The 60948-nt window shown below is 40.4% G+C and overlaps 6 protein-coding genes across 11 annotated transcripts; 2 read left to right on the top strand and 4 right to left on the bottom strand.

The window, feature by feature from the left end:
- Positions 1–2224: 2224 nt before the first annotated feature.
- On the top strand, positions 2225–8863 carry gja4 (gap junction protein alpha 4). Its single transcript, XM_004547793.4, has 2 exons — positions 2225–2359; positions 4046–8863. The coding sequence occupies exon 2, from the start codon at positions 4055–4057 to the stop codon at positions 5180–5182; it is 1128 nt and encodes a 375-aa protein (XP_004547850.1). The 5' UTR covers positions 2225–2359; positions 4046–4054; the 3' UTR covers positions 5183–8863.
- Positions 8864–11904: 3041 nt separating this feature from the next.
- On the bottom strand, positions 11905–15173 carry smim12 (small integral membrane protein 12). Of its 2 annotated transcripts, none has more exons than XM_004547798.2 (2): positions 15069–15173; positions 11905–13560 (listed from the first exon to the last, which is right to left on the bottom strand). In XM_004547798.2, the coding sequence occupies exon 2, from the start codon at positions 13529–13531 to the stop codon at positions 13256–13258; it is 276 nt and encodes a 91-aa protein (XP_004547855.1). In that variant the 5' UTR covers positions 13532–13560; positions 15069–15173; the 3' UTR covers positions 11905–13255. The 2 variants fall into 2 exon arrangements, with proteins under 2 accessions (XP_004547855.1, XP_004547854.1); XM_004547797.4 differs by lacking the exon at positions 15069–15173 and adding an exon at positions 14886–15038.
- Positions 15174–16178: 1005 nt separating this feature from the next.
- On the bottom strand, positions 16179–25429 carry pef1 (penta-EF-hand domain containing 1). Of its 2 annotated transcripts, XM_076879128.1 has the most exons (6): positions 25272–25429; positions 23213–23459; positions 19399–19554; positions 18586–18729; positions 18199–18476; positions 16179–16424 (listed from the first exon to the last, which is right to left on the bottom strand). In XM_076879128.1, the coding sequence occupies exons 1-5, from the start codon at positions 25290–25292 to the stop codon at positions 18247–18249; spliced, it is 798 nt and encodes a 265-aa protein (XP_076735243.1). In that variant the 5' UTR covers positions 25293–25429; the 3' UTR covers positions 16179–16424; positions 18199–18246. The 2 variants fall into 2 exon arrangements, with proteins under 2 accessions (XP_076735243.1, XP_004547856.1); XM_004547799.4 differs by lacking the exon at positions 16179–16424 and having other exon boundaries at positions 17062–18476.
- A 221-nt stretch (positions 25430–25650) lies between these two features.
- On the bottom strand, positions 25651–31058 carry LOC101480473 (gap junction beta-5 protein). The gene is made up of 4 exons (XM_004547800.2): positions 31001–31058; positions 29856–29986; positions 27270–27747; positions 25651–26519 (listed from the first exon to the last, which is right to left on the bottom strand). The coding sequence occupies exons 3-4, from the start codon at positions 27657–27659 to the stop codon at positions 26112–26114; spliced, it is 798 nt and encodes a 265-aa protein (XP_004547857.1). The 5' UTR covers positions 27660–27747; positions 29856–29986; positions 31001–31058; the 3' UTR covers positions 25651–26111.
- A 9912-nt stretch (positions 31059–40970) lies between these two features.
- Positions 40971–47165, top strand: LOC106674710 (uncharacterized). Of its 3 annotated transcripts, XM_014407751.4 has the most exons (6): positions 40971–41412; positions 41533–41592; positions 44714–45758; positions 45862–46008; positions 46586–46687; positions 46860–47165. In XM_014407751.4, the coding sequence occupies exons 3-6, from the start codon at positions 44724–44726 to the stop codon at positions 47163–47165; spliced, it is 1590 nt and encodes a 529-aa protein (XP_014263237.3). In that variant the 5' UTR covers positions 40971–41412; positions 41533–41592; positions 44714–44723. The 3 variants fall into 3 exon arrangements, with proteins under 3 accessions (XP_014263237.3, XP_076735466.1, XP_076735467.1); XM_076879351.1 differs by lacking the exons at positions 40971–41412; positions 41533–41592 and adding an exon at positions 43930–44512; XM_076879352.1 differs by lacking the exons at positions 40971–41412; positions 41533–41592 and having other exon boundaries at positions 43930–45758.
- LOC101480762 (gap junction beta-3 protein) lies at positions 46161–52507 on the bottom strand. 2 transcript variants are annotated; one of them, XM_076879354.1, is made up of 4 exons: positions 52451–52507; positions 49599–50083; positions 49100–49142; positions 48719–48850 (listed from the first exon to the last, which is right to left on the bottom strand). In XM_076879354.1, exons 2-4 carry the CDS (start codon positions 49986–49988, stop codon positions 48822–48824), a joined length of 462 nt encoding a protein of 153 aa, XP_076735469.1. In that variant the 5' UTR covers positions 49989–50083; positions 52451–52507; the 3' UTR covers positions 48719–48821. The 2 variants fall into 2 exon arrangements, with proteins under 2 accessions (XP_004547858.3, XP_076735469.1); XM_004547801.5 differs by lacking the exon at positions 49100–49142 and having other exon boundaries at positions 46161–48850.
- Between the last annotated feature and the right edge of the window lie 8441 nt (positions 52508–60948).

The raw sequence follows: 60948 nt of genomic DNA, 5'->3' as shown, positions 1-60948 counted from the left end.
GTGTTTGCAGTTAATCATTTAGCAAAGCAAGATGAGGGTGATTTAGCACCCCGTCCTTTATTTATTAATGTTAAAGAAGAAAAGCACACAAACATAGCCATGATTTGTTTGCTGTCACTACTTTCTTTTTTTTCTAAGGGGACTGAAGCTGTCAAGTGAATGGATGAGGGCATTGTTGCTTCATTTTAACCTGCGGGAATACACCTGTCTGTATCGTTTAAGCCTTGTAGTTTTACCAGATGCAAGCCAACAAAGAGAACCTCAAAATCCTTCTCTCTCGTCCCCCACCAAAACTCATAATGGGATGTTCTTTGAATTACTTCTCCCACTCTATATTCATATCTGCATTATTGAGCTAGCCGATGCACACTCAGGACCGAATCACTCATAAAATACAATAGCGAATGATAAAATGTATCCAGCAGTGAGGAATTGATTGAAGTTGAGGCAGGCAATTAGTTTCATTGATAACTGTACAGGTAGGGAAGAACACACTGAACACAGGAAGACATAGTGCATCTCCTGAATGGAAACAGTTCTATTACTCTCTGTCGGGTGTCCTCACTTCTCTCCTCGCCATTCATCTGCAGATGTAATGACCAAAGAAAAGAGCAAGACGATGATCTGTCAGAGTGATTCACTGTCAATTTACTGGGCTTTCTATCCTGGTCCGCTTTGTGCAGCAGCCGGTGTGATGAACCCAGCCTCCTAATTCTTCTCAAAATCTACATACTGACACTTTACAATAGCACAGTGATGATTTCGAGCGGTTGAGAGGAGATGATTTTTCAGGGAAAGCTTTAATTGGCCCGAGTGTGCCATCAGACAGTTATAAGTGCACTGGTGATAAGTGGCTCAACTGGGACAGACTATGTTGTGACACGCAATCTGGTGTTGTACAGCGTTGTGACTAACAAGGCTGTTTTTTGTGTAATTGTGAGTAAAATTTTCACTTAAAAGGAATCACTATTTTAAATTCTTGGTGACTTGAGAAGGGTTTAATTCTCACAGAAGTGGTTTAACATATTCAATTAAACATTCAGCATCTTCTTTTGCAGTCTGTATTCGTAGTCTAAAAAAAGAAAGGGTTTTTTTCTTAATTCAGTCTATGACCTCAAGGTTTTGTATTATTCCGATCTTAAATAGGGATAGAATATGTGATTTATATCATATACATTGACTATAGCCAAACATCTGCAACCAAACCTGTGCTCAACTAGCCTATTGTCTGGGCCTTGAATGAAAAAAAAGAAGTAAAAGCATACATGGTCTGACTGCAGACTTCCAAGAAGCACAACAAGAAGACAAACTCTTTTGCAGCAAGAGTTTGTCCTCATGTGCTGTGCAGCAAAGCAGTACAGCAATGCGACTTATTCTAGATTAGATGGTACCTTAATAAGTCACGTGTACACACACAGCTATACACAATACAAAGTAAATTCTTTTAAAAATTTAAATTATAGAATGATGATAACAAAATACAAGCCCTTAGGGATTCAAACAAATTTAAAAAAAAACAGGAAGTTATAAATAAAGATGGAATTCAGTCAAAAACCGATTTACGTAAGTTAAACAATATTCACATTACAGCCAATTACGGGCCTTTATTGAAGAGATTTGCTTCTTGGAAATAAGGGGACTGGCGCCATTATGTGGCATGATGTAAAATTACAGGAGTCTACTATCAACAATCACAGTAGGCGAGAATATAAGGTTCATAAGGCTGCACAGATATGGACAGATATAGATGGTTTATCCTGCACTCTTAGGAGCGAAATCAGATAAACGTCACTGGTATTTAAAATGCTTATTAATTGATGGTTATTCGTTTTTATACGCTAGAAAAACAATTATAACTCAGTCTGCCCCAATAATGTGCACAAAGTGATCGACTTACAAAATACGTTTATTTATGTTCATTTGTACTCCACAGCAACGCGTTAAAACATTTTTTGTCACTCCCTTCTCTACAAAGGCCATACTATTACTTTTCCCCCAAACTCTTGCACCTCTAACCTTTAAATTGCCGAAGGCAGGCGACATTCCCATGCAATTAATGCAAATCTGCGGTCTTTAAACAAAGCTAAGACCAGAGCGCAGTTAACCAGAACCGCTGTGAGTTCATCCATCCCATTTCCTGGACCAAGTTCCTGAGGGAGGGCCGGTTTGAGCAAGCATGGGAAAGTTCTCCCCACTTTTTCCGATTACATCGATTCTTTTTAAAGAAGGCAAAACATAACCCGACCGGAGCAGCAGTGCAGTCCACTACTGGATAGAGCGGAGGTGACATTAAAGACGCACTGTTTGCTGGGACCCGTGAGGCTGTAAGGAGACAAACCCGGCTTCTAGAGAGAGAAAGGTGAGAAGGTTTTCCGTGAAAAAAAAAAAAAAAAAGGCGGGCATATACACTCTATACAGTTCTGATTAGTTGTCAGTGACCGAATTATACTCTACGTTGTTTGACATATTTTTATTTATTGGATTCCTTTTTTTGTAATTAATATTAACTTAGTAATATTTTTAAAGCGATTTACACTTGGGCTGAAACCTTAAAACCATCTTTTCAGAGATGGATGATAGGCTAGTCCTAGAATAAAATCTATTTTCAATGGAGAATTTATTCTTTTTGATGGCTTGTTAAAGTTGTTCTTGAACTTTGGTAGATCTTACAACGAGTCTGCTTCTTATTCTTTTCCTTCTGTGTTGATAAAGTCGGACAGTAATAAGCCGGGCGGCTTTAAAACTACTTTAAAAGGGAGACCTGCTTCACCTTAATTTGACTTGTTGATTATTTTTTTCTTTTGTGTTGTTGCTTTGATACTTAATATGGATGGTCTGCTTTATCAACTCAATGCTATGCTTTTCCCATCTCCTACAGTGACCTCCAACTAGTCTGCTGATATTCTGTGGTATGTTTTGTAGAGATAACAGCCATCCTCGAGACAATACCCCCGAAAGAGGATCAGTCAAGTTAGCGATTTCTGTGCCTGTTCAGCTGGGGCCAGTATCCCTGACAGTTCATTGAAACTCCTCGTGCTGTCAGAAGAGTTTTTAGTTTCCCTGTCTGAGACGTTTTTCCTTCTCACGGGGGAGAAAATAACAGACAAATATTAATAGAATAAACAAATAGACAAGTGTCACAGCAGAGCCTGAACTCACTCACACAGGATGTTTATTCAGTTGTGTGTGTGCGCGCGCGCGCGCACGCGCGCGCTGAGTTTCCCGACAAGCCACCGACTGTGTCATTTCTCGTTAACGATTTCCACGGCTTCCATTTCCATTACTGACCACATTTTATTTTTTAAAATGAAATCAATTAAACTGTATAATTAAAGTGTGCATAAATGAACTGATTCATCCGGCCCAGAATAGAATATATTCTTTGTGCCTGCATTATGTAAACGTTGCTTCATTTGGACTTGTTCACCCCGGTTTGCTGCGAACAGACAAAGTGTACACCCCTTCCCATTCATTCTAAAAGCTAACTTTGGCAGCATATGTTTTTGTTTTAGTTCATTTTAGTGGGGGGCTCACTTTTTCACGTCTCCATGATGAGGAGTTGGGGCCCCACCTTAACAAGAGTGTGAGCTCATGGAAGAACTAATAGGGGGGCTTCAGCCAGATATACGTTCCTCAGCAAATAGAGACACCATTATGCTGAAAAGGTTGGAGAAACTTAGCTCATTTGCTGCTTATAGGTGTGATTAAATGTTTATGCTCTGGCTATGAGTTTTGAAAAGCACTAACAATTTTGTAATGGTAATAACAATGTGCCAGGTACGTGATTAAGTGTAACAATGGTTCAGCCTGTTTAGCGACTGAGCAGTCAAGAAAACGAGGCCATATGACCCATATTAAAAACTAGACCTGTAGACAAGTTTAATGGGTCCATGCTACCTGACTGAACAGCTTTCACTTGAGATTAGAGTTTGAGGTGAAAAAGGTGTAGATTGTGATAGGTTATTACTTATATATGCTACAAAATCCTACCAAAACATATGCACCTTTTGTGGGTAACTTTAATGACCTGTTGTCTCCATGTTAGGAGCAGAGGATGTCCAGAGCTGACTGGTCCTTCCTGGAGCACCTGCTGGAGGAGGGCCAGGAGTATTCAACAGCTATTGGCCGGGTCTGGCTTACCGTACTCTTTCTGTTTCGCATGCTGGTACTGGGAACTGCTGCTGAGTCTGCCTGGGATGACGAGCAAGCAGACTTTGTTTGCAATACCATCCAGCCTGGCTGCACTGCTGTTTGCTACGATAAAGCCTTCCCTATATCCCACTTCCGCTACTTTGTCCTCCAGGTCATCTTCGTCTCCACGCCGACCATCTTTTACTTTGGATATGTGGCTATAAGGGCTGGGAAGGACAGGAGAAAAGATGATGAGAAGCAAGCTGAAGAAGGAGGTGCTGGTGGAAGAAAAAATGGGCTAGTTCACACAGAAAGAGGCAATATCACAAAAAATGAAGAGACAGAGAAAGAAAAGAGTGGCATGAAAGGCAGAAGGCTAGAGAAGTCTCCCGAGGTGCCCAAACTGAAAGGCAGGCTGCTGGGAGCATACGCATTCAGCATCTTATTGAAAGTCCTCTTAGAGGTCGGCTTTATTGTTGGGCTTTGGTTCCTTTACGATGGCTTCTTCATTGCACCAAAGTTTGAGTGTAAAAAGTACCCTTGTCCCCACACGGTGGACTGCTTTGTGTCTCGACCCACAGAAAAGACTATTTTCACCATCTATACTCAGGTGATTGCTGCCATCTCCCTGTTACTAAACCTCCTCGAGCTCCTCCATCTGCTCCAGCTTGCCATCGCCTACCGCCTGGAAAAACGCCAGCAACAGGACTACCTACCTCGGCCCGAGCGGGAACCGGTGCGACAAAAGACTCCAGAACTCCAAACGGAGGCATCACAGGCTTATAAAGCAGGGAGCCATATTGAGCTCGCCGTGCAGAGTGAGGCTCCACGCTGTCCAAACCCCTGTGAGCGCTACGGGGACATGCCCATAGAGGTGAACTGGGGAACTGGAGATGCTGGGAGCGACGCGCTTCCCAGTTATGTGAACTGTATGGGTGCTATGAGAAAGACACATTCCCCTAGAGTCCATTATAAGAAACATGCACACCACACGGGAAAAACTACTAACGGTGCTCATAAGGGACACTCAAAACAAAAGCATTATGTATGATGTAGTCAGTCAGACTGATGTTTCTATGGGAGTGTTTTTTGGGCTTCAGATTTTTTTTTATAAATATTTTCCTGCACACTTGACTATCAGGAGTGCACAGTAAGATACAGAAGAACAGCTACTGTACTGTGAACGTAATGCCTCAGAGGCTGACAGACACTCAAACAGAGATTTATCAGATAAATGGACCTATTCAAAATGAAAAATTTAAAGAGCACTCCCCAAGGCAAAGAAAATGAGACTCCACAGTGAGAGAAGATTAAAGTCATAAGATGCCTTAACGTTACATTTAATGGGTTTTTAGTGCTGAATGTGAAAGTGGGCTTTGGATAGGGTGTTGTGTGAGAGTTTACTGGAGAGTTAAATTTAAATATACTCCCTGGAGATTTGCACTGTAACTTCTTTTTGAAGCCAGTTCTCTCCCAAAGGCTCTGTCCACCCTGTGGAATGTACTGGTCTCTGGATCACGCTCAGGTCCCGGGAGGATAATGACTGCGTGGATGCAGGCACGCACGCATGCATGCACACACACAATATAATTTTGCCGCTCAAGTTGAGGATGCGGGCTTGGAGAGCAGGAGCAGAGGGAAAGGGGAAACCAAACTATGGGACTTATTATCGCCAATAACCGCAGCATAATATCTACAAAGAAAACAGAGAGAAGGAAAGCACAACACACAGACAGGCATCCATTTGAATGAATGAAAACTAAACCTTTAGTCGGTTAGAGGTTGATCTTGCGCCGCGACCGGGGCTGAAAGCGGTACAGAAATGTACAAATTCAAAGAAAGGAAACGAGTTGTTCTGTGAAAACTGTATTTAATGTTTATTTTTGAGATATTGCAAAGTGATAATATTTATTATTTTTTTGAAGAAATAAAGTTTAAAGTATAATGAACATATGAAAAAAAATCAATAACTGCATCACAGATATACTTTCAGAACCTTTCAGCCTGCTTTGTGTTCATCATGGTTTTATTCCCTTTCTTTCCCAAACACAGGGATGAGATTTCTACGGGGGAAAATCTCTCTTAAGCGACTGCTCACTTGCTGCTATCCAAATACTGTCTCCGCTACAGGAAATTAATCATTCAAGAGGAAGATAATAGAATAAATAATAGAAAGAGAGAGGTGTGGAGGAGAGGATGGGTTTTACACGCTATTATGAGCACAACCAACTGAGGGGAGAAAACGGGGGGAAAATGGAGGGAAAACACTTTTGACTTAATGGCTGTTTTCAAATATGTAACTGTGGCTGCACAGGCAACAAGGCCATCACTCAAAATGCCAGTAAAAGTTCATACGAGGAAGAATCGCACTTTCTTCAGGCTCTATTTAATTTCCCCTGGAGTGCACTGCACTGATGGCCAACGCTGTTTTTTTTTTCATTTTCTTTTTGATGAAAGCAATTGATAAAATACAGAACTCAGCACCTTCGACAAAAGGTGCTCGCCCAGCCTCTGAAAGAATGTACTCATACGTCTTTTTTAGATTTGTAGCTCTGCAGCAATACAGCATTCATTTCCAGCAATTTACTGGACTGTCGATATGATGATAAGCAGTTATCTATGGCAGGAAAGGTGGTCGGTGGGAAATTCAAGTGAGGTGCGTGTGTGCGTGTGTGTGTTTGAGAGGTCAAATCTGCAACAAGCAGCTGAAGAATCTGACATTTACTTTCAGTTTACAGCAGTTTGTCAAAAAAAAAAGAAATGTTATAGTGTGTAATAATAATAATAGGAAGCCTGTTTCTGTGTGCTTAAAGTGGAATGTGTTTTTATTGCAGGAGCATGTCAAGGATATATTGGCAGATACTGTTGAGAAAACAATCCAAACAGCCTGCTGAAGCTGCCCACTTTAAAGCCTGCTCACGAGAACTTGGCTAGCATCTGGCATTCCCGTGAAGCCCTTTTTTATTCTGTTTCTTTTTAAATCTCAGTCTGCATTCGCGTGTATGTGTCCGTGTAATTGTTTGTGTCTGTGTTTCCACAAAAAAGCCAAAAGGCCAAGGAACAGATTGCGCAGGGCGACCCGTATCAGCCCTCGCTCGCCTGCTGGAGCCAGACACCGAATAGCTGAAGTAGCTTTTGCGTCCGTCTTCCTCAATAGCCCATCAAGGTGCAGAGACTCGACGTCCTGCTCTACTCTATCTGCAGACTCAACTCTCACCTCCTGTTCAGCGAGGCAAATGTAAACCTAGGAGGATGAAAACAACAGACAGTGTAGGTTATTTTGCTTTAGCCATTTTTTTTTTCAGAGAAATTCAGTTCCCTAGACGACAATGAAAGTGATCCGAGCGCATGTTTCTCTAATGGGGCAATTGAACATTTATAAAACACTCTCACATTTATTATTAGTCTGATTACAGATTATTCATGTCTAGATTATTTCCAATGATCTAAGGAACCAGTCACTTTCCAGATAATCTGATAGAATTTGCATTTGTTTAAATATACTTGCTCTCTGAAACTAACATGAAGGGAAGTCCATAAGATGGGAAGAGCTGTATTAGTGAGAGAGGCTTATACTTGTAGTTAGAAAGGCAGCTCCTGGGATCAGATGCCATTCTTACTGTGTTTCCTGACATTGTTGAATTCTCTGCTGATGCGTTTCCTCAGTCTGCTGGTGAAGCCACACACAGTGCTGGTGCTAATCACACAAAGAAAGACAGTCTTTTAGTTTGGTGAATGAGCATACAGTACGTGGATACTCGTGGGCAAAGAGCTATGCTGAAGCATTTGGAGTATAAAGGAGTTTGAAGGGTCTTTAAATATCCGCCGAGCTCTAGCAGGTATTATAAAAGGTCAGCCGTTGTGCCGCCCACCTCTCATGCCCAGCACCAACCTTTGGAAGGACTTTAAAGGATTCACCTGCAATGAGTGCCAGGCTAGACAAAAACAGCCTGATCCAGTGTCATACTTCCTGCCAGCTGTACTGCTGAAAGCCCTGCATGTTTATAAGGAAAGGACCCCGAACAAGGCAAACAAGGCACTCAGATGCACAAACACGCTCTTAAGAAGGCCAGCATTACCTCACTTCACAAAACGCTTTCAGACAGCAGGCCTTAAAACAGCAGCTACAGGCTAGGTGAGGTCACCAAAACTGTGCAATGTTTCTTTAACTGGATGTGTTTAGAAATAATGTTTCCTGCAGTATTTTAGTAGCAATACTGGGGTTCATCTAAATGTGGAAAAGGCAAAGCTTACATGTGCCAACCCCCTTTGTTTCTCTTGAAATCTATGCAAACAATACCGACACACGAATCGCTCAGCATCCATAACAATGCACACGGTTCATGCACCACGTCTTTAATTTGGGCATTTGTGCTACTCAACAATATGCAACAGAAACACTTTGAGCAGTTCCTAAATTTAAACTGTCGACAGGAAGTGGTCCTGTATCTGTTTCCCGTTCCAGTGTTGTTTCTCCCCGGGGACTTGTTGCTGAAGATTGTTCACCCTGACAATGGAGTCGCTGTGGGCATTGTTACATTGTTTTAAATGGACTCCCCTGTGTTTGCTGACCTTATGCCACTGCTGCCCCATAAAAGGGTGATGAGGAAAGTGGGCAAAGCGCCTGCTGTGTGTGTGGCTGGAGTCAATTAAGAGAGCCAATACCTCACAAACATCTTACAGAGAGCTGTGTATATGTGTACGCCGTGCTGTGCTACACATCAGTGTTTAAATCTGCACTGATCAATGTTTCATTTCCTCAAAAGACCAAGTGAACTTATGTGACATGGGTTGTTTGTAGTGATGAACATATATATATATATATATATATATATATATATATATATATATATATATATATATATATATATTGTTAAAACAATCTCCTTAGTATCAATCAAACCTGGGGCTATGTTTGTGGGTAGATGGCGGGTGTACAGTGTGGTGAACACCAAAACAGACAAGGGGCTGTCAAATAGTCATATTGATTAGTAACACTCCGGATGCTTCCTTTATTACCACTTTAAGCATACATACTTCCTTTATGAAAGGAAAGGGGGAAACTCCACCACATGATTTAGAGCGGTGCACCATCCATGATTAACCCTGAATCCATGATTTGATTGCTTTCATGAAAAGAATCAAAAAACCTGACAAAGTGACTCCGATGGTGTAAATGTTAATTATAAGTGTGTTTTCCATTCCCATTTCAATAATCAACAACGGTTTGTTTTGAAATTTACAACAGCATTACTTCTTATGAGCTATATTAACCGGTGTTAATGAGTTTAAAGTTCACTTGAATTAAGTTTGCTTTAGTAATGTCCATTACTGAATAACCAACCTTTAAGATCATTTTGAATTAATTTTGTGAATTAATTTTTACCTGGCGCCAGTCTCAGATAAGTGATGGATGCAGGGAATTGTCCTTTGAATATAGAAATATGAGTCACCTCCTCAACCCGGGGAGCTACACTGCCCTCAGCTGCAACATTATTAAGGAGTTCAGTGTAAGTGCGCTTGCTGTGTATCACGCTTCTCTTTCCTTAAACATTCTCCTTCACACTTTTCCTTGACCTCACGTTTTCCACTGAGGTTTTGTTTTCGTTTTTCTTTACCATACCCACAGTTTTAAAAAGTGAGCAGTTACTTATTTTCATTATTCTGAATGCAAACATTCAAAATGTGATTATCATGTCTGGGACAATAAACACTACTGATCATGACAGAAAAACTCCTTCTCTAATTGTGTCATATTAAAATCTGCACATTGTTCTGTTTAGCAAAGAGATTTCGCTCGCTGGGGGCAGAGCCTCCTTTAGGTTTGACAGCATTTCTAGTAGTTAATGGAAGAGAAACAGAAGGTAGTGCATGAAGTGTGGTTCTGCTCCTGAAATTCAGATAAATAATCTCCAATGCAAATACATACAAGGTGGACACTGCGCAGCAAAAGCCTTGGCACTGACTACTGTCTGTCAGATGCGTGAGCAAAAATAATTGGAGCACATTAATGTTTGTTTGTGTTCCCTAATGTGATTTTCATAACAGGTTTTTAAGGTGATAATAAATCAGTGTGATAAGTTTGTCCTGCTGTGCTCAAAATGTCAAAAAAATACCATGAAGGGAAATGCGATTAATTTCCCTGAACACATTGCACTAAAATGAAAGCAGTGTGTTTAGGGGAGCCAAGATGCTCCACTGATTTCACAAATACGAGACCCTTGGTATGTTTGTGGTCAGCCTTTTGCGAGTGTATACACTGCATTAGGTACACAGCTACCTGTGCTGCTGGATTTGTATTCTCTGCACAAATGTGTGTGTGTGTCTAGGTGGTGGTTGTTTAATAGGGGGATGCAGTGCCCTTCCAGCAGACAGACAGCTCTATTGTTCCTGCAGCAGAGGGAGCATGTCTCCAGCCTGTCCACTCAGGATGTTGGTTTGGACCTCCTTAAAAAAAATAAAAGCCCAGCCAGCATCACCCACACCCATTATCCCCATCTTCCAGCAAGAACAATGGAACACCTCCCCACAACCTCCTCCTTTCCCAGGAGCCTCAAGCACTTGGTTCCCACAGTACTATCGAGTTCTGAGGAGCCGGGCCATTGTTAGCAGGCCGACCTGTCCTCTGATTGTTCCCATGAGGATACACACACACACAATTCTCTGTTAACTCTGGTGCATTTAGTTGCAAGCCTCACCTCCACCTCTCTATCTTCATTAGCTTCAAATGGAAACTTCCACCAGCTTGAAGTAATTGCGACTCTAAACACGCACAACCGGTGTCACTGGAGTGGAGCGGGTCATTCCACTGATGGCAAACTTAAGAGGGGAGTACAGGGCTCAAAGATGGCTGCTGATACAGCAGTATTTACCACTCTGGTGCCAATGTAAATCTGGACTCCATAATCTTTCCCATTTAACTAGCTGGCAGGGCAACATAGCGGAACTTATCTTGGCGCACTGAAAAGGTTATCGTCCATTAGGAAAGCTCCTCTGTTTCATGGCTGAGGGACCCGAGTAAACAAGTCAACAAAGGGGAGGTCAAGCCCCTGGTCACATGTTTACAGTCATAATACATGTGAAATAAAAATGCTCTTTAAAGGCCATTTTTGCCTTATGTTTTTTTAGTGATGCATATCTCATGAGGAGTGTTTACACATAAATATCAGTAGCCATTACACAGATACATGTCAGAGATAACAGCATGCCACTAACCTGCCATCATGATCTAAACCCGCAAGTAAAACCTATGTGTACACCTCCTCAGTTACTGCTGCATTATCAGCTGGCACACTATTAATGGCAACTTTATCACAGACGACTGTTATAAGGCTTTAAGGACCCTATTAATCCCATCTGGTGGAGCACAAATATAGGTCCGGCTGTTTATGTGGTTTTTGAAAAATGATGTGCTCTTATTTTGAAATAAAGAGCTTGACTGGAGTGAAACAATGATTAGCTCACATAGGACTGGCTGAAAACATTTAAATGAGCTGGGTGTGTTGGGTAGCATCTCAACAGGGAACCAGGGAACAATTTGCGGGTTCTTTTGGATTATTGTGATTTTTGGTGTGCTGCACACAAATTTCACACTTAGAGAAAATAAAAAGACTCAAAAATAAACATTTGTGAGCAAAAAGAAAAATTAAGCTAGAAAATACATAAAACTTCAGATGGCAAAGAAAATACTGGCGTTCAATTAAATGTGACAAAGTGGTGATTTTTCCAGGGTGTACCCAACCTCTCGGCGTGTGACAGTCAGGATAGGCTCCATGTCCTTCACAACCTTTATTCAGGTAAGTGGAAGAAAATTGATGAATGGGAAGTTGACATTTTTACATGCAATTATCTCTAGAAATTTGCTAAAAGCTGTTTATATATTTACAGTATTAGAAACATTATACTTGTTAAAGTTTACGTTTTTAAACCAGAGAATAAAAAGTCTTGTTTCAAGTGGATCGCTCTTTCCTTTAATCGATTTAAGATGGCCAAATAGCACAAGGGCTAAATTCCAAAGGTGAATCAGTTAATGGTTTCCCAGCATAATAATTTCCCCCTTGAAGCTGAACGAGTGGAGTCATTACTTCCTTCCTTTGACTTTTAAGTTACTTTCCGCCACTGGCAGAAGCATTGTTTCACAAAAAGAGGTTCGACACAGTTGCTCAGAACTGAACGTGAAACAGCGCTGACACAGACAGAGTTCAAGTGTTTTCTTTCTTCTTCTTTTTTAAAGTAAGAATTAACTAACTTCATGAAAGCTCCTTTTTGATAATTCCCAAATAGAAGCTGTAAAAATTTACTGAAACATCACTCAAGGAAACACCTGGAGCACACAAACTTCTTTATCACATTTTTTCAGCAGGACTATTATTATTACTGTTTTGTTTTGTTTTTTTAAAGTGTGCAAATCCAGACTTTCTAAAATGAAAGTATTGAGCACATGGTTCCAGACAATACAACTAAGCAGCTTAAACATCCTGGGAGACCGCCCACAATGCTGGCTTATGTTCTGTCACATATCATCAAAGGTTCCAGCAAAGTCCTGTCGTTCTTCTCTTCTTTTATGACAGCCGGACTTCCTGTCTCTATAAACAGAAATGATCAAAAGGAGTAAAAACCCCCAAAAACCCAGACAGGTCTGTAACATGAAAACTGGTCGTGGAATGACAAATGACATTTGAGTGACTTAATAACAAAGTCGCAATTATATACATTTACCATACTGGCACAACCAGATGTATGTAATCCATCCAAGTCTGTTTTCAAATCACATAAAACTTTGTCAGATTAAAGACTGAACACGCAAAGGTTCTACAATAAGGTGTTCTAATGACAGTGGATGGCTTAAGTTATTGATAAAAAGCATGCACATGCACCATCAAGTAGATGATTGGAGAATTTGGTACAGCCTTTGATTATGTAGAAGAAATAATTATATTCAAGCTACTAAAAGTTTCCCAGTGTTCACCCAGGCAAGTTTTTGCTGTGGATTTCCATGAGAGTGGAGCTGAGCTGAATAAGGAAGAATGTATGATTCAATGATCACCCTCTCTTCTGCTCTCAGTGCACAGTCCTCCAGCTGAAAAAAAAAGGTCAAACGCAAGTCTATCACAGAAACAGGGGATTAGCTCTTTTCAGGTCGGTTCCTGTTCAGAGCCGCTTTAGGTGTGAACTCCAGTTTCTCTTTGAGGCTCAGCACCTTTGTGCTGTCCATGCCCACTTGCTCCTGCAGCTTTCTTTCTTCCCTCAGTTCCTGGATGCCTTTCTCTTCCTCTCTGGATTTGGGGGTGCCCCTGATGAACCATTCCAGGTGATAGCCCACTGCTCCGACCACAAAAGCCACAGGGAAGGTGACATACGGAGCATAGGTCCGCAACGCTGTCCACACTACAGGCCACATGACTGCATGCAGCTCTGGGATCCCAGGTGCTTCAAGAGAGGAGGAGAAAAAAGGTATGTTATTGGTTGTCTGTCGCTTAATTTGCTCACGTCCAACTCTGCATTTTCCTGCTGTGTACTAGAACAAGTTTGCATAATTCTGAGCTCAAAGTAACTTTTATTCACTATATGTGTTATTAGTGTAGCTCTTCACTTCATTCAGTGTCAGAAACAAACAAATACCTAGATTGATTTGAGCAGCAGTGGATGGAGCGTCTGTGCTCATAGCACAGAAACATAATAGGTCACTTTTAGTAACTTGCCGTGAACATTTATAGCTTATTAGGTCTGATTTTACTACTTCAAAATTGCTGCCCTTTTTGTTTAAGCTACTGACCCCTTGTGGCTTTAATTCAATTCTGATTAGTGGAGAAATCTTGTAACTTATAGGATTCATCTAACTCAGGGGTGCCCAATCCCGGTCCTCGAGAGCTACCGTCCTGCAGCTTTTAGATGCATCCTTGTTCCCACACACCCGAATCAAATGAATGGCTTGTTATCAGGCCTTTGCCAAACATGATGGCATGCTGGAGAGGTAATCAAACCATTTGATTCAGCTGTGTTGGAGTAGGGATGCATCTAAAAGCTGCAGGATAGTAGCTCTCGAGGACTGGGATTGGGCAGCCCTGATCTAACTAATTACCAACAAACCCAGATCAGCATAAAAACCCTGTTTTTTTGCTTAGATAAATCAATGACTCACTCGCAGACTGCTATGTGCTATTTAAAAACACAGCATAGAGCTTACTGAAGAGAAATTTTGGATAAAATTAACATGACTTAATGTGTCTACCCATTTCTGAAATACTTTCTTAATGTGCGAAATAACTGAGGCCAAAGTGCACATGAGGACGTCGTCAAACACCAGACAGTATAATGAGTACGTCTGTGTCCTTCCAATGCCCTCTTTCTCTTAAGCCCGACCAGCAACACAAGTAGCAGTAACAGCCTTCGACTTCTAGCATCAATTCATGCTAGCTACTGATCTTTCGTGCCTGATTAACCTTTAATACAAGTTGAAATATCCCGGTAATTTTTACTCGTTTGGGTGTTTCATGAGAGCCGAACTCAAGAGGTATTCTCAACAATTCACCAGTTTACATTCAAACATATTGCGTTTCCCAGCTTTGCATGACTCTTTAAAGTTATATGATAAAATTCGCTACGGAGTACGCCAGTATAAATTATAAGTCCAGTCATTACACGCTATATGATATGAATGACTGAACTTGATTCGACCAAATCTAGCACAACGTAGAAGTCTAAAACGATAACAATGAAAAGAATTAACGCTAACGTAGTGTTACCAAACTTACCGTGCGAAAGTCATGTAAGAAAACTGAGAGCTGCTACCGGCTAGTGTGCTTTCTGTTTACTTCAAAAAGACAGCTCGAGGAATGATAATTCAGAGCACAACATACATTCACCGAGCTTTTGTGCCTGCCTACAAACACTCAAATATTTAGGGGGGAAAAGCCCCAAATGTCGTAAGTACTCACCTTTACCGCTAGCACGTTGGTACTGTAGTGACGCAATTTCCGTGTCAAAGTCTGTATCCTTCCTGGTTTATCGTCATTGGCTGGCGAACTTCGCGTAGACGTAACAATATCTCACGGTGTTTTAGCGCCTCTTAGCGGTAAAAATAATACGCTACACTACTTTGACATTTGTACCGAGTAGAGAAAGTGCATTGTGAATGATCAGTACCATTTACTACTGACATCCCATAAATTACATAATAATATAAAGAAATAAATAAAAATAGAAAAAAACAAGCAAATAATGAAAAACCACCATTAATTCATAAACTAATCAACATACCTAGCCTAAAATACACGAGACATTTGTCCAGTTCTTAGCACTAGTTAAAAAAACAAAAAACAAAAAGCAGCCACCTCTTTCTGTGTTTAAAAATTCGGTGGTATTTTTCCCCACAAATACTCTCAAGAAATCCTCACAAAAGGCTGACAGATCTGTCACCAGCATTGTGCTACACACTGACAAGGCGTGAGCTACCCCCTCTTGTATGACAAAACCATCAAGTGACAAGATAGTTTTCTTTTAGTTTAAAAGCACTTTCAAAAGCTTAGTGCGTTGCATAAAATCGCAATTTAGGGTTTTTTTGGCTGCCTGTGAGGAATGCAGAGAAAATAATACATTTTAGTCACAGAGTAGGAAACCATACAGTTCAGACTTGGCTACACGAGGCAAAAATATTCCTCTATGCTACTGTTGTTTCTGGGTAGTAAAAGGGTATATGATTGATGATACTGATATTTCAGCTCCTGGGCCAGCTTTACCAATGCTGGGCACAAAGCTGATCCATAGCAGTTGGAATGCAGCCTGTCATAAAGGAATGACCATCTCTGACTCCATGGCTGTTTGTGCAGAGGCAAAGAGAGGGGATTATAAAGCTAAATCAAAATTTGTTATCATTACTTGCAATGCTGCTTAGAACTGTGTGGGTGATTACGCTTCATGCTTCAAAATTATTCTCTTAAGCAGTTCCTCCCTCTGTGCTGTCCATCTTGTAGTGCCAGAATTGGAATTTGATCAGTCCTGTCAAATAAAGTGAAATGTGCTCATCGCCTGAAGGAAAACAACATCACTAGTGCCAGTTCTGCTTTAATAGCAAACTTGGCAGTGACAGGATTATTTCATCAGTTCCTGTTTATTAGCAAATGAGATTTAGAGTTGCACTAGCCAAAATTTCAATGTAAAAATACAACCACCTTATCAATCCAAATCACAAAGGGAGACTGACAGAGTGGCTGACTGAAGCCCTGTAGACCTGCTCTCCCCAAGTTAATTACAGATGTCAGGCATGGTCAGCAGTGGGAAATTTTTCTCATTACCTGAAAATTGACAGACAAGACTTTGGTTAAATCACTGCTGAATCAGGGAAGCCTGAAAAAGCGTGTGGCACAGCTCCTCAAGCACGGTGCATTTTTGGCCACGGCTCCAAATCTGCCGAACTCAGTGTTTTGAAAACAGTCCAGATGCTAAACATATGTCAACAAATGCAGGGGGTGGTGGCAGGGATGTGACACATATGACACAAAGTGCCCTAAGGGATCAGTGACAGCTACATTTAGCCCTGGATTAACATGCAGGGAGACTGCTAAGCAGGAGATGGGTGTAGAATATGACCAAAAAAGATGCACAAGAGAATTTGATAGATTGCCTCTGATTTGGGATGAAGCTGGGGGACTCGTGGCACAGGCTGTCAGAGGAACAGATGGTGAGTAAAACGAAGTGCCAAATGTGGAAAGGAAAGACAGAGACTTCTCTGAGTCGGGTTTGAATTTCAGCTAATCAGAAGTGCTTTTAAAGAAAATCCAACCTCGAAACATTCAGGGCTCACTAACAGAAATATTACAAACTCAACCTGTACTTGATTGACTGCATTTCACTGTAATATTAATGAATTCACTCTGTGCTTAATTATTCTATTAATATGCATGCAATATGCATTCAAAACTGGTGGCGAACTCATTCATACATATGAAAATTTATTTGCTTTTGGCATTACAAACCATCATGACATGTTTAATGAGCTAAGAATATATACCTCAGTGGAGTGTATTATTCATATATCAAAGATAAATGTACTGAAGTAAAAAAACAAGAAGAAACCAAAGGATACAGTGAGGCACAATTTTATCCATCTTATCTTACTGCGAGCTGTTAAAAATAGTGACAGATTTGAACTATTTTACTTTCAGTAGAAGTTCTTATACAGATTTCCTAACAGACTTTATATTGAAGTAATATGCAATATCATGTACATTTACTGAAAGTAAGTACCTTCTGGAAATACCCTTGATGTGCATAAATTTAAAAGGCATTTGAACAGTTTTATGGCACAAGAACACATTAATGCTGCTTGTGTGCAAATTCACAGGGAAAAGTACAAGTAAATACTTTTCACATGTCACCAAGGCAACCAAGGTAAACTGTTTTGGCATCCTGCTGACTTCCCAGTAAAATTTAAAGGGGCGATATTATCCTCATTGCAGTACTACTTTTTAATTCTTGGATTCTGTTTTAAAGTGTGATTCATGCACAGTCACTCCAAAGTAACCCAATCTTTATTTATTTTATAATGAAACTTGCTTCATACGTTGGCTGAAACAAGCTGCTTCACCTCCCTTCACTCCTACCTTCCTTCTGATTGGCAAAGTGTGTGACCATTCTGTGTGCATGAGATGACCATATTAGTTAGGGGTGTTCACTTTGATTGACATCACACAGGTAAATGTTAAAGAAATGATTGAAATGAAGTTATTAGAGCATTTTGAAGCCAGAGGCTTTGGCTCAGAGTCTCCTTGCATATATGTTACCCTATTTTTTTTTTTTTTTTTTTTTTTTTTTTTAAGCTTTGGCCATTTTTAATATGAACATCCAATATTTCAACATTTTAACAGTATAAATATGATGAAGCGCCATCCTATAAGCTAACCTGTGAAACCTTTAGCTCCATTTAAAAGAGCCAGTGGACTTTATTCAGGTATATGTTGCTGAGCTTTGTCTATTTACAGCAATAAGCCACGCAACAACATGGACTGGCATGATGTATACATAGCAGCATGTGGGGGCACTTATGGCGAAAAAGGGAGCGACTGTGACCTGAACATGGAGTGAGGCTGTGCAGAGGGGCAGTCGGTGGAACGGGGCTCACATGAGCCTGGTGACAGCACTGGACAGAAAGTCCTCATAGCTGAGGCGGATGTTGCCCGTCATGCTCGTGTCTCTCTCCCGAAACACTTGAGTCATGCTCTGAAGTTGCGTGCACACGTGGATGAAGCGGTCCAGCTGTATGCCGGGTCGGGCACCTCGCACGGTGAAGCGCTGGACCAGCGTCTCTGAAAACTGGGGGCTGAGGTTGTAACCCATCTGAGCGAGGGCTGAGAAGAGAAAGTGACATATGTGCATATTTGCATTTATATGATTGGATGAAATGATTTAAGTCATAGACTTTTCTCAACATGTTGTCAAATGTGCAAACACTGATACCTTGTTGTAGTTCCATGCCACTGATACATCCTGAGCGATCTCTGTCATACTGCTGAAACATCGCTCTCCACCGCTGCATAAAGTCCCACAGTGCTGAGAAGCCAAACAGGTCCATTCGACCAGACCGCGTCTTGTCAAACATGTCTAACAGAAAACACAAACACACGGGCTCAGCCAAGCAAGACAAAGAGGCTTTTTTTTTTTTTTTTGTAAAGCAGAACCACTAAGCTCATCCTTCATCATCATGGATCTTCTCCTTGTGCTACTTCAAAGCAGTCACACACTTCTCATTATGGTAATAGAAAACATTAGTCACCGCCTGTAAGCACAACTGGAATGTAGGGATAGTTGTGCAACAACAATGGGAACAGCGACAAACATGACTCAGTCATTATTTAGGCTGACTCCTGGCGGCATAAATTTCTCCCTGTTTTAGAAACTCAAGACATTTCTGTTTACAAGCTTGATAGATTTAGGGAGGTACTTCCATCCATCCATTTATTTTCTACCACTTATCTGGGTCTGGGTCCCAGAGGGCAACAATCTAAGTATAGTGAGTGGGGAGTAGAGTACTCCTATATAAATCCAGCCTACTTCCTTTTTCCCACTACTTCTCTATGCATTTGTTTGTCTAAATAAACTTTTGCCTCCTTCTGCTGTAGCCATTCAGGTCACTGAGAGTATTTTACATTGTTAAATAGTGTGTCATTCTGCCTTCAGCAACACTATAAGAGCATTCACAACCAATTCATCAACACAGCACTACCTCACGGCCTGTTGAGCATTTTATTTAGCTGCTGCTGGATGACTTACTGATCATCATGAGGCAAGTCTCGTCATTAAAGGAAGACCAGTTAGAGTTGACAAGTGCCTGCTTGAGCTCCTTTAGGTTGATGAAGCCACTGCGATCAGTGTCAACACTCTGGAACCACTGGTACGCCTCTGGGTTAACACCAGGAGGAATGTTACCTACACAAAGACAAAAAAATAAGTGCGGTAATGAGACAGAGAAGGAAAGAAATGCGTTCTGACTGACTTTAAAGATTCCCATGGCTTCAAATTTGTTTTCCAAGCTGTTTCCACTGCCGTTCATCTCTTTTTCACCAATCCGTCTCAACCACCTAGTATGATTTATTCTCTTTATTATTTCCCCTCCTCATATTTTCTACCAGTTATTATTTCACTAAACCTCTCAGGATTTTCAGGAGTAGTGAACAAGTGTGGGGGAAAAAAAGGAAAAGAAGAAGAAATATTCTTGGAAATGAAGCGACTACCGCACTCCAATGCCAAATAATCATTTATTTATCAGGAGATGAAGAAACGCTCTTCGGCTGTCTGACAGTTGAAACTGTGCTGAGTCTGTCAAGAAGAAAATTGATCATAAAAAATAATACATCTATGCTTGGCTCAGTCTTTTGGTGTTTAGAAGCACCAATTTAGAAAAGAGCAGTGTATAAAATGACTAGTTAGAAAAAATCGACTTCATATGCAAGTGACACACCAAACAACTCCTACAGCTAATTACATTCTATATGCACTTTGAGTTTTGAAATGTTATTTGCTGTGTGGGTAAGAGAGCATACCAACTATAACACCTCTTAGTGATGACTGTTATGCCTGATATTATTTATACTTATTAAACATGTAGTGTGCAACATTTGTTTCTCTAGCTTTTTATCGCTAATGTCTGAATGGATAGTAGTGTGACATTTTTAAAATATGAGGCCTTTTGTGACTCTCTGTTTGCTCTAATAGCCTGTGGACTGATTTCTATGTGAACTATTCAGTAAATTCTCTGTACACATCTTCAACTATGTGACACACATGCTCACTCCTGAGTGCCTTAAATAAATATCCATCTTCCACTGCCAGTATCAAAAGCGAGCAACAAAAGCTTTTGGTAGCTTAGAAGGGGAGCCCACTGGAGTCCGCCCGGCCAAACAGAAATTTGGTTTGCTGGTCACCTGGTTTTTGGGATCAAGTCTGTACTGAAACCTGAACGGTTATCTGGTTAATATTAGTAAGTAGTAAGTAAAATTTATTTATATAGCACTTTTTAAGACAAAAACGCTGTTACAAAGTGCTTCACAAGAAGACATGTCAAACAAACAATATAGCAACATAAAGGAAGTATAAAAGCATATCAAACAAGCAATAGTACAATATAAATATAAAATAAAACAACATATTACGCATTAACATTACCCAAATGCCTGTCTAAACAGATGAGTTTTAAGCTGTTTTTTAAAAGAAGCCACCGTGTCGATGGTGCGTAGTGAGGAGGGTAAACCGTTCCACAATATTGGAGCCAGGGTTTGAAAAGCGTGATCCCCCTTTGTTTTCAGACGAGTCCGTGGAATAGATAGACGACCGCTATCAGTGGATCTAAGAGTCCGCTTTGGAGAATAGGGCTGGAGAAGCTCCGAGATATAGATGGGGGCCTCACCTTGTAGAGACATAAACGTAAAGGTGAGGATTTTAAACTTATATCTATACTCAACCGGAAGCCAATGCAGGGATTTTAGTATAGGAGTGATATGGGAAAATTTATTGCTGTGGGTTAAAAGCCTTGCTGCAGCATTTTGACTAACATATTAACTAACAGTAGTGTCCTTATTAACACTCAGGTAGTGGACGTACTTTCTGAAGTAGAAAAACTAATGTATTGAGCTGTCAGCTGTTAAATTGTATGAAACTGTAATTCATGTATTTTCACCAAAGAACAAGAGATTCACCAAATTGAATTTTCTTGGCTGATTCCAGTTGTTGTTGTTTTAAAGTGTAACCTGCCAATACCAATATTTGGCAATTTGATTTGGATTTTTTTGTTTTTTTTCACAGAAGTTTAATTAAAAGCATATGCAATCAATAAAACAACTTTTTCTTTCAACCTTTGCAAAATATTATTTTCATAATAAAATAAATAACTACACTGCAGTAAGTTACAAGATCTTCTCTGACTTAAACAGTTGAAAATGAAGTGCTCTGGTACTGGAAAGAGGTGCAAATAATTAACTAAAAATGAGGTACTGTACACCCACCTTTACCTAATACATTTTCTTTACTTAACCCCCCCCCCCAAAAAAAAAACAGTAACAACAACAAAAAAAACTGGTGCTACAGATTTATTTAACAAAATAAAGTTCAGTTACTTGGATCATTTTCCAGTATGTTTATAAATTAACTAGATAACAGGACATCAATCCTTTTCTCTTTTTCACTCATCTCCATAATTTTCTTCATAACTGATTCGATCTTTTGCTCATACCGAGGCTGCTAGCTTGTGGTTGGCTCTAAGGTTTGGATAGCTTTAGCTTTTTTAAAGCGTCCATGTTCAGCTAGGTGAGGGTGATTTACATGGCTGATTAATAGGAAGGAACAGGAACAGAATAGGAAGGACAGAACCTTTCAGTCTGTGCCACTACGCCTGTGGAGCAGTTTACTACCACAACTGATTTTAGTTGACCTTGTTCATTCTTTTAAAAAGCAGCAAACAAAAACATTTCAGTTTAAACAGGCTTTGTGTTGAGAATTTATATTTATTTTAAAATAAATAAAAATTTAAAAATATTTTATATAAATGTAGTCATTACCAATAATAGGGGCCGATAGATGAGTAGGTATAAATTAGCTATGCAACATATATCTGGCATTGATAACCAGAGTCAACTATAATGAGTCAATTAAACTGATACTGAGTATGTACCCTGGTATTTCAGCTGTTGTACATCTGTGAATGCAGCATACGTATGATACTGCAACACAGTCTCGTACACAGCTCATGTAAGTCTCATTGCCATTTTGCCTGATGTTCTGCTTCCACAAGCTGCATGCAAATGTGAGCAACAGAACAGGAATTGCATTTCATCTGACAGTTAGACGGGGCCCCTTTAAATACATATTTGTTTTACAATATGGAAAAAACAAAGAAGGGATCCAAATAACCTTCCTGCAGTTAGTAAGGCAGTTTGTATTCTTCTAAAGGCTACATGTCCAACCTTAGTTATACAGGTTCAGGTTTCATAAATAGCGGCTGTGAAAATGAAGGTGCAGATAGGGTCAAAGGTTGACAAAAAGCCGTCTCGAGAAGAGGCCATTATCTGGAAAAAGGAGGTGTTAGAAAAATATGGTGTGAGTTGAAGGAAGCAGTAGAGGGGGGACTGATTGTCAGAAAAATGAATGGGGAGAGAGGGACAGGTGACACTTGAGGGCAGACCCTTGATGGATTTTGTCCCTGTGGGGACTGATCGTAACATAGGCTATCAGGTTCTGACTTAGGCTTAGCCACTACTGGAAACAGTGTAATCACACACACGCACACACACAAACACACTCTTTGCCCATCTGTCTCTTACTCTGTTTAGCCCTCACTCAGTATTACCGGAGTCATCACTCCAGCCGTGTAATCCTGCTGAGGGGCACAAACTGAACCCTGTCTCTACAAGACTGTCTGGGAACGCAAGTCATTTTCTATCCATCATCCCAGCGGAGAGTGAGGGGGGAAGCAATGTGGAAGCAGAATCAGAGTCTATCTGCAGTCTCCTTGTGTTCAGTGTATGCCTGCTTAAATCCTACAGGCAGAGCTACCACAGATGCTTACAAAGATATGCTCTCGTCTCATAATTACCTGCAGGACCATAGTTTGCATTAGGTCCCCCATATGGTTGTCCACCATAACCCCCATAAGGCCCACCAGGGGCACCACCTGGCCCTGGCCCATATTGCCCTCCATGACCTGGAACTCCATAACCACCATAGGGGCCTCCTGGTTGACCTCCAGGACCTCCGTAAGGAGCTGATGGTGGAGGCCCATAGGAACCTCTGCCTGCACCGTATGGCGCACCCTGTGGCGGGTTGACTCCAACTGGATAGCCCTGCAGAGGGACAAAAAAGCAAGGGTCACTAAACCCTATAATAAACAGGCTTACTGCTTCTGCAGTAAAAGAGTCTGAGGACAACAGAGACACAAGATACTTCAGGTATGGCTATTCGACTATCTTCTCAAATTCTGTACTTAAGTTTAGTTTTAAGGTCATGTATTTTCCGTTGCCTTGGATCCTGCTACTTTGTACTCCAATTGTTTAACATTTCAGGGGAAAATATGTAATCATTAGCCACAATACTAAAATCAGCTGCTCAATATTGTATAGCCCCCCTCTGTGCCTGCAAAACAGCTCTGACATAGTGAGGCATGGAAACAGGATCTCTAGTGGATTCTTGGAGTCCTGTAGATTGTCCGCTGCGGCCTCCACAGATTGTGATCGTTCCTGGGAGCATCCAGTGGATGATCAACTAGACTGATTTGGGGGACTCTTTCTTGTACCTCTCATTCAGCAGTTTTTGCAGTGTACATTGCACCTCTAGGGTTGAATGCAACTAACTGGTAATACCTTAACCTCCTAAGACCCGAACTCTTCCACGACATGCATTTTTAATTTCTCTTTGATATTTGGGCATATTGGGGCCCAATGAATGTAAAAACAAAGAATTACCAGATTTTTTTTTCAACCTTATTTTTGTTTTTAAGAAAAATAAGAGCCACATATGAGGATTTTGATAGAACAGTAGCAGTATAATGCCCTCGTAAGTGGATATCAAGCCCATGTAGAGCAAAATTGAGTATTTTAGTCTAAATAACCCAAAATGTGATGTCCACGTATGTGGACGCCAGGTCCTAGGAGGTTAAGGCATAAGCAGGATTGTGTTGTCTGTAGCAATGTTTAAGTGGGTTTAGTATAAAGGTTTGATCTGGACTCAGAACTCATAGAGCCTACAACCCTAGAGTTCCCATGGCCATGCCACAGACAGCAGTTTATTTGGCACCAATGAGAGCTGCACAATATGAGGAAAATATTTTTTGTTTAATTAAGTTAAATGTTGCATACTTATTTGAAAGCTACAATCAGCTTGTAAATTAAGATTTTGCCAGCAAAACATGTAATTGGTTTATAATTATGAGACTGCTCATGTGAAGTTACCTATAGGACACAGAGGTGGGTAATTTTTTGTGATAGGTTAAAACAAAACAACAAAAAATACAGCTGTATTTTGGTAGTGTATTAGTGGTTTTAAATACTTTTCAGGCAAAGATCATTAAACATGTGAAACAAAGTCTTATTCTAGCCTTTCGATGATGTAATCAATTAATACAAGAAAAAAAAGATTCACGAATTAACTAAAAACTAGACGTACAGAAGCTTAACGATGCCATAATTCAAGCAAAATAAACTAGATTGGATCCCACTGTGCTGATCAATGATTCGTTTGTTGACATAAAACGGCTCAACTTCTTTTATATGGTAGGTAATTAAGGTTAAAACTCACTTACACCATAATTATGTGTTTGAGTAAAAACGATGAGTTACCTCTACTTTCAGATGAAACCCACCATGACTGTTATCAATTCAAACGAGGAAAACTAGAGTAGTTACGTTTTGCTGAACCACAAGACCAAATTTAAAAGATAAACACTGAGTAACCCGCTATTTCCAACCGAAATGTTGCTAAAGAATAGCAACAGTTTACCGTGTAACACTTAGCTAACCACAGCAGACAAATGAATAACCGAAACTACTTGCGGTGCTGTTAGTTACGTCACATTGGTCAATAAAAGAGAAACTCAATAAACAACATTAGTATGTTATTATGAAGACAAAAACAAAATATAAAATACGGGAATTCAATACCTGTCCGTAGTGGAAACTCATATTTGACAGCCTTTACTTCCTACAACGAAGCATCCGTAAGGGCAGATACGGCGACGTCCAGTTTCCGCTTACCATTGGTGCATTGTCCTATCTATCAAAACCGCACCCGTGTCCTCTGCTTCTGATTGGACGGTAGTGTGGAAACTCGGATGACGCCAGAACAAGTAAGGCGGGGTCATATGTAAAGCTTTGTGTGAAGCCGATTGTGAAGTAATTTGTGAGTGACTCAGCGTGTAATCCTAAAGTGAATATAAGGTTCACTTACAGCATGTAGTCTTCCCAACTGACCTGGTAACCGCTTGATAATTGTGAAATGCATGAAAACAGACACATACACAAACATTTAACAGTGAAAAAACTTTATATATTGCAACAACCCCACCCCCTCATCATTTAAAACAAACTATAATAGCTGTAGTCTTACTTCATTATGGTTGACAATGGTTCTTGTGCAAGAATAAAAGAGATTTCCTTCAAATCTCTTCATCTCCACTTACTGTGTTCAAGAACGTGCTGTGCTTGGCCAGTCACAATTTACTATTGGCTAATGATGCACAGGCTACATAAAAGCATGAATACAGAGACACACTCATACAGACACAGAATACATGCACAAAAAATAGCTTCCTCTTTGACCCACAATTTTGCTGTCGATGCATGCTGAATTTCGTTTAACATGGTAATATTTACAAATCACGGCATACTTCTTTTGTTTTCCATGAGCAACAGTTTTGCAAGCAGTAGGAGGGATTCATTTGCTTCCAGTGGCACCTGGAGTTATTCAATTAGCTTTTCAGAGTAGCCCGAGCAACATGGTTCTTATTGCGTGGTTGGTGTCTCCTCAGTCTTGATGTTATTCAGGTTCTGGTTAGACACTGTTGGATCCACTCTCAAAGATGATCTAGACTTGTGCCTTGAATGAGGTGTTGACGATGACTTCAACTCACGAGTCTCTTCATCTATTTTGTCAATGATTCGTTTCTTGACTTTCTTGCAGATGAAGTAAAACATCTCAAAGATACACATCAAGATGCAGACAGCAGAGGACACCACCATGAAGAGAGTGAAGATTTTCTTCTCTGTGGGGCGGGATACGTAACAGTCCACTATGTTCGGGCAAGGATCCATTGAACACTTTAACAAACGGGGTAAGTCGAACCCTTCGTGGATGTAATACAGGATGTAGAGGAAAGCACCGTCAAAACTTGCCTTTAAAATCAGGCTAACCTATGAGAAAACAAATGAGTGTTAAAGTAAAGTAAAGTCCAAGTGATTTCTCAGTTGATAATGGCTGTGTTTGGCAGGATAAATTTTAAAGGTTCAGTAATTACTGTAACTTATCTCAGCCACTTGTTCAAGCTCTTATTATGATGTTTAGCCAGTTACAAAAAAAAAAAAAAAAGATAAGTGACCCTATGTAAAATTTGTAACCTAAGTGAGGACTCTTCATCCTGATTATCTAGAAAAGGAAGATTCGTGATATTACCAAATACCAAAATAACCACAATCAGTTAAAACAAACTGAACATTTGGTATTATATGGCTGTTTAAAGGAAGAAAGAATCGAATGACTGCAAATAGAGATGGGCTCTCTCCAAATATCGATAATTAAGGCTAGTCTCAGTATCAGATTGATACTAGGATGATATGATCTGTACTTTTTTTCTGTCCTCTAATTTCAGTATATGTATATATGTAGAAATGTTTGGAAGCATTTTTGTGCTGACTGTTACATCTATTTTTCTATAGTCTAGTTTAGGTAGGTAATATTAGTATCTTGGTATCTGCATCTGCAATACTTGATATTGGATAGATACCAAAATACCACCACTCTTGCAAAGTCATCACACATACAACTTCACATCAGTTTGGAGGTGTGGTGAAGCTTGTTGCTCATGCAGTACAATTGCTAATCTCCTTCCATGTGTGGCATACACAACATAACTGGAATTAAACATTAGCACCCTTCATTCTTACCAGGTATGTCCACCACAGCCCTCCACGTTTCTTCCCAGGGCGGGCATACATGTGTTTACCCTCATGGGTGGTGGTGTACTTTAAGTCCTTCATCTGTCGATATTTGACATGGGCAACAACCATCAGTGACGGGCATGTGACGAAAATGAGCTGCAGGGCCCACAGACTGATGTGGGAGATGGGGAAGAAGTGGTCATAGCACACGTTGGTGCAGCCTGGCTGTCTAGTGTTGCATTCAAAGTCTTTCCTTTCATCAGCCCACACCCGCTGAGCCGCCACCACAAACACCATCACCCGGAAGATGAAGACCACTGAGAGCCAGACCCGACCGAACACTGTGGAGTAATTGCTGACCCCACTGATAAGGGCCTGCAGCCAGTTCCAGTTCATGACAGATGCCCTAGAAGGGGAAGTGAAATCTGAGGAGTATGATTGATCTCCTCAAGAGATCAGGTGGAATGAAGTTCTTGATCCAAACCTGACCAGTCAAACAAGAAAATATATTAGAAGAATCTTTGTGGTTAAAACATTGAAACAGTGTCAGTCAGGGATTTGTAACACACACACAAACACACACACTTGCTAGGAGTCATTTAAAGGCTACTTCAAATACTCAAATTTTTTCAAGCTCCAAATAGCCAGAATATATCATTCTATGATATTCAATTACATTCTGTTTTATTTATTTACTGCCAAATCACAACAATAATTGAACAGCAAGGTCAATTCTCTACAATAAGACAGAGAAAACCCCCAACAATCGTATGACCTGTTTGAGAGACTGGTTTGGCGATAGTGGGAAGGAAAAACTTGCTTTTGACAGGCAGAAACCTCCAGCAGAACCAGGCTTAGAAAGGGCAGCCATCTGCCATGACTGGTTGGGCGTGATAGGAGGAAGACATGATAAACACCAGCTGTGGAAGCCAGAGATTAATAATACCTAATGATTAAATGTAAAGAGGTGTATAAACATATGGAGAGTGAAAAAGGTGAGTGAAGAAAAAAACAGTAAGTGCATCATGGCAATTCCTCCAGCAGTGTCTGTCTCCTGAGTTTTGGTCCCGGTTCCATAGAAGAGGGGCCTGAAAGCTAAAGGCTCTAATTCCCATTCTACTTTCAAATACTCTGGGAACCACAAGTAACCCTTCAGTCTGAGAGCAAAGTGATCTATTGAGGTGATGTGGTACTATGGGATCTTTAAGATAAGATGTAGCCTGATTATTCAAGACCTTGTGTGTTAAGAGAAGGATTTTAAATTTATTTTTGAATTTATTAATGAGCAAATGAACAAAAGCCAATATGGGAGAAATATGCTAGTCTTTTCAGTCCCTGTCAGTATTCTTGTTGCATTTTAAATCAACTGAAGACTTTTCATGGAGTTTTTCAAACATCATAAACATAATAATGAATTACAGTAGTCCAGCCTAGAAGTAATAAATGCATGAACTTTCAGTTTCACTCTGAGACATTGGATATTTCTAAATTTAGAGATATTGCTCAAAAGCAAGAAACCAGTCCTACATAATTAATTAACATGCGCACTGAAGATCTTATCAAAAACGTCTCCAAGATTTCTCACAGTGTTACTGGAAATCAAGGTAATGCCATCCAGGGTAAGTATCCAGTTGGATATGTATTTCAAAGGTTTTTAGGGCTGATACAATAGACATATTAAGGTTAGTAGTCTCTGAGTTCAAGCTGATTTAAATCCTCAGGTCAATTTTGCGATGCTTTCAGTGGGTGCGCCACTGTGTATGAATGCGTTTGTCTGAGTAATTCAACAACAGTAACTATGAAGCCACTGCAATTTTTCTCTGGTATTGTTTCCCAAAAGTAACGCATACAATCACAAACAAGAAAACTGTTCTGAACAACTGATAAGCCAAAAAATGAAGTTTGAGGAATCAAGCTGTTGTGACCACAAATACGATTTTGTTATTCCTTGTTATTCTTTTGCTTTTGCTTTTGGTTTATAATCCAACTGCCATCAGTGAGTGAGTCACCATCAAAGCTCCTCTTTGCGGAAAGAACCAAACCCACACCTGCAATATTATGAGTGAGCTGTTTGAAAGGACATCTTTGTTATCCCATAATTTTGGTTAAAATATTAACATGTGCATTTAACTGTCCAAACTTTAAAATTGTATGTATTCTGAGAAACATACACAGTTTAGGATTTTTGAAAGTTTTGAAACATTTTAATACAAGACATAAAGAAGTTCTGCTGTGCTACAAACAGGTTTCAAAAACAAGAAACAAAAGCTTCTCTTTCACATTTACATCTCATTCTGGTAAATGCACACAGCCTGACAGGGAACATGTTGGATAATAGCTTCACTGTCCACTTTTCTATTTCAGTTCTGTCACATCTAATCCCGACTATTTGAATTCAGAAACACTTTCTCTCATCTCAGCATCACTATAGAGATATTGAGCTGTCAAATCAGTTGCTATTTTCTCTATTATCCAGCATTCCTGACTATTAAATTACACAGCATAAAAAGACTTGACTCAATGAATGCCTTCAGAATCACAACATGGGCTACTGAAGGCAAGACACATTCAATTACTGCAAAAGTTGCCTACCTTTTACCTCGCCTTCTGATGGACAATACAACCAGCAACATTAATCTCACAGTGTGCCTCAGCCGGGGCCTCGAGACGCAGATGTTCGGCCGCCATCAGGATGATTCTTAAAGGAAATCTTCTGGCATCATCTTAAAAAAAGAGCTACAGATGCTTAAAGGATTTTTAAACACACAGCGTTGTCACTTCATCGCGACAATGCAGACAGCTTTCTCAATTTGCCCCTGTCGTAACTAAATGTCTTAAAGAGACTAGGGTAAATTAACATCCATAAACATAACAAAGATTACACTATGGCTGCAGTTTGATGCATGAACCAATATAATTCAGACTCTATTCTGGCACTGCCACAGAAGTTTGAATACAACTTGCTCTACAGGTTGAGCAAGTTGCCACCTTACCACTCTAACTCTGCTGCGCTCACTCTGTGGACTCCTTCAGAAAGCAGTTAAAAACATTTATTTAATCCATTTTTCTGTTAATATTCTTTTTTAATTTCTCTTTTTCAATTGATTTTATTATAACGTGGTGTTCTACTGATATTAATTGTGTTTTAATTGTCATACAGCCCTTTTATGTCTCTGATAAAGGAGCTATATAAATAAACATACTTATATTACGTTTCAGTACATCAATAATACATTGTCTGTATGAGTCAAAGCTCCTAGCTAACAAGGTGAGGTGGAGGTTACATTGTGTGGCTTTTGTCTTTTCTTTTCCACTTTTCATTCCACCATAGCTCTTTCTTAGTTTTCGTGAAATTCACAAATCTTGCCTTTAAAAAAACCCACTTTCAGCATGACTTTCTTCCATTTTTCAAGATAGCATGAATCATTTGGAGGAATAAAGCACAAGTAATCCTAGTGTTGTTTTTTTTGCACTGCTTCCAGTTATCTCTCTTTACAAATCGTATTCTTTTGCACGCATCAGGGCTGAGCTCTTCCCTTTGCACATGATACAACAGGAACAGACTGAGTGACATCCGTGCCCTTTTTTTGTTGCCAGCCCCCTTACAGTTATCTTTTGTCCTCTTCCTTTCCTGTATTAGTCTGAACTTAAAACAGAACTCAGCAATTCGTCTAAATCACACCTTTTTCCTTGATTAATTAATTTGTGCAAATATAGACAAGTATAAAGCACCTTACCCTGGGTGCAGGGAGCATCATTACATGAGTGCTGAGTGAATGTGATGTATCAGCTGCTCTTGACTCGATGCTCACTGATTCTGTCCCACCTGATCTTTTAAGGGGGCTGGCTTTAAGGTGTGGCCTTGCTGGTAAACATGAAGAGCAAGAGAAAGATAGGTGGAGCATCGCTCACATGAATGATGTAGATAGTATGCGTGTTAGGCATGGAAAAAAAAAAACTCTGCTCCAGGGAAATAACAGAGAGACAATTTCAGAGAAATGGAAGCGAAACCAGATAGCAGCACAAAGTCAGATAGGGCTGCCACAGACGATTATTCTGATATTCGCCTAGTCACCGATTATTTTCAGATCATGCCCCATTGAATGTATATAAAGATTGTCTTTATATTTCTGATCTTTTAGAACCTCATATTCCCTCTTGCAGCCTGGGGTCGTCTAATCAGAGGCTGTAGGTATTCCCCCAAACGCGTTTTAAAACCAGAGGTAATAGCTCTTTTAGAGCGTTGGCCCCCAGGTTGTGGAATTCTTTCCCTCCATCTTTGAATTGCCTGGATTCTATTTATTCTTTTAAATGAGTCTTTTTAAATAAGTCTTATTTGTTTAGACTAGCTTTTAACTAGATTTGTGCTGTATGTTTGATTGTGCTGTTTTATGTTTATCTGTTTTATATTATTGTGAAGCACTTTGTGGTTTTTATCCTGTGAAAAGTGCTATATAAATCAATAAAGTAAAGTAAAGTAAAGTAAAGGACGTAAAACGGACAGCTTATTGCACCAGCATACATCTGCTCTTATATAACTATCAATAGCTTACAGCTTGAAAGGTTTAAGGTATGTGCTAACTAAAAATAAAGGCAAGATAATAGTTTATTAAACTTTTAATGAAATTTGCAGATTGTCTCGGTGGAATGTAATAAACGCAACCGTCTATCAAAAATATAACAGGACATTGGAGTAAATTCTCGACCATTTCACACTTCTGTTTAATTAGTTTTCTGTTTGACGCATATTCTGCTGTGTGAAAACTATAACTTTAATGTCAGCTAAACTGAGGATTTATTCAGGAACAAATAAAACACTGAAAAAGCCAAACAATAACATTTTTAAGTTATCTAAGTGACTTATATATCATATTTAAACTGAGTAGCAAAAGACCACGGGGTGGTGGGAGTCTGGATTGTGGTTGAAGGTATTTTGGACCATTCCTCTTTACAAAACCTCTCTAGTTCATTCAGGTTTGATGGCTTCCGAGCATGGACAGCTCTCTTTAACTCACACCACAGATTTTCAATAATATTCAGGTCTGGGGACTGAGATGGCCGTTCCAGAACGTTGTACTTGTTCCTCTGCATGAATGCCTTAGTGGAATTTGAGCAGTGTCGAGATGAAATATTATTTTACATTCATAATCTATGTTACTATTCATGATCCTTATTATTACTGTTGCATCATTTATGATTTATCATTGTTGTCATTTCATTGACACATTTATTGAAACTGGTGATGTTATATTAAAGTCTGTATTTCAGGTGTTAGCATAAGCACATAATCTTTCATTGCAGGTGCAACTGTAATCATGTTATACACATATTACATAATTAAAGGGTTGAAGCTCGGTCAAGTTAATTAATGGTTTGAAGCTACGGGCAGCGCGATGTCTGGCCGATCAATGGAGCAAAGTTCAGCTATTGAAAGGTTGCCTACATGTTTACAGTATAATTTACTACATATTGCCTGTGTGCATTCAGCAGGCTGCACTGGAGTTTGCCTGGTAACAGATGACGTAGAGGGGGGTCATGCACTTAGATTAATGACACAGACACATAGCCTGTCTGGGTAAACTAATTGCAAGTGTTGTTTAAGTCTAGACAAGTAGAATAACAGGAAGCATCTGGAGGAACAGAGGAAGTAGCAGTTCCTTTTTAGAATATGTACTCGCTGGAGTTACTGGTCATCATAGTATAAATATCACACCCACCTATTGTCAGGTGGGAGATGGAGCCTGATGTTTTGCAGAGCCTATCTTCACCACATATATGTGTTTTAATAAAATCATTTGTGTTGACCCACTACGGACTTTCAGTCGTATGTCTCTTCCTCAAAATTCGAACCGCGACAGCAGTGTTTGGGGTCATTGTCTTGTTGAAAGATCCAGCCCTGGTGCAGCTTCAGCTTTGTCACTGATTCCTGGACATTGGTCTCCAGAATCTGCTGATACTGAGTGGAATCCATGTGTCCCTCAACTTTGACGAGATTCCCAGTCCCTGCACTGGCCACACAGCCCCACAGCATGATGGAACCAGCACCATATTTTACTGTAGGTAGCAGGTGTTTTTCTTGGAATGCTGTGTTCTTTTTCCTCCATGCATAACGCCCCTTGTTATGCCCAAATAACTCAATTTTAGTTTTATCAGTCCACAGCACCTTATTCCAGAATGAAGCTGGCTTGTCCAAATGTGCTTTAGCGTATCTCAAGCGACTCTGTTTGTGCTGTGGGCGGAGAAAAGGCTTCCTCTGAATCATTCTCGCATGCAGCATCTCCTTGTGTAAAGTGCACCGAATGGTTGAACGATGCACAGTGACTCCATCTGCTGCAAGATGATGTTGTAGGTCTTTGGTGCTGGTCTGTGGGTTAACTCTGCCTGTTCTCACAATTCGTTGCTTCTGTCTATCCGAGATTTTTCTTGGTCTGCCACTTCGAGCCTTAACTTGAACTGAACCAGTGGTCTTCCATTTTCTTTGAGACAGCTTTCTGTATCCTTCCCCTAAACCATGATGGTGAACAATCTTTGTCTTCAGGTCATTTGAGAGTTGTTTTGAAACCCCCATGTTGCTGACCCCCTTAAATACTCTTTCTCATTATTGGATTCACCTGTGTATGTAGGGGCAGGGGTCACTGAGCTTACCAAGCCAATTTGAGTTCCAATAATTAGTTCTAAAGGTTTTGAAATCAATAAAATGACAACAATGCCCAACTTTATGCACCTTCTTGATTTTGTTTAAACAATTATTGCACACTTTCGGCAAATCCAATAAACTTCATTTCCTTTCTCAAATATCACTGTGTGTGTCTCCTATATGATATATTTAACTGACATTTTTTTTATTGTAACAACCAACGATTTAAACAGGAAAATAATGACTATTGACACGGCTGCCCAAACTTTTGCATCCCACTGTAAATCCTACTACTTATTCCTGCGTCTTTCAGGACCTTACAAAGCTTCAAACAAGGCATCGACGATTAAATTAGTCGTCGAAGTAATTGTTACTAGTTGACTAATCGTGGCAGCCCTAAAATAAGAAATAATGCGAAAAGTTATAATGATGGTGGATAACCAGACCGATCCACATGATGTTGCATGTGATGTAGAATGGATGCAAATCAGCACATTATAATACAGAGCGTCTGATCTGCGACAGCGCAAGGACCCAGTCTCTGTTTTTAGGCGTTTAACCTTTAAATCCCACTTAATTGCATTTACTGCCCTACTGCTGTGCACAGTGATGATTGCACAGTGTAAATAGAAAACAAATGTCCAGGCTGCACTTTCTTCATCCACTCAAAGAGAAACTCTGTTACAGTATTTTGAAGTTAAAAAGCACCAGGGAAACCAAAGCTGTTGGACAAACCTATGGACATACCAGTGTGTGGACATAAAGTAAACCTAGAGAATGCTGATGCTCCACCATTTTATTAAACTTTTTCCTTTCTTTTTTTAGTTAAACAAGAGGAAGGGGTGGGGGTGTGGGGGATGAGAGAGAGGCAAGAAATGTTAAGTAGACAGAGAACAGAGACTCTTATCTCTCTTATTAAAACCTAGCAACCACATCATCTACAGCCGGCACGGCTGTAGATGATGTGGTTGCTAGGTTTTGCTAGGTTAAGAGGCCACAGAAGTGGTTGTCAGTAGTGATATTACCGCATAAAAACAAGCTATTATGGGATGTAATTGTACCGACTTATAGATTTTAACATTTAAAATACAAGTGCACATTTTGGTCAAACTGCAATTAAAGCTCTGTGGTCACTTGCAGTTCTTCCCTGCTGGGTTTTCTGCTGAGCCGCCCAGTTCAACGTTGCGGGTGCTCAGCCAATCAGAGTTTGCCTGTTTAACTCTGCACTGTGATTACACGCAATTCTGAAAATCCAGAAAGAAATGCTTCCCGCAAAACGTTGAACTTGGACACTTGGGACTCTTGGTGGGTGCTCGGTGGGTTGTCGTTTACAAAACCCTTTAGGAAAACTGGTCCTGGATTTGGATTAAATAAACTACCCATGCAGTATGAGGAAATACACCATTTCTTTACATAAGACATTTGACTAATACATTCTTGGCCTAAATGAATTTTGTTTTACAAAATAAGCATTAACTGTAAATACTTAAATTTAGATAGTTTCAGGCATCCAATTTCAGTGCGGGTCTGGTGTGCTTATTTATAGTTCTATATTCTGTATTTGTGGACTCCAATAAAGTAGCTTTCCTTGATCCTTTCTCTCTTACACTGGTCAATTGTGCATCCCTCACTTCCTCCACTGTCTGAAACGTGCCATTTTAGCTAATTCCCTTACATTTGAAGACAGTTTTCTCCTTTAATGGCACACGAGCATGTTAATGCTGCCCATGCACAACTACTCATAATACCAAGTACTCATTCTAATATACAAGGTTACCATGTTACTTGTCACCAAGGAAACTATGACGAGCTATTACTGTATAAAAAGAAGAAGAAGGAAAGCATAAAGAGTCATTTTCTGTCTTGCTGACGTCCTGGTAAAAAGTAAAGAGGACATTTTATGCTCATTTAAACACTATGAAAAAACCTCTAAAAACAGTTTTGTCTGATTAGAGATGCATAAAGAACTGTTTTCTAAACTCTCAATGTTTAGGAGAGGGAGATTAAATTTTAGCAGGGTGAACATCAATTTCAGAGAGGTTTTGCTAAAAATGCAGGTGTTTTAGAATAGAATAGAATAATCCTGTAATTGTCCCACAAGGGGAAATTTGGTTGTAACAGTAGCCAGAAAGACACATATACAAACAAACAGTACACAGGACACAGAACAGAAACATACACAATTTTTCTTACATATTTACATATGGACAATGTTTACTATAAACAGAGTACTGTACAGTTATTAAATTAAATAAAAATAACTACAGATAAGAGGCAAACCAGGTTGTAGTGCAAATCGGTTGATTAAATTATTGCAGTTACAGCACAGATGTAAACATCTATGTTTGTTGGGAGCGGTTTTGATTGTATAGTCTGACAGCTGCAGGGAGGAAGGACCTGCGGAAACGCTCCTTCATGCATCGAGGATGCAGCAGTCTGTCACTGAAGGAGCTCTGCAGTTAAGCAACATTTACATGCATGGGGTGGGAGACTCTGTCCATCAGAGATGTTATTTTGGCCAGAGTCCTTCTGTCCCCCACCACCTGCACTGGGTCCAGGGTGCATCCCAGAACAGAGCTGACCTTCCTGATGAGTTTATCCAACCTCTTCCTCTCAGCTGCCGATAAACTGCTGCTCCAACATACCACACTGTAAAAAATGACGGATGCCACCACAGAGTCATAGGTCTTTAAAAGCGCTCCCTGGACTCCAAATGACCTCAGCCGCCTCAGCAGGTCGAGTCTGCTCTGACCCTTCCTGTAAAGTTCATCAGTGTTGTGGCTCCAGTCTAGTTTATTATTCAGGTGAACACCCAGAAGAGTATCAAGAATGAAAATGTATCTCACTGAGACAGTAGATGAATATATCACTTCATGTTTTTCTTCCTGAACACCTGGCAGAACACATTTTAGGCTAAAGAGAAACCTGTTTCCTAACTCCTCACAAGAAAGTGCAAAAAGTCTTGTAGAAATGGGACAGTTGAACCAAATGAGCAAATCACTGGATAAACACTGCTGGAAAGCACCATTTATATGTATATCCTGAAATGTTAGTTTACATCCTCACAGCTTGGATAGTCTGCATACCATCTAGCAATAGATGCATGGAAAAGTCTTAATGTCCCTGCACTGAAAGATTATGCGTAATTGGCTGAGAATGTGAAAGCATATTTTCAAAATGACAAAGCTACTAATTGAGTGCCAAAGCCCCATTAGGGAATGCATGAAATAAAACATTGGAATAGGAACAACATTCCTTCCCCAAAAGTCCCTCAACTGGGCTCTTAATAATAGTAATAATAATAACAACTTTATTTATAAAGCACTTTCAAACAAAGTGCTGAACAGTTTTTTGAAGATAAAAAGACAAATACATAAATAAAAGTAGTGCAGAAAAAACAATACAACTTAAAAACTGATAACATTTAAAAACTGATAGGCATAGAATTAAGACACATAAGATAGAGTAAACAAGTGAGTCTTTAATTTGACTTTAAAAACCTTCACAGAGCATACTGCCTACCTAATATCTTGAGCGAGGTTCTTCCACAAAATGGGGCACGAAAAGAAAAAGCATGCTCCCAAATAGTCTATTTTCTGGCTTTAGGAACTTTTAGAAGGCCAGTATCCTGAGATCAGAGAGCTTGGGATGGAACAGAGGTGCCAAAGGTCAGAGAGATACAAAGGTGCCAAACCATTTAAAGCCTTGTAGATGAGCAACAAGACCTTATAACCTGCTCAAACTTCACAAGGCAACCAGTGAAGAGATTTCAGTAATGGGGTAATGTGCCCAAATTTCCCAGTTTTGCTGGAGATTTAGGAATTAAAATATCAAATACAATTCCTAAATGGTCTAAAATAGATAAAACACAAGTTTCAGTCATTGATACATTCAGTCCATAACCCAAGACAAAGTCTAGAGTGTGGTCTTTAGGTGTTGGCCCAGACACAAATTGTGTGAAATTTGTTAATTAATCTTAATTAATCTTAATTCAAGTATGCAAATTAAGATTTTGCCAGCTCTTGTGGAAGTTTTCATTTAATAAATCCTAAATGGCGAGCGGTAGCCACCATCCTTTAATAAAGAACAGAACAAAACCAAGCTTGGTGAGAACAGCCATCACAGGGCAAATGACCAGCAGAGCCTCTCCCAAGCCTGGCACAGCCCTGGGTTTAAATACCTTCCACAGAACAAAAGACGATACACAGCTGAGAGTTCACAAACATGTGGGATCCCCCCCCCCCAACTCTCTGCCTCACCCGGCTGTTTAATGGCTTATTCCAGCCTTTTGATGATGTAATCAATTAATACAAGAAAAAAGATTCATGAATTAAGTAAAAACTGGACGTACAGCAGCTTCACAATGCCACAATTCAATCAAAATAAGCCAGATTGTATTCCAATGTGTTGATCAACACAATGTGTTGCCTCGTTTGTTGACATAAAACAGCTCAACTTCTTTTATATGGTAGGTAATTAAGGTTAAAATTTACTTACGCTGTAATTATGTGTTTTAGCAACAGTGATGAGTTGCCTCTACTTTCAGATGAAACTCACTATGACTGCTATCACTTCAAACGAGGTGAACTATACTATTTACGTATTCCTGACAGAGGTGTGGACTCGAGTCACATGACTTGGACTCGAGTCATTAATTTAATGACTTTAGACTTGATTTGAAAAAATGTTCTAAGATTGTGACTTGACTTGGACTTTTACACCAATGACCTGAGACTTGAATTGGACTTGAACCGGTTTACTTGAAAAGAATTGATATTTCACCCCAAATATAAAATTTAACATACATATTATATAGAAAGTGTGCACCATTAATTCAATTCATTGATTCATTTATTCAAACCACACTCCGTACTATGTGTGCGTGAGCTGTAGCACTGCCAATCAAATTAACCAGATTAAAATAAAAAAAAAAACGCTCAAAAATGCTGCAAGGAGTTATTTTTTTCAGGTACATAAACTATGAAGTAGTCAACAAAAAACTGAAATGCAATATGCAAAACATGCAAGAAGAGAATCACAGACAGAGATGGAACAACTTCAACTTTCTCCGACAGTTGAAGTTGCATAAAGAACGGTAGGTGGTGCTTCTCTTTTGCTATGATGAGATAGCTGACTTCATCTAACTAGCAAATCTTGTCCATGCTCCGTTGGTGATACAGGTTTTTTTAAATGTGTATGATATTTTTGTCATGCGATTTTAAAGCCGGCCCTACAAGCGCATCCAATAATAACATTCAGCTTATCTCAGAACTGTCGGTGAAAATTATTCTTGGAACTAAGTTTAATTGAGCTGCATTTTATAGAGGTGCAATTTCACAATTTGTGTATATTTTCTAAGTTCACTATTTCGTCATGTGTTGAGAAAAACACAGATTTTAAAATTACATGGTCTAATATTTACAGTTTAGCATAACTGCAACATTCTTTTTTCGTTTTTTTTTTAAGACTCGAAAGGACTTGAAATTCAAAATTTCAGACTTGTGACTTTACTCGGACTTTTACACCAGTGACTTGAGACTCGACTCTGACTTGCCTGACATTACTTGAGACTTGACTTGTGACTTGAGGATAAAGACTTGAGACTTACTTGAGACTTGCAAAACAGCGACTTGGTCCCACCTCTGATTCCTGAGCCGCAAGACCACATTAAAATAATAAACACTGACTAACTCGCTATTTCCAACCGAAATGTTGCTAAAGAATAGCAACAGTTTACAGTGTAACACTTAGCTAACCACAGCAGACAAATGAATAACCGAAACTAGTTGTGGTGCTGTTAGTTACGTCACATTGGTCAATAAAAGAGAAACTCAATAAACAACATTACTATGTTATTATGAAGACAAAAACAAAATATAAAATGTGGGAATTCAATACTTGTCCGTAGTTGAAAGCCGTTACTTTTTGACAGCGTCCGTAAGGGCAAAAATGACGACGTCCGGTTTCCGCTCACCATTGGTGCATTGTCCTATCTATCAAAACCGCACCCGTGTCCTCTGCTTCTGATTGGACGGTAGCGTGAAAAAACGGATGACGCCAGAACAAATATGGCGGGATCATATGGGTATCTCTACTGTAAAGTACTTGTGAGTGACTCAGTGTGTAATGCTTTGGTGAATAAAGGGTTTACTTACAGCATGTGCTTTTCCTAACTGACAGGCAGTAACCATAAAAGGTTACATAAAAACATGAATACAGACACACACATCATACACATATAAAGCATCATTACTCAAAAATAGCTTCCTTTTCATCTGCAATTTTGCTGTCGATTTCCATGCAGAATATCATATAACAAAGTTTTATTTACAAATCACTGGGTATTTCTTTGTCGTTGAGTAACAGTTCTGCAAGCCGTCGGAAGGATGCATTTGCTTCCAGTAGCACCTAGAGTTATTCATTTAGTTTTTCAGAGTAGCCCGAGCAAGATGATTCTTATTTCATAGTTGGTGTCTCCTCTGTCTTGATGTTATTCAGGTTCTGCACTGTAAAAACTGTGATTGGGGTTAATTAGAATCTAATAGGAGAGTAATAGTAATTATTACTCAGTAAAAACGTGTATGAGTAGTTTTAATCAAATCTAAGCAAAATTCAACAATTTTGAGATGTTCAGTTATTTAAATTTACACAGTTTTGTTTGGGGTAAATTCAGCAATGGTTTGTTGAGTAGATTTAAAAAAAATGTTTGAGTACTAAAAAAATTTAAGAAATCTAATAGATTTAACTGATGAAAGCATTTTCATTTTAATCATTGTACACTTCCGCCCATAATCCTTTGTGCCACGTGCAGGACACACGCGCTTCATGAGTGGACATCTCCATTTTGTCAGAGGTAAGACTTCTTAATTTGTTCAAATATAAGACATGGTTTAAACAATAACGTATATCGGTTTTGAGTAAAGGTTTTAAACAGTATGATACGAAATTTTATTAATAATCATCACTGTAATGATAGTATCGTATTTTTACATAAATGGCAGTTAGTGGACTGCTAGCACAAGGTCACTTTCCAAGCCTTCATGACTGTGTTACTGAACAGCTTTAACTAACCACATGTTTTACCGTATTAAAAAATATCAACGGTATATTCCGATGAGTTTTAACGTCTTTCATCCACGTTTAAAAGTTCATGAAAAGGTTTTGCGGTCAGTTGTGAGTGATTTTGTCAGCCACAGTCAGTTTTTCGAACTCCAGTTTCCAATAATGGCGGCCGCTACTAAGTTTTAAAATTACTCTTAGTAATCTTTCTGGGTCACAAAATAAACTTTTAACATATTTTCAGGCGAGAAAGTAGCTGTGTAAACATCAAATATCTGCTCGGTTTATCAAGATATCGCATGTTTGCAAAAGTGCTTCGACGTTTTCGGAGCATCTGCTACCCACCAGCTCGAGCAAGCCGGGAGCTCGAGGGTCACTGAAGCCGCTGAGAACGGCACAACTCCCGGCACATCATTTTCAGATCACCGCGGGGTTTCGCTACTCAGTTTAAACGTAATGTATAAGTCACTTAGACAACCTAAAAATGTCATTGTTTGGTTTTTTTCAGTGTTTTATTTGTTCGTGAGTAAATCGGTTTGGCTGAGATTAATGATAATGTTGCTTTCCTTTCAGGTAATGGAAGATCCCTCAACTTAAATTCACCTGATCAGCATGTAGACTGTGCATTATAAAGTAAGTTGTGATAACATGTTATATTAAATTAAACTAATGGTTTTGAAATTGAAGCGGCATGAAATTACCAAGTTGACCCCACTTAATCTAACTTATTTGTTTTTGTAAAAACAATAAGTAGAAAATAATTGCTTATTATTTGTAGGATTTTTTTCTTCTTCTCTATAATCTCAACATCAAATGTGTATAGATACCCATGCTCTTACATTTGTCATGAAAAACTATTTAGATTCTTAGATATATATTTTTCCATCACTTTAGGACCTGGCAAATGGGATGGCAGTGTAAGATATGCAAATCTTTTTCTACTACAAAGGGGAATCTTCTACGTCATTACAGATTGCAACACGCAACATTTGGTCGTGGACAGCACCAGCCATGTCTGTATGGCAGTTGTCCTTGCACATTTAAAACACAAGGAGCCCTTCGCACACATTTGTCCAGATACCATACCACTGAAGAGAGTCCAAGGCCTGGAGTGATCACTGCATTTAAGTGTTTGGCTTGCACTGCTTTTTGCTCTACTCAGAAGGACTATTTTCAGCATATAGGAAATCACTTGAAGAGACACGAAACTGTATTTTGCGTTTTTAATGGATGTGACTTTCGCACAAACATATACAATACATTTCTAAAGCACAAAGGCAGGAGACATACATGTTGTTCCTTAACTGATTTTAAGAAAGAAGTCTTGGAAAGTCATCCTAGTCAGAACACTGACCATTCTGATGTCCCTGAACTCAACAGTGATGAATGCTCTAGTGATGTTGATCCAGAAAGTGCATCTTGTACTGTTCTTCAAGGACTTGGCTTACTTCTACTCAAGTTAGAAAGCACTTACAATGTTTCAGTGAGGTGCATTAATGCTTTGGTTGAAGATCTCTTCTATATTTCTTCTTCAGCATCTGTGGAGGCGGTTAAAAATATAATTGATTCAGCACTGAAATCTAACAAATGCACAGTTGACCACACTATCATAAAGGACTTGGCTGAACAGTTGTGCAGCTCTCATCCCATTAGCAGAGCTCTTGGAGCAGGCGGGCCACTTGGTTCAGCTTTTAAGAGAAATAAGTATTTTAAGGAGCATTTCCAGTTTGTGGATCCTATTGAATATATTCTTGATGCTGAACAAAAAAAGAGCTTTCAATATGTACCAGTTCTAAAGACTTTGCAAGAAGTACTGAAGAACAAAGATATTGCAGTGGAAGCCTTTTCGAGGTGCTCAAGTAGCACTGGGCATTTTGAGTCCATTTTTGATGGTACGTGTTTTAAGGACAATGACTTTTATGCTGTAGAAGAAACAAGACTCTCTATAATAATTTATGTTGATGAATTTGAGGTGTGTAACCCATTAGGAACCTCTCGAAAAAAACATAAAATAACTGCAGTTTATTAGGTTTTGGCCAATTTGCCATTGAGATTACAGTCTGCCTTAACATCAATACAACTAGCTTTACTTTGCAAATCTGTTGATGTGAAACAGTTTGAATATTGGATTGGATTGGTATTGGATCCACTTTTGAAAGATCTTGTCACTCTTGAACAGGAGGGGGTTTTTATTTCATGTTTAGGGAGAAATATTAAAGGCGCCCTACACTGTGTTGTAGCTGATAACCTTGGTGCTCATGCAATTAGTGGACTTGTTGAAAGTTTTAACGGGCCATATGTTTGTAGATTTTGCCTTGGACATTCTTCAGAGTACCAGACATATGAAGTACGGTCTGGGGTCTTCCCACTTCGAAAAAAGGATGACTATGATTTACACGTACAAGCTGTCAAAGAAAATCCAAATTTAGTGCCTCATTTTGGCTTAAAGCGGTCATGTCCATTAACTGATCAACTTAATAATTTTCACTTTGTGTCTGGATACCCACCAGATGTCCTTCATGACCTTTTTGAGGGAATAGTGCCAAGAGAGTTAGCATTGTGTTTTCAAGTTTTTTTGAAGAAGCACTACTTCAGTTTGACTGAACTGAATAATATAATCACATGTTTTCCATATAAGGGCTCAGACAAATTGAACAGTCCACAAGCAATCCCTTCAAATTTTGCTGGTCGCAAAACTGTAGGAGGAAATGCTCATGAAAACTGGGCCCTAATACGTTTGTTGCCTCTCCTTGTTGGTTTACGTGTACCTGAAGATGATCCTGTTTGGCAACTTCTTCTGACTTTGAAGGACATTGTTGAGTTAGTGGTTGCCCCTGTTCACACAACACAAAGTATTGCCTACCTTGAATTTAAAACATCTGAACATCGTGTCAGATATTTGGAAGTTTTTCCTGATCAAAGGCTCACACCAAAACATCATTTTTTGGAGCACTACCCTGCTGTAATAGAAAAATATGGGCCATTGGTTGGAGTATGGACAATGCGCTTTGAGGCGAAACACAGATTTTTCAAGCAAGTTGTGAGACACACTAACAATTTCAAAAATGTGTTGCTGACCCTTTCTACAAGGCATCAAATGATGATGGCATACCACATGCAATCAAAAGAGGTGAAACCTGCCCTGCTTGTCACAAAAATATCCAGAATGCCTGTAGATGTGCTGCATCCAGACATACAGGCAGATTTAAGAGCAAGATCACCATCTCTGACTTGTGTGCAGCTTGCCACCACTGTCACCTACAGTGGAACAAGATACACTGCTGGGATGATCCTGTCTAATGGTTCAACATGTGGACTACCAGACTTTGCTGAGATAATACAGATAGTCGTTTTGGACAATTGTGTATATTTCATTGTGAAGTTACTTGCTGCATGGTATGTAGAGCATCTGAGATCTTTTCAACTGGAGGACACTGGCAAGATCAGTCTTTTGGAGCAGCAGAAACTTGGTGACATGTGGCCCTTGGCTTCTTACAATGTGGGAAGAAAACGCTTGGTAACCCTGAAACGTTACATCTGCTGTGAATAATAGGTAAAAAAAACAAAACGACAACAACAAAAACTTGATAACATGTACATCTCCCAAGTATTTGTTATTTGCAACATTTGGTGTGTTGAAGTGTGCTTTTTGTTTTATAGTTTTATATCTCAACTATTGTATAAATGAAAAGTAATAACTAATTTTATTTAATTGAAGGGAAATTTAACTCTGCCCATTTACATTTTATTCTAGGTTGAACAAGATGGAGGCAAAGCTTCGTGTAATTATTGATGACCAAATCGAGAAGTTGGTTCTTCCATCAGGGATCCCACCAACATTGGAGGAGCTGCAGAGTGTTGTGAAGGATACTTTTGGGATTTCAAATGACTTCAGTCTTCAGTATTTTGACCCAGAATTCCAGGACTACTTCACTCTTCACAGAGCTGACCAGATAAAAGACAAAGACACTGTGAAGGTTGTTGGCATCACCCCGGTCATGATAAGCTTGACTCCGGTTGCTGACAGTTTTGGCGGCCCCTCTGGCCAACTGTCTGACTATGACTCCTCATATGCTGAGTCAGTTGTATCCAATGCAGACTCTGCTGCAACTACTTCTTCTCAGGACACCATTATTCTCAAAAGGCAGAAGACCACAGAACGTTGTGAGCCCTGGCCAAAACAGTTTCCCATTCCACAGTTTGCATATGAAACTGAGATGTACCTGGAAAGAGCCACTGAGGAGTATAAAAAGAATGGAAATCTTCTGCCCACCTCCAAAGTAAAGACTGATATTCTTGAGAAGTTGGCTGAAACTATATTTACATTTACGGCCTATCCTTCAAGTGCACAGGTTAGTTATGTTGCTGAGGCACTTGTGACAAAATACCCTTGTCTCAAGGAACCTGGCTCTTTCTCAGGTTATTATGGTTGGCAACAAAGCATCAAATACAAGATGGCCAATTATCGTACAAAACTTAGAGGGTTTGGTGTTCCTGAGTTGACATGCAATGCCATGAAACACAAGAGTCCAGGTGACCAGAAGTCTGCAAATAAAGTGAAAAAGCCTCGGAAAGCAGAGGTAAATTACCTTCCGCCATATCCAGCAGGTGAAGATGAGGACAGTCAAGAAGAAGAGAGAATTCAGTTGCTTACTGAAGTCAAGAAAAGAGACAACAACAAAGTGATAAAAGAAAAAATGGCTAAAACATTTGCACATAGACGACATGAAATTGTCAACCTGTCCCCCAGCATTGAAGACATCAAAGCCAGATGGCCAGCATTGTTTGAGGCATCTCATGTGAGTTCCAAATTCATTTTGGGTAGGCTTTTGGTTTTTTTTAATGTAATCTTTCAAACTTCAAATAATTTGAGGCTGCATCATGGTTTTTTTTGTCGTTCAGCTGCAGGATGAGTTCTACAGGATCACCCTGGTACACCTTGAACCCAAATTCATGTCCATGCTGGATGAGTACACTCCCAAACTGTTGGCCCTTTTCCATTCCAAGGGGGGAGCCATGGGATTGAAGTTGCAGGCTATCATAGCCAAGGTATTTTCCACAGACATTTCAGCTTGGAATTTTATTTAAAGAATTTTTTTGTCAAATTTCATTTGCATGGTGCACAGCTCCACTAATTTGTTTGCATGTTTTTGTCAGTGCAAGAGGACGCCAGGACGTCACTGATATAATTAACAACACAATTATGGGTTTCATGTTTTAATTGTATTTTAAATACATGTCTATTCTTAGTAAAAAAACAAACAAAAAACAAACAAAAAAACACAAGTACAGGTATTGCTGGGTTTTTGTTTTGTCCCAAGAAGGAAAAACCCTTTCTGACAAACATAAACTAAATTAGATAAAAAACTAAATGACTAAATTAATGTAATTTACTAAAACGACACATTTAAAGATTGAAGCTTACAAGCATGTTGACAATACCTTTGTGTTGACTGTCAGCACCCAGGCATGTGCATTAACATCAGCTAATTATCGCACATAATGCTCCATGTGATGATAATTTGATATTTAACTTTTTTTTTTAATACTGCCAATTCTCACAGTTTTGTCTTAATAAATGGTCACTTATCTGATGGTAATTTTTGGAATTCTTGCTCATTTTCAGTCACCAAGCAATCCTAGCAATAACATAACCAGAAATCTGGTTATTCGGTGCTTGATGGTGTACCTTGGGGAGTCCATTGATCAACTGATCAAAGAGTACAGTGTAAGTGTTGAAGTAGAAACATTATTCTGTTTTTGTTATTCATATGTGTTTGTCAAGTTTCAAATAATTTGAGGCATTATCATGTTTTATTTGTCATTCAGCTACAGGATGTGTCCAGGAAATATTTCATGTGTGCAACTACAGTCAGAAACCCATGTGTTTGTTGTTTCAGGATGCTGATGAGGATGGTGTGTCACAAGATCTTTCTGAACAGAGGATGAAAATCTACAAAATCAAGGCTGTTGGATCTGAGGAGGATGACATTGGCATTGTGCTGGAGGGTGTGAGAGTTATGCCTGCTCTGGGCAATTTTCCAAGAGCATGCGCAATGCTGGTTGGATTGACATATGCAGTCGATCTTGCCTATCCCAAAGAGCTAAAATACACCTTGGAAGTATTCCAGAAACTTTTCCTTGAACTGGATTGTGCTAAGCTCTCACCAAAAGTGAACAGCCTCAAGAACAAGTTATTGGCTTAAACGAGGACTCTGAAAGAATGAAAGGGAAGTAAGCTCACTGAAAACCTTTGTCTTTGTTAGATGCAGCTATCTTTTCAGTTTTCAAGTTAATTTCATCTTATTCATATCTTACCCAAATGACCTGCAATGTGTCAGGCTGTATTTGTGGTCTTCATTTTAATGTTTGTTTTTTATTACCTACAAGTTTCTTAGGAATATTCTGTTTGAAAGGCAGCAAATTGGAGGAATCACTAGTGAAGCTTTTCTTTGTTTATAGTGTATGTTACAATAAAATATTAGTTTAAAACAACTTTAAAATTTAACAGAAGTGCAGTCCTGTAGCTGTAGAAATGTTACTTCCTCTTACATGTGTCTTAGATTTTCTCAGGTTAAACATCCAAATTGGGATAAAAGGTTGATTTACATTATTGATATTCCATGTACATGAGTGAAAAACCTTTGTTCTACAGTTATATTGAGTGATTCAATTTAACAAAAGATTGACTAACTAAAGTTTTTGTTAGTCAATCATAAATAAGTAACAGAGATAAAGGAAACGGTAAAGGATATTCAAATTTCAGGTTCATGTTGATATTACAGTCTAAAGATTAATTTCTTTTTTACAAAACTGGTTTACATTCATGCAGTTTATGTTGCTGTTGCTCTGTACACAAAGCTGTGTGATAAACTGTTTATGACACTAAAACAAATTTACAGCAGAGGAATGTATTTAGGAGATCAGGAGATTGTTGATGAGAATTCAGTGTATACGAGCAGAAAAATGTTATATTATAAATTACTGTGTTTTATTTTCCACAATAAAACAAATTACTGTTTTGATGTTTTCTTTGTGAAATCGATTCATTTTACTCAGAAAATAAGTAAAATTCATTTCATTTTCTCTTATTATTCAGTCATTATTTTTAAGGTTTATTTGGATAATTATTGAATCCAATTTGAGTTTTACTGAAAAAACAAGAAGATTTCATTTCTTTGTAATGGATATTTTAGGAAGTTTTTACTAAACCTTTGCCAGATAGTTAGTAAATTCAAAGTAATTTTTCTCAGAGACTTATTTCATATCAATTATTTTTTTTGGTAAAGTTGGGCAATTTCAACCTTCAGTTTGAGATTTTGACCCTAAATCCAACACATATTTACAGTTTAATTCTATTAATATCTACTTTTGTTTTCTATTTGAATTTAATTAACATTTTCTCTACATTTTACATAAATCTTTTGAAATTAAAATCTACTTAATTATTTCAAGTGTCACTTTGTTGCCATAACTTTTTTAAGTAACCTCTAGTCACAGTTTCTAGAGTGTGGTTAGACACTGTTGGATCCACTCTCAAAGATGATCTAGACTTGTGCCTTGGAAAAGCTGCTGACAGTGGCTTCAGCTCGTGTGTCTCTGCGGACGCCTGCCTGTCTGCATCTATTTTCCTCTTGATTTGTTTCTTGACTTTCTTGCAGATGAAGTAAAACATCTCACAGATGCACATCAAGATACAGACAGCAGAGGACACCACCATGAAGAGAGTGAAGATCTTCTTCTCTGTGGGGCGGGATACGTAACAGTCCACTATGTTCGGGCAAGGATCCATTGAACACTTTAACAAACGTGGTAAGTCGAACCCTTCGTAGATGTGGTAAAGGATGTAGAGGAAACCAGCATCAAAGCTTGCCTTTAAGATCAGGCTCACCTATAAGAAGACAAATGAGTGTTAAAGTAGGAAAAATCTCATGGATTGCTAATGACTGTGTTTGACAGAATTAATTTTAAATGTTCACTAATTGCTGTAACTTATCCCAACCATTTGTCTAAGCTCTTGTTATGACGATTAATTAGTTTAAAAAAATAAATAAATAAATGACCCTATGAAAAAATTGGAACATAAATGAGGATTCTTCAACCTTCTATAAACTATATAATGAAAATTCCTGATATTTACCAAAATCAGTCAAAACAAAAGTGAACACTTGGTAGAGACGTTTCTAAACAGCAAATGAAAGTGAAATTAAAGACAAGAAAAAAGACACCATGTTACAGACATAATAGTCCCACATTCCACTGTAGGGATATATTATATGGCTGTTTAAAGGAAGCCTTGAAAGCATAGAACCACTTAAAATAGAGTTTCTTTCAGTATCAGATCGATACTAGGGTGATATGATCTGTACTTTGTTTCTATCCTCTAAGTTCAGTATATATATATTTAGAAATAAAAAAATACATCAGACATACACTGTGAAAAATATCTGAATGTCTTTGCAATACTTGATATTGATAGATACCAAAATTTGCATTATCGTAGACCACTCTTGCAAAGTCACACAACTTCACATCAGTTTGGTGGAGCTTGTTGCTCATACATTATAATTGCAAATCTCCTTCCATGTGTGGCATACACAATAACAGTGGAATTAAACATTAGCACCCTTCATTCTTACCAGGTATGTCCACCACAGCCCTCCACGTTTCTTCCCAGGGCGGGCATACACGTGTTTACCCTCATGGGTGGTGGTGTACTTTAAGTCCTTCATCTCTCGATATTTGACATGGGCAACAACCATCAGCGACGGGCATGTGACGAAGATGAGCTGCAGGGCCCACAGGCGGATGTGGGAGATGGGGAAGAAGTGGTCGTAGCACACGTTGGTGCAGCCTGGCTGTTTAGTGTTGCATTCAAAATCTTTGCTCTCTTCACCCCACACTCGCTGAGCCGCCACCACAAACACCATCACCCGGAAGATGAAGACCACTGAGAGCCAGACCCGACCAAACACTGTGGAGTAATTGTTGACCCCACTGATGAGGTCCTCCAGCCAATTCCAATTCATGACTGCTGTCTTGGAGGGGGACAAGGGGACAGAAATTTGAGGAGTATGTTTGACCTCCTGAAGAGATCAGGTGGAATGAAGTTCCTGATCCAAACCTGAGCAATGAAACAAGAAAATATGTTAGAAGAATCTTTGTAGTTAAAATACTTGAAGCAGTATGATGCCAGTCAGTGGTTTGTAAAGTCCTGGTCCAAAAAGTTAAATATAATAAAAGCCTCTAATTTAAGTTAATGTCCTAAATAAAGATAGAAAGAAAATATTAACTTCAAGTACTGACTGAGACTGTAGTGTTTAGCTATATACAATGAGATCATATGCATGACACACACACACACACACACACACACACACACACACACAATTCTGTTTTATTCATTTAGTGCTAAATAACAACAACAGGTGCACAGTAAGGTAAAGACCCTACAATAATACAGAGGAAACCCCTACAATCATATGACCTATTTGAACAACTGCTTAGGCGACAGTGGGGAGGACGAACCCTCCAGAAATAAAATGCTCAATGTGGAAGGGAGCCAGTGATTAATAATAACTAATGATTAAATGCAGAGAGGTGTATAAACACATGGTGAGTGAAGTAGATGAGTGAAGAAGTAAAATTCAGAGCATCATGGGAAGTTCTTCAGCAGTGTCTGTGAGTTTTGGAGCTGGTTCCACAGAAGAGGGGAAGAAGAGCCCTGATAGCTAAAGGCTCTACTTCCCATTTTACTTTTAAATACCCAAGGAACCAGAAGTAAGCCTGCAGTCTGAGAGTGAACTTCTCTATTCTATTGAGGTGATATGGTAGTATGAGATCTTTCAGATAAGACGTGGCCTGATTTTTCAAGACCTAGTATGTGAAGAGAAGGATCTTAAATTTAATTCTGGATTTAACAGGGAGCCAATGAATAGAAGCCGAAGTTAGAGAAATATGCTATCATTTAGTCCCTGTCAGTGTTCTTGTTGTAGCATTTTGAATCAACTGATGACTCTTCATGGAATTCTTTGAACATCCTGATAATAACGATTTGCAGTAGTCCAGCATGAACTTTCAGTTTCACTCTGAGACAGGGTCTCTGGAGGCCAATGCAATGCCATCCAGTGTATCTGGTTATATCTAGTTAGATACATATTTCAAAGATGTTTTGGGATGAATATAATAGATGTATTAAGCTTAGTAGTGAGTTCAAGCTGACATAATGGCTCAGAAGTCATAGCAAACAAAAAACTTGACATGGAGTGTGCCTTTAAAGATTTCAGTATTTTAATTTTTTTATCTTGTCAACTCACAGCACTCATCCTGTACATTTAGTGGCTGATGTTTGTCATGTGTGTGCCAAACTGTGTATGAGTGCGTTTCTTGGAGTATTTCTACAACAGCAACTACGAAGCCACTGCAGTTTTTTTCTAGTAATGTTCCCCAAAACTAACAATTACAAACATGTAAGCTATTCTTAATTACTGATGAGTTAAATATGAAGTCTCACGAATTAAGCCATTGCGACTGCAAATATGTCAGCTGTTATGTCAAATATGTCATGGTTATTGCTCATTATTCTTTTGCTTTTCTTTTTTAATCTCTGTCTCTGTCTGTCTATGATTCTTAAAGGAAATCTTCTGGCATCATCTTAAAAAAACAGCTACAGATGCTTAAAGGATTTATAAACACACAGCCTACTACCATCGTGCAGTTGCTATTCATTGCTATTCACAAATGTAAAAGGCATGTGATTTTTGTTCATACAAAATACAAACACAGACTGCAGTGATTCTCAGTGAATAAACAAAACCTCAGAGAGAAGAGCATATCTTGCCTAAAGGGAGGTGACCACAACTTGTTTTTCCGTTTGCTTTAGATGCAATGTTGCCCTCTCTCTTATCTATCTATCTTTTTGCATATGTTTCTCTTTCACTTCATCGTGACAATGCAGACAGCTTTCTCAGGTTGTCCCTATCTTAATTAAATGTCTTAAAGAGACTAGGATAAATTAACATCCATAAACATAACAAAGATTACACTATGGCTGCAGTGTGACACATGAACCAATATAATTCAGACTATTCTGGCACTGCCACAGATGTTTGAATACAACTTGCTCTACAGGTTGAGCAAGTTGCCACTTTACCTCTCTAACTCTGTTTCGCTCACTCTGTGGACTCCTTTAGAAAGCGGTTGAAAACATTTATTTAATCCATTTTTCTGTTAATATTCTTTTTTAATTTCTCTTTTCCAATTGATTTTATTATAACGTGGTTCTCTTGGCACATGATACAACAAGAACCGAATGAGTGAGACTTGTGCCCTTTTTATTTCGCCAGGCCACTGCTTTCCTACTACTATATTTTTGTCCTCATCCTTTCTTGTATTAGTCTGAATTTAAAACAGAACTCAGCAAATGGGCTACGAAACACCTGTTTCCTTGATCCATTAATTTGCGCAAATATAGACATATAAAGCACCTTACCCTGGACACAGGGAGCACCATAAATGTATGAATGTGATGTATCAGCTGCTGTTGCCTCAATGCTCACTGACTTGGTTACATCTAGACCTTTAGAGGGGGCTGGCTTTGAGGTGTGGCCTTGCTGGTAAACACAAGGAACCAGAGGGAGATAGGCGGAGCGTCGCTTAGAAAAAGTTACATTCTCTCACCTGACGGTTTTAGTTTGCATGTTGGGCATGAAGAAAACTGCCCCAGGGTATTTTGAGGAAAAACGAGAAGTGACAGAGAGACAATGTCAGAGAAATGGAAGGGAAATGGAAGGGAAACCGTGATGCAGAAAGATAGCAGCACAGCAAAGAGAGAAATGATGCAAAAAGTTGGTTGATGATACATAATGATAGCAAATATATTCAGCAGAAAATGTAGGTGGATAACCAGACCGATCTGCATAGGTCTGATGCCGACATGTGATGCAAAAATGGATGCAAATAAGCACATTACAATACAGAGTGTCTGATTTATGAGAAAGAGCGAGGACCTGGTCTCTGATTTCAGGCATTTACCTTTAAAATACTTTTTAGTTACTTGCATTGACTGCCCCACCACTGTGCACAGTGATGATTATATAGCCTAAATAGAAAAAAAAATGTGGATTCCAGGCTGCACTTTCTTCGCCCACTCAAAAGGAAACTCTGTTACAGTAGTTTGAAGTTAAAAAGTATCAGGGAAACCAAAGCTGCTGGACAAACTTATGGACATACCAATGTATGGAAATAAAGTAACATGGACAAAGGCACTCAGGCTGCCTTGACATCCACACAAGACTGTATCCACTGCGTGGCTTTCTCACGCAAACTACTCTGACAGGCTAACCTGTTGGGTGGCGACCCTTCTGTTTTTTGAGGCTGCTGCGGCGCAAGGAGAAATTGAGATGCCTGATGATTTGGCTGCAACCCCAGGCCCAGGCTGGGCAGGAGCAGACCCTCAGCCCATCGGAGAATGTGAGCTTTTCCCCCATGCTGGAGTCACCTGGGGAGGAGAAGATAACGAGGATGGAGATGAGGAGTCGGCTGACTCAGAGCTCCTGGTGTATGACTACGAGGAGGAAGTCTCTCTTGGATCTCGACATGCAGGTCATGTGCAAGCGCACAGCTTCTAGGCTCAACATCCCATGGCCCGCTGTACAAATCGAGGTTGTAAAATCTCGTAAGATTTTGCCTGTTTTCCCGGAGCTACTCAATGAGATAGCAGTGACGTGGAAAGCAAAACCTTACAGCGAGAAACACCGCATCGCAGGGAGCTCCCTGCTGTTGGATTGAGGGGATGGAGTTTATCGGCCTCCACCAGATGCCACAAGTGGAGCTGTAGCGAGCCATCTTCACCCAAAGACGTCTCTCCCCTCCAAGGCAGACCGCTTCCATTCTAGCCTTACGGATAAGTGTTACAAGGCAGCGGCTCTGACTGTAAGAGCCCACAACTATGTTTAGGGATTAAAATAAGTTGCCATGGTTCACTCTCTTCTCTTATTTGTTATGTGATCAGGACAATTCTGGAGAAGGTGGCCCTGCAGGAGAAAGTGACCCCCTTGTAGGCCGGAAAGAAATGAGATAGCTTAAAAAAATATACAAAGTATGTATGTGTGTTATCACGAAGATTATTCTTAAGAACACAAGTTAATAAATGTGCAATTACTAAGAGTTTTTGTGTTGTTTTTATTTGCCTACTGTATTTTTTTTTATTTCCTCTGCCTTTAGGATTGCAAGTATCCAGGGTCAGGAGAGGGAGTGATTGGGATTGCAACTTGGCCCTGGTTTGCCCCCATGGATGAGGTGATAGGACAGAGGCTATCTATTAGGCCTCCTGTCCTAATTCCCTCTCTCCTATATGCTATATTACTACTACTATATTACTTGTAACTCTGTAGCAGACAAAAGTTTGATAAAGTGCCATGTAAAAAAAAGAAAACAAAAGATTAATTCCATAAGTTTCAAAGAGATTTACTTTATATATTTTTTATAATACAATATATGTGCACGAATGACTGGTAATAATTGAAACTAGCTAAGTAATTCCTAAATGTGTGTAGATGAAGGGAAATAATTTTACCTGGGTATGATCGTGTCTGATGAGCCTAAGGTACAAGACGTGCCAGCGACAATGATAAAGTTTTTCTAGCTTCTCGAAAATTAAAAACGTACAAAAAAACAGGGGAACATTTCTGTGTCCATTTTAAAGTTTTCGTGCTGTGGCGCCAGCGACCAGAAAAACGCAGAAGGGCGGACTTGAACGACGGCTAGAAGGCTGTTCAATTTCACAGCCACTCCTACCTGGCCGTGATGGACTGAGTAGTCTTCCTCATCCAGAGAACTCCCCTAAAGAGCTGGCAGCAGGGTGGTGATGACATCTGAGCAGCTACAAAGGTGGACAACCAAAGATCCCATACTCTCCCGAGTGCATGAGAATGTTCTGAGAGAATGGCCCATAACACAGCATCCTAATTTTAAGCCCTACAGACAGAGACAACAGTAGCTGAGTGTGTAGGATGGGTGTGTGGTGTGGGGGGCTAGGGTGGTGATACCACAATGAGGTCGATGCCCCCTGTTGGAACAGCTACATCATCCACACCTGGGAATGAGCCACATGAATGGCTTGGTCAGAAGCTACATATGGTCGCCACAGATGGAGACTGACTTGAAGACAAGGTGAAATCCTGCGGTACGTCAAGAACATAGACACAGCCCTCAAGAGGCACCACTACACCCCTGGGAGTGGCCGGAGAAGCCATGGAGGAGAATAAATATAAATTATGCTGGCTCTTTTTTTGGGTAAGATGTTCTTAATAATAGTGGATGCCCACTCCAAATGGTTAGATGTGTATTCAGTGGCATCAGCTGTATTAGCTGCAACCATTGACTGCTTGAAAAACTGTTTCAGTACACACGACATGGCCTTCCTGAAATAATGGTCTCAGACAATGCCCAGTGTTTCGTAAGTGCACAAACTAAAGAGTTCATGGCAAAGAACGGCATCACACATGTCAACTCTGCTCCATATCACCCAGCATTCAATGGGTTAGCAGAAAGGGCGGCACAAACTTTCAAAGAACTTATGAAAAAGAGTACTGGAGACACAGTGGCAATCAAGTTAAACAGGGCTCTGTATAGTTACTGAATCACACCAACGTCCAAAACAGGGAAGTCTCCCGCTGAGTTGATGATGGGCAGGAAGTTGAGGTGTACACTTGATCTCAAACACCTCGACTTGAAACAGAAAGTGACAACAAAACAGGATAGCCAAAGACTGTGTCATCATAGACATGCCAAGGAGTGCATGTTTGTTATTGGAGACACAGTATATACCAGAAACTATGGCGGGGGACCCAAATGGATACCAGGACAGGAAATGATGGAGCCTGTTTCCTACGTGGTAATGTTAAACTGTTATAGACTATTAGACTATAGGAATAACCTAAGACTGTTGGATTGGTTAATTATTTAGCGAGTGAAATTTAAGTAAAGGCTGGGAAGGAGGTTGTGTTACATTTTAATAAAGGTTAAGTTTTTCTTAATGGGTATTTTGTGTAGTAATTAAAGCTACAGGGTAGTTTCAGTTTAAGGTGGGAGGAATGTTATAATGTAGCAGGGATTTGTCCTCCACGGGGCAACAGTTGTTGGAGAGCAGTGCCAGTTTATTTGTTGCGCATGCCCCAGTTTGATAAATAAAGAAGTGACTGTGAGGTCAACATGGTCTCTGTGGTTCCTTAGTTTCAGGATATCACAGAATCCTTGGACTAGGAAGCAGTCTCCCCAGGCCAGACCTCAAGTGGCCCCTCCTCCTCATGCTGTTGCGACCAGTAGGAAGAAGAAGTGGCCTGCCTGACAGCCTCTCCTCTAGGGGAGAGCTAGCCCAGCTTTCCCCCCTTCACAGGCTGCTTTGCCTCCACACAGCTCTGTTTCAGAGCAAGTTCAAGACATGTTCGACACAGAGTGCATAACTCAGGCCAGCGTTCCTGTCACTGGACCCGCAAGAGGGAAACAGAGCCAAAGTTTGCAGTGTTGTTTCACAAGCGTTTCTCTCATGCATTCTGTATTAAAAAGTTCCCGACACGCATATCCAGGCAGTTTGCCAAGGGCGCTGTCAAGTGATGTAAACACATGAAAAAAATCAAACATGCTGAAAAACAGAGCAATGCTGTCTGCAATAACACAGCATATGGAAACTCGGGTTTCCACGGTTATGATAATGCAGACGAGCCCATCACCTCTGTCACAGGTAAGGGAGGTGATGGGAAACTGGGATGGCGTATATTTCGCGCGGCAACCACAAGGGGATGCCAACACGCTATCATCGGTGAAGTGGCCAGTGAGCCTTCTGTCTCTCCGAATAAAGAGCTGGGCTACCTGTACTTAGTCAGCATGGGTGTTGAGGACATTGGATTCCGTGTCCTGAACCAGCATTTAAGGAAATACATGTCACACGCTCTCCACAAGTAGAAGAAACCAGGTTTCCTGTCTCAGGGGCAGTTTCAGCCAAGAAGGTGATCTCCACAGATGCCTCTCTTTTGTGCTGGGGGGCCGCCCACAAAAGCAAAGCAGTAAACAGGGGATGGGGCCCTCACATGTGCTCTACCCACATAAACTGTCTGAAACTCATGGCAGTTCACCGGTCGCTAAAACAGTTTCTCCCTTGGCTGAGGGGGCCATCATGTTTTAGTGAGGACAATTCCATGGTTGTGGCCTACATCATCAGACAGGGGGTTCTGGGGTCCCCCAAGTTACATACACTGGCACACAGACTGATAGTGTGGAGCAGTGTTCACCAGCTGTCAGTGAGAGCAACTCACATGCTGGGAATCTTCTCTCCAGGGGCAACCCACTGTACAGAGACTGGAAGCTTTACCCAGAGGTGGTGAAGAAGATCTGGCTGCGATTCAGTCAGGCGACCGTGGACATTTATGCATCTGGGGAGACTGCTCACTGTCCCCTGTTTTACTCCCTGCACAATCCGGAAGCTCCACTGGGGGTGGATGCTCTAGCTCACGAGTGGCCAATAACCCTACTCTATACTTTTCCCCCCAGTGGCCCTCATTTCTCCAACTCTGGCCAGAGTGAGAGAAAGAGGTCACTCTATGATCCTGATAGCCCCACACTGGCCAGGGAAGCACTTAGCCACTTTGGCCGTTACCACTACGCAGAGACCTCCTGTCTCAGGCACGGGGGGAAATATTCCACCCCCACCCAGAGAGACTAGCTCTATAGGCTTGGCCCATGAGTGGTTTAACCTGAACACAGTGGGGCTCCCTCATAGTGTTTTTTTTTTTTTTTGCCTGTCCCATTTGGTTCTTTAGCCATCAGAATTGTTGTCCGAAGACCAACAAGGATACCCAATGGCTTTATTTTGCCAAATGGATCATCGTGGCATTGCCGTATTGGTCCATTTGATCGACCTTTGTTTTTATTATTTATTTTATTTTATTTTCAGTTGTTACAGACGGGACAGACATGAGTGAGGGATAGGAAAGGGAGAAAGAAAAAGGAAGGAAAAGAAAAACAGAACGGGAGAGGGACAGTGAGAAAGGGGGGGGGGGAATCTTCTGGATCACCTGTTGAGAGAAAAAGAATAGAAAACAAGCAAAAAAACCAAAGCAACATACTAAACACAACACCATCGCATTAATCTAGCTAAGTGTAAACAGCAGTAAATACTAAATATTCAATGTTGTTGTGCAGCACGCAGGACAGACAGCGCACAATGTGCTTTGAAGTAGCAGCCAAGAAAGGTATAATTTAAGTTTATGAACAGTGAACACCCGTGTGCACACCTGTGTGGATCAGCGCGCTTGTATTCAAATGGTTTCCACATGTAATGGTCTGCAAGAGGATGTAGAGAGCCATAGCCCCGTCCCCCAGGGCATGAAGCAGGCATGGAGGAGATCCAGGCCCCAGACATCCAGAGGCCCCAGAGTGAGAGCCCAAGGAGGACCACCGGAGGGGCATCCGTGCCACCCTCATGGGAAGGGCTGAGGATCCCCAGACGAGGCGTCACCCAGTAGCCACCGAGCAGAAGCTAGAGGGGGCTGCACCGGCGTGCCCGCCGGCTCTGCCGGCAGCCAGCTGTGCCAGAGTGAACCGAGCCGCAGGCCCAGAGGCTGGAGGCCCGAGGGCCCCCCGCACCCCAGAGGAGGCCTGACCGAGCAACAGGCGCCAGGCCCCGCCAGGTAGCCACCGGGAGTGAGCTGGTACATACCTGAGCGCCCAGCCCCGGACACCAAGAACCACCAATGCACCGACCCCTGGGGGCATCAGTCACCAGCAGGGAGTGTGGTGAGGGGAGATAGGCCTTGGAGGGCCTGGGAGTTCCCAGAGAGGTGGAGTCTAAGACCCGACCTGACATATAGACACAGACAAACAGGCACACACAGACACAAACATGCATTCCCACCCTCATGCACACATACAGTGGGGCAAAAAAGTATTTAGTCAGCCACCGATTGTGCAAGTTCCCCCACCTAAAATGATGACAGAGGTCAGTAATTTGCACCAGAGGTACACTTCAACTGTGAGAGACAGAATGTGAAAAAAAAATCCATGAATCCACATGGTAGGATTTGTAAAGAATTTATTCGTAAATCAGGGTGGAAAATAAGTATTTGGTCAATAACAAAAATACAACTCAATACTTTGTAACATAACCTTTGTTGGCAATAACAGAGGTCAAACGTTTACTATAGGTCTTTACCAGGTTTGCACACACAGTAGCTTGTATTTTGGCCCATTCCTCCATGCAGATCTTCTCGAGAGCAGTGATGTTTTGGGGCTGTCGCCGAGCAACACGGACTTTCAACTCCCGCCACAGATTTTCTATGGGGTTGAGGTCTGGAGACTGGCTAGGCCACTCCAGGACTTTCAAATGCTTCTTACGGAGCCACTCCTTTGTTGCCCGGGCGGTGTGTTTTGGATCATTGTCATGTTGGAAGACCCAGCCTCGTTTCATCTTCAAAGTTCTCACTGATGGAAGGAGGTTTTGGCTCAAAATCTCACGATACATGGCCCCATTCATTCTGTCCTTAACACGGATCAGTCGTCCTGTCCCCTTGGCAGAAAAACAGCCCCATAGCATGATGTTTCCACCCCCATGCTTCACAGTAGGTATGGTGTTCTTGGGATGCAACTCAGTATTCTTCTTCCTCCAAACACGACGAGTTGAGTTTATACCAAAAAGTTCTACTTTGGTTTCATCTGACCACATGACATTCTCCCAATCCTCTGCTGTATCATCCATGTGCTCTCTGGCAAACTTCAGACGGGCCTGGACATGCACTGGCTTCAGCAGCGGAACACGTCTGGCACTGCGGGATTTGATTCCCTGCCGTTGTAGTGTGTTACTGATGGTGACCTTTGTTACTTTGGTCCCAGCTCTCTGCAGGTCATTCACCAGGTCCCCCCGTGTGGTTCTGGGATCTTTGCTCACCGTTCTCATGATCATTTTGACCCCACGGGATGAGATCTTGCGTGGAGCCCCAGATCGAGGGAGATTATCAGTGGTCTTGTATGTCTTCCATTTTCTGATGATTGCTCCCACAGTTGATTTTTTCACACCAAGCTGCTTGCCTATTGTAGATTCACTCTTCCCAGTCTGGTGCAGGTCTACAATACTTTTCCTGGTGTCCTTCGAAAGCTCTTTGGTCTTGGCCATGGCGGAGTTTGGAGTCTGACTGTTTGAGGCTGTGGACAGGTGTCTTTTATACAGATGATGAGTTCAAACAGGTGCCATTCATACAGGTAACGAGTGGGGGACAGAAAAGCTTCTTACAGAAGACGTTACAGGTCTGTGAGAGCCAGAAATTTTCCTTGTTTGAGGTGACCAAATACTTATTTTCCACCCTAATTTACAAATAAATTCTTTACAAATCCTACCATGTGGATTCATGGATTTTTTTTTCACATTCTGTCTCTCACAGTTGAAGTGTACCTCTGGTGCAAATTACTGACCTCTGTCATCATTTTAAGTGGGGGAACTTGCACAATCGGTGGTTGACTAAATACTTTTTGCCCCACTGTATACAAACACTCAGCACTCACCCAACGTAAGGACTGACATAAATGGACATGTACACACAATCAGACTCCCCAAACATACTCTATACCCCGGGTCCAGGTCTCCCCTGCACCCTGGTGACGCACCCGCACCCCAAGGCCCTACCTGTGTGGGTGAGTGTGGTGGAGCGAGAAGAGGGAGGTAGCCGGGGATGGGGAGGAAAAAGAGGGAGGGGAGGATGCCCCTCCCTCGGGCCAGCTCCCCCGCTGACCCCAGTAGGCACCCCCGTCCTCTGGTACCCACCAAGGCAAGGGAGCCCAGGTCCATCCAGACCGGGGCCTACGGTAGCACTGCCAAGCCCCACAGGACCCGGGGCAGCCCACCCTACCCCACCGCAGAGGAAACTGTACCCACCCCAACATTCAATCATCTCCCAGACTACACAAGACAACAGACACCCAGGTTAAGTTTATTCTCCACCT

Source organism: Maylandia zebra, linkage group LG22 (assembly GCF_041146795.1).
Source record: "Maylandia zebra isolate NMK-2024a linkage group LG22, Mzebra_GT3a, whole genome shotgun sequence".
Lineage (NCBI taxonomy): Eukaryota > Metazoa > Chordata > Actinopteri > Cichliformes > Cichlidae > Maylandia > Maylandia zebra.
The sequence above is the reverse complement of the archived record's forward strand: the minus strand, read 5'-3'. Positions and strand labels throughout refer to the sequence as shown.

What these genes read in the sequence shown, in the direction of transcription:
- LOC101480762 (XM_004547801.5), bottom strand. Translation starts at nt 49,988, where the DNA reads ATGAATTGGAATTGGCTGGAGGACCTCATCAGTGGGGTCAACAATTAC. An exon ending in GGCTGTGGTGGACATACCTG is followed by an intron (nt 48,851 to 49,598) that starts GTAAGAATGAAG and finishes GTCTTCTTATAG; the next exon opens with GTGAGCCTGATCTTAAAGGC.
- gja4 (XM_004547793.4), top strand. Translation starts at nt 4,055, where the DNA reads ATGTCCAGAGCTGACTGGTCCTTCCTGGAGCACCTGCTGGAGGAGGGC.
- pef1 (XM_076879128.1), bottom strand. Translation starts at nt 25,292, where the DNA reads ATGAGTTTCCACTACGGACAG. An exon ending in TGAGTTTCCACTACGGACAG is followed by an intron (nt 23,460 to 25,271) that starts GTATTGAATTCC and finishes GTCCCTCTGCAG; the next exon opens with GGCTATCCAGTTGGAGTCAA. An exon ending in TGCAAACTATGGTCCTGCAG is followed by an intron (nt 19,555 to 23,212) that starts GTAATTATGAGA and finishes GTCTTTGTGTAG; the next exon opens with GTAACATTCCTCCTGGTGTT.
- smim12 (XM_004547798.2), bottom strand. Translation starts at nt 13,531, where the DNA reads ATGTGGCCTGTAGTGTGGACAGCGTTGCGGACCTATGCTCCGTATGTC.
- LOC101480473 (XM_004547800.2), bottom strand. Translation starts at nt 27,659, where the DNA reads ATGAACTGGAACTGGCTGCAGGCCCTTATCAGTGGGGTCAGCAATTAC. An exon ending in GGCTGTGGTGGACATACCTG is followed by an intron (nt 26,520 to 27,269) that starts GTAAGAATGAAG and finishes GTTTTCTCATAG; the next exon opens with GTTAGCCTGATTTTAAAGGC.
- LOC106674710 (XM_014407751.4), top strand. Translation starts at nt 44,724, where the DNA reads ATGGAGGCAAAGCTTCGTGTAATTATTGATGACCAAATCGAGAAGTTG. An exon ending in TGCAGGCTATCATAGCCAAG is followed by an intron (nt 46,009 to 46,585) that starts GTATTTTCCACA and finishes GCTCATTTTCAG; the next exon opens with TCACCAAGCAATCCTAGCAA. An exon ending in AACTGATCAAAGAGTACAGT is followed by an intron (nt 46,688 to 46,859) that starts GTAAGTGTTGAA and finishes TTGTTGTTTCAG; the next exon opens with GATGCTGATGAGGATGGTGT.